The sequence below is a fragment of the Antrostomus carolinensis genome, unplaced genomic scaffold (assembly GCF_000700745.2).
Source record: "Antrostomus carolinensis isolate BGI_N321 unplaced genomic scaffold, ASM70074v2 scaffold11654, whole genome shotgun sequence".
Classification (NCBI taxonomy): domain Eukaryota; kingdom Metazoa; phylum Chordata; class Aves; order Caprimulgiformes; family Caprimulgidae; genus Antrostomus; species Antrostomus carolinensis.
The window spans coordinates 1-67439 of NW_010312848.1; the positions used below are offsets into that span (position 1 = coordinate 1).

The window sequence follows — 67439 nt, forward strand, 5'->3', positions numbered from 1 at the left end:
GGAGAGGCTGTGGCAGTAAGGAGAGGGTCCTTCAGGACCTCAGCAGCCCTAAGGTACTTGTTGTTTTCTGTGGCTTTAATTCTTAGACAAATAAGCTGCCGGATGTCATGCTCTGTGACATCTGACCAGTCTTCTTACTCTGGTAATACCAAGTCTTCATCTCTTCCTTGACTTGTTGCCGAGTGTCAGTGCTGTGCCTGCGGGAAGGAAACCCAAAAACGCTGCGTCTTTAGTCCAAACTCTTTCCAGCACCTGCAGCTCACAGTTGTTCGAAGCATCATATCCCTTCTTGTCATCTCTTCTTTTTCTTTTAAATAAAATGCAGTTCTCCTCTTTACCTAATTGTCTGTTAAGCACAGACACTGGTGTATGCTTGAAGGGAAGCCAAACATGCAAGACAAATTGGTGAACAAGTTTGAGAATGTAACAAGGGGAAATAAAATACTTAATAACTGCGTGTGGCAGTTAGAAGCTCTGGCAAAAGGAAGATTTTAATGAATGACTCAAGTGCGGAAATGTTACTGAGCTGTTTGCAGTCTGTTTCTGAATTGGCTGAGGAAGATGAGGTGATAAGCCACAGCCAGGGTTTAAAGGAAGAAGAGCATGACTAAATGCCTGCTATATTTGAGAACCTGTTCTAAAAGTGAAAAGCCCAAGCTTTCTGTTAGCATACCCAAGCATTCACTTCCAGCAAGAAACTGGCTGATAACTTGCCATCCTGTCTTCTTTAAGGACAATCTCTATTAGCAACAGGATCGTTCTTTTGTGTATCAGGTCATCAAAATCCTACCTAGTTTATTACAGTTCTATTGTGTTCAGTTTGTAACAAGACCTTCATTTATTGAGCCCTGAAAATATTTTACAGTGAGTTTTCTGTTTGACTACTAGAGCAAAGTAAAATACACTAAAGATGTTTAATTTAGTAGTTTAAGCTGGAGATTAAATGTAGCTGTTCTCTAATTGATTAGTGTATAGGAATAGATTTGCTGTCATCAAATAAAAATAGAATGACTGCCTGCCCATAGTATTTACCTGTGTTTCTTTGTTTTTTTCATTTATATTTGTGAGATCTCTACTCTCCTTTGCTAATTGTTCTTCAACAATAATATATCTGTGTAATATAACAGGTCAGTATAATCTGAAAAAAACCCCTCATCAAAACCAAAACTCAAAACTCCAGATGATTTTGCTGTAGGAAAATCGATGTAATCTTCTTGATTTTAAGGATTTTTTTAATTTTCTAGAAGAAAATGTGGAGGTTAATTAATTACCAGGCTCTTTACATGCAGGTTTGAAATTGGAATAGCTGTTTAAGGGTTCAGGTTTGACAAACTGCTGTATTTGCAATGTCCTAAATGCCTTTGAGGGTATTAGGGTTGATTTTTGTTTGTATTTTTTTTTAACTGAAACAGGAATAGTGGTAAATGTTGTACCAAAATGATAAGTTCTGCTTTCTTCTTCTAACAAAAACAACAACTTATTTGAATAAATACAAAGTTTTTGTGCAGTGAAAGGGTGTAGGTGAGCTAAGTAAGTGTTCCTACTCTATCCTGTTTATATCTTAATTTGCAATCGTCGCCCTTTTCTTCTGTTCGTAGGTAAATTGGATATCTTCACTTCTGTAAAATAAAGCAGAGCTGTGCTCAGGCCAGCTGATCTCAAAAAGTGGGCTGTGTTCACGATGGGACATAATCAATGGTTTTAAGGCCCAGGACCGGCCTTTTGTCAATACATGTGGAAGTTTGTAGTAGATATTTTTAATAGTTTCAAGGAGGAACATTTTAACTGCACTTCAATAACAAGCTTATGTCTGTGAGTGAAAGAGGATAGGAAATGATAAGAAAACATTCTCATTTAACCGTGGAGGGTGTTTGTAGATGGTCGGGGTGGGGGAAGTATGTCCAGATGTGTTTTCATATTGACCAAGTGCAGTAACATCTCACCGTATAGCGTTAGCTTGGTCTCTGCCAGCTGCTGTGACTGCAGATGTCTTTGTATGCACTGGGTTGTACTGGCCTCTTGCTCTAGTCCTGCTGACCATTTGTAGGGCCCAAAAAGGATTTTCTTTTCCTCCATCATTTGGTTCATAATATGTTCTGGAGCAGCAGCTAGAGGCAAGGTGAAGTACATAAGTGTCTTCATCATTTTAGTGATGTTCGTTTTTCAGGTGCCTAGTTGATGGATCCTGGGATTTAAGTAACTGACTAGTTCGGAGCGATTCCTTTCTCTATCTTTTTTTTGTTCTGGTCCAGGCTTAGTCCTGCAATAGCCAGGTGGAGGCTACTGCAATTCTGGTTCTGTCTTGGTGCTTTTTTCTTACCTTTTCTGTGTGATGTGATTCACTCCCTAGTTATAGTCTCTGTTTTACTCTGAAGAAGTGTCTTCCCGTTTCAGGAATTTGCAGCCTTGCTGCTGTTTGTTTCTGACCTCCTGGCTTCCTTGGCATTATAGTTGTGACTTGTGACCTTTTTACCTTGGACCTTATGTTGGGTAATATTTTGTGTTTTGGGTGGGATGTTTTGTAGAATTGAGGTCTAGTTTGGTAGTGTTCTTAGAAAACTTGTATGTTGTTGGAAGCTAGCGTCTTTGGTCAAGGTAGTCTTTAAGCTTTACCCCAGGTGGTATTGATAAAGCCAGTGATAAGATATTGTTTTCCAGAGAATAACAGAGTCTATCAGGTAAACTGAAATAGAAGCTAACCCGGGAATTCCTTTTCCTTGCAACTTGTCAATTAGGTGTCCCAAAGATACATCCAGAATATCACTATTTCAGTTTAATGTCATGGAATTGCAGGTATAATCCTAACCTGTTTAGTCAGCACAGGCTTTGCAAAGAGATGGCTAAAAGGGCACCTCTTTATTCTTGAATCATGGTCATATTCTATGGGTGTTTTTGTAAGAATTTCCTTTAAGAATTGTGCATAATATGCTACAGTAAACTTAAGGTAGCACTGTGAGGTGACAAAAAGCAAGTTACCTGCTTGTTTTTAAGCTCTGAAATAGTTTCTTCAAGTAGTTGCCTAAATTGCTTTAATCAGAAGGTGTTAATCTAGTGCTTGATTAGACTAACTGAAAGGTGGGAAGATCTCTTGTCACCCCTTCATACTGTCAGTGCACAAAGCTGCAAGCAGTGGAATCTCACAGAGGAAAGGGGGGAAACTTGAGAACAAGGAAAATCTCATAGTGCATAAGTGTAACCCTAGCATGTGTTTAGGGCACTTGTAGACAAATTGCAGATCTTATTACCAATTAGAGTTCAAGTGACAGGATTTGAACTCACTGGAGTTGGTCAGAGATGGGGAGAACAGGTATTAAGATTTTAATTTATAGAAAAATAGAGTAAGTATCAAAGGATTTTATTACAAGAGTGAGGGTTTTAGAAGATTTTTTTTCTGACACGCAGGATTATTGCTGAAGAGCAAGACGAAGATGGGACCTGAAACATGACTATTTAGTTCAAAATGAGTCACTCATTGAAAAAGCAGAGAGAAATTAATTTTTTCTTGTACCTAGTTCCAGTTCTAAAGGTGGCCACATGCAAGATTTAGGTATAGCCCAGCCAGTTCTGTTCCTGTGTCTCACTGAAGTGTTTGCTCAGTAGGTGGAGTTTGTGAAACAAAGTCCAGTATAGAGCTGGTGGCCAAGGGGACTAATGAAGAATACCACTGCGCTCAAGAGAAGTGAGGATTTTTAGAGTATGCAGTAGCAGTTGGTTAAACCAGTTTCTCAAAGTGTATGCTACTGGTACAAAGGTTCCTTCTGAAGGCATGATCTTCCACACCCCTCCCCTTCTCCCCCTTTCCTAACCAGCTAAACTTAAAAATTAAGTGCAGTTACACCACAGTTTGGGTGACCGGGGGTCATGGTGCAGGTACAGACACCAAAACTGCCTTCTTGAGTGTGGTGGTGAGGCTTAAATAATGAGATAACTCTTGGGGAGGGTTGAGGTTTGCATCTGGTGGGGATAGATAATATGGAAAGGTAGGATACAGAGGCATAAAACATTTGTTACTTGAGGGAGAAGTCAAGCAGGAGGAATTAGATAAAGGAAAACAATAGGAGTAGATAGGAAGGAAACATTTCACGCTGCAGGTCTAAGATTTTTCTTCTTTACAGTGTTACTGCCAAAATTTCTTCTGTTCTAGCTGCACTTCTACCTTTTTTTATAATCTAGTTGTCAGCTGGATCAACATAAAATTTAAATAGACCCACTTGGAATAATATTTTAACGCAATAGCAGAGGGCTTCAGATAAATTGTTCTACCATAAAGCAAACAGATTCTGTTAAATGTGTGTCCAAGGCCTTCAGTGTGCAAGCACTTGTTTACAGTGCTTGAGAACAGATATTCTCCTGCAATTCAGTTTATTATTAACCAGGTCTTGGTTTCTCTACAGTTGGAATAATGATATGTACTCAGCTTATAAAAACTCATGTATTATACTGTTCAAATATTTGCACAATTGATACTTTTCTAACAGTTTCTTAAACTAAGCTTTTGGCGGAATGTGATGCTTGGTCACCTTCAGAAGTAGGAGCTGCTCCATTATTTTTTGTACGAGTTAAAGATTTATTTAATTTTCTGTTTATTAACAATATAGTGCTGTAGTAGAGTATAAAGTCCTATAAAAACATGTGGGTTACTTTTACATGTAAACTGCAATGTTTTACATGACCTTTGTTATAGGTGATGTAATAAGCCACTGTCTTTGAAGATGTTTTTTAAGATCATGGTTTTAGTTTTTCCCTATTTAAAGGAAAATTTGAGCCCCCATCATTTCTTCTCTAAACTTCAGTTTACTACACTGGTAGCTTTGGACAAGTGAAGATGTTTGGCTTCAGTTCTACACAATAATTTAGTGTTCTTTATTGTTTAAAGTAATGATTCATATACATGTCTGTGTGTGTGTTACCTCCCCACTGCCCTTTCACCCCCACCCAAAACCAGTTAATCTGCCCATCAGGTTTATTTGCACAGTTCCTTATTCTCATTGAAATCAATGTCTATAAAGGTCTTTCTGGGTCAGTAGATCCAGCCCCCCTCAGTGTAAGCAGTCTATAAAGTGATCAACTCCTGCAGCCTTTAGAAGATTGGTGAGCCTGCTGCAAACCCAAACTGCCAACACATCCCAGTTTTTTCAGGTCAGAGTGAAAAAATCTCCAAGGAAAAAAAAAGCCCTTCAAAAATGCCTTGTCAGCATTTTGTGTCTGACGTGTTCTTTAGGTTTTTTTATTTAGTTTTTTTTTTTTACTTGTTTTTCTATTTTGAAACTTGAATTCTAGCCCAATGCTTATTCTAATTGTACTGCTGTGTAAGAAACAAGATTTACTAAAACTGATGAGCGTCAGGCACTGTAGAAATTAACAGCTAGCCTGCCATTACCATGCATCCCCAGACAGAGGCTACTCAAAGCCTAAGCTGCATGAGGCAGTTTGCTTGTCTGCAGACACTGGAGATTGTTTCTAGTGTCCTGTGTATGCTTGAAGCAACACTTGTTTTATTTCAAGACTTGTTAAATCTCTAGGATTTCTATATTTCATCCAGAGATATTGAAAACTTAGTTGTGTCTTAGTATTTCTTGTGTACTGATTTGTTGGGTTAATTATTTCAGGTTTTGATTGTTTTGGAAGGGACTGGAAAAAATAGGATCTATACTGTTCATATATATGATGATCTCATTCATTGTTGTAGTCGTAACACCTGCATGTGGGAGCAAAAAGCAAACTATCTTCCCCTGAAACTGAGCTCTGAAAGTATCTTATAGCATATAAATTAGTTTAGGACATTCAGCCAGAGATTTCAACTTTTCTGCTCTCTCTTGTTGATCTAGGTCGAACTGCCAGGTTGAGTTGCTGTTTTGCAGAATGTGTAGCCTTAACTTTAAAGTTGGGATTGTACTCTGTTAAATATAGAAAACAGCTAATAGATAAATTCCATACTGCTGTAGTTTTTGACTGTGAATGCTTCCAATTTGTAGATCTCTAGTAATTATCAGCACTTTGGATGGACGAATTGCTGCACTGGATCCAGAAAACAGTGGGAGAAAACAGTGGGATCTGGATGTGGGATCAGGTTCTCTCGTGTCATCCAGTCTCAGTAAACCAGAGGTAAGGCTCAAATTCCTTTCCTGACTAAATCTTTAAAAACAGTATTTTCTATAACAACATGAATGCAAATTCCTCTGAACTTGATAGATGTTAAAAATGCAGCAAACTGAGTATGGATAAAGTTTGATAGCTATTCTCAAACTTTTTTTTGGAGCACTTACATCATGTTGCCATTTCAAACTAGAGTATGTCAGCATTTTAGTCCGGTGATTGATGTGTGTGATAACTATCAAACCAGATGATGTAACTGAGTTTGGTAATTGTATGCAATTGCTGATTGAAAACAAGTTACTTGTAATTTGAAGCAAATACAAGGATAATCTGCTTTGTATTATAGAGTAAGTTTGGCAAGTACTGGCTTTTTTTTTCTCCCCCGTTAAGAAAAGCAAAAGTCCTTGTGACTTAATAAATGAACAAAGGGTTAGTCTGAGGGTTTTTTTAATACTAGATAAGCAGGCTGCCTATGAAATAGAATGTGTTAGTAATGAAATAGAGTGCTGAAGGTCAACCTGAAGTACCGAGTTGTAAAGAGTTGCATCACTTCTTGCTGATGAACTGCAAGAAGGAAGTCTAAAGAGTTATATTTCTTGTTTGGTGCTATTTCTACTATCAGCTTGAATAAACTTAGGCTAGAAATTAGAAGGAAGTTTTCTGCTATTTTTTTTTTTTCCTGCACTGAAGAAGTGAGTTCCATGAGTCATTCTCCTCTAAAATTAGGGGGAATAAATATACCAACTAAGAGGTAGGTTGTGGTAATGACAAAGTGCACGGTCCTTCACTGTCATGGATGGCTGGATTTCATGACCAGTCCTATATTATATTGTGCTTTTGTACGATGAGCATGAGAGAATGAAATTTGAATTCAGGGGTATTCAAACTGAATGAGCTTCTTGTTTGTGGTTCTTTCTTGCTGTTTTGTTTATATGACCTCTGTTTTGGTAGAAAGAAGTCTTAAGAAAGATGTGGTCTGTTGCTGTGGTAGTGTAAGTATGAGAGGTACTAATAAGTATCGCGGACTGCAAAAGTAATGTGAACGTGAACTCGTGTTCCTTTGTTTCTGAGAGAGAATTTTACTTATGGATATAACTTCTTGAGTCTTGTTCAGATATATTTTTGTGTTTAAGATGTATTTTAGTGTTTAAGAAAAAGCACTGTGGGAAAGAAGGACTTTCTTAAAGATATGTTCTAGAGCAGAATTTAAGAGAATGGAAAAACTGTACAGAGAACTGAAGAGTTCTGTAAAGAGGAAGGTGCCAGTTACAAACTGTGGTCCTTCACAAATGTTTTCAATATGAGATACTAAAAATATCTCTTGCTGTGAATAGTTTCTGATGACCACTGTGGAAATAGAACAAGCAGTTATAAAACACATTTGAAATATGTGCAAATATAAACTTCATTTTTCAGTACAAATTAAGACCTGAGCCCAGATTTTTAAAGATTTCAAGAATGCAAACATTTAATACTATAGAAGTGGTTTTGCAAATCTAGTTTTTGTCACTCAACTGATCTGTTCATTGGAAAAAAAACAGTTTTGGTCTTTTTCCAGTGTGATATGACAATAGAAACTAAAGGCTGGTAGCAAAAACTGTAGTTTGTCCATGTGATATTCAGTTCCCTTTTGTGGCTACAAGTTAGTAGGTTGTGGGAATCATGAAAATATACTTTTAAAGACAGTTTGTCATGCATATGGAAAGTTTTCACATGGGATTTCAAATAGTTTGGCCCCAGTTGTAGAAATGCAACAAATTTTGGAAGTAAGACCAATTCTGGCCTCTTAGAAGCCAGTAAGCGTTATGAATATAGGCCTTTTTAGACTTACTGTCATGTAAACAAATACTGTTTAAGACAGAATTTAACAAGAAAGAAAAGTGATGAATACTCTAAATAAGCTACACTTAAATATTTAAATGTTTAAAATAAATTTTTAAATGAATATTTAAATGTTTAATCTGCTGTCAGTATCGACTGAAAGACTTCATGCAGTGAATCTAGACACTACTTGAGTGAGTTATTGGCCTCGTTAAAGTTGTCAGGACAATTCTGGTTTGGGTCAGAATATTAAATTAATTGAAGTCTCAGAGTCTGTCATCTCCCCACTCTACAGTATTTCCTCTCTGATTTAGGCATGTGGCATCTTTTTAAGTTTTAATCTCTAAAACTAACTATTGAGGCTTTTTCTTCTTCCAACATTTTTGAGGTAAAAAAGGTCTCTGTGCTTGCAACCACAGTATTAGTTTCATCATAAACCAGTGTAATTATGTAAGCTGTTAATCACAGAATCACAGAATTGTAGTGGTTGGAAAAGACCTTTAAGATCATCGAGTCCAACCATAAACCAACACTATCAACTCCACCTCTAAACCATGTCCCTGAGCACCTTGTCTGAATTTACATCTTCTTGCAAGAAATGGCATATGGGAAACTCTTTTTACGTTACATTTGCAGTGTTAAAGATTTGTGTCCTTTCAGAGTGAGGAAAGCGTGTGCTGCTGTGTCTTAATTGTTTTTAGGGGGTCTTTTTTAACTCTCTTGGGTGAGAGTACAATGTACTGTAGATCCAGATCCTGGTATGAAAGCATCAATTTAATTTCCAAGTGCCTTTTAAGAAAAGACATTAGATCTTCAAACTTTCAGTGTTTAATAGAACTGTAGTTACTTCCTTTGCCTAACTAAAACGTCAACTTGGCTGTCTGGAGCTTGTGTGTTAATTAGGAAAGTGAGGTAGTAAAATTTGAAATGTTCCAGCAGCTCTGTCAAACACTTCAGATCTTGAAACTACTTCTTAAGACACTGACAAGTGAGATGTTCATCATTTGTCATGTGAACAGATCAATTAGAAAGGAAAGACTGCTGAACTACTAATGGTGTGTCTGGGTAACTGAAATGGTAAAATTAATTCCTTGACTCTAAGCTCCAACATAAACATGGTCAGGGTGCCAGTGCTGAAAAGTTATTGGACTCTCTGTTTCAGTCTTGTGCAGAAGAATTTAAAAACTTTGTTTCTCTCTCCATTGTCTTAAAATGAAAAGCCCTGCTCTATAAAAGCTGTATGTTTACATCTATAAGATTTCTTGTTCCTTGCACGGAAGATTGCTTGTTGAAGTTCAGGGTAAAGTCATTGACTCTCCACTTTTCTAAAAGGGAACTTACTTTTAATGAAAAAACTTTAATTTACTCTTTAAAATTTAGCTTTGTAATGAATACGTTGTTTGTACTTAGACAGAAGAGAATCCTTTTGAGAATCAGCCTGTTAAATTAATGACAGTTAATCATAGTGAAAATATAGAACTGCCTCTCAAGCCATGGGAATGGTTCATAGCACATCATTATGAGACTGTTGGAGTTTTCTAACGAGGGTGATGCATCCTCTTACCTGCATAGCTTTATACTAAATTACTTAATGGGCTTCTGATGTATTATATGAGAGAAATGAAAGTGTGAACTTGCCTGTGTATTAAAATGACTGGCCAGGAGTGGCTAGCATGACTACTGGGAAAGTGGGAGGCTGAGAAGAGATGGAGAAAGAATAAAAACACACCGTGGGATGGATAAATGGTGGAGGTACTCCTGTGGAAAAGCTGGTAGCTGATATTTCATGAGAAATGAGAAAATAAGTGGGATACTTGATGGTGATGATGTGAGAGTAACAGCTTGAAAATACATTCACAACTGGGACATGATTTTCCTTTGCGCTGCCGGGAGTTCAGCCTGACGGGGCAGCTCCAGTCGTAGGAAGGTCAGTGCTCTGGGCAGAGCCTGGACTGGGATGTGCCCGATAAAAGTGACTGCATTGGCTCATGATCTGGCTGTTACAGACTAATCCCTAAGTAAGCATCTTATTTCCTTATTGGAGAGATTGAGGATCATGGGACAAAAGGAGTTGCAGTCCACAAGGTTGGCATTTATAGCAGTCATAGTAAACATACCACTGTGTCCTGGAAAAAATGAAATAACTGGGTTATGTCCTGTCACAAAATCTGTCAACATCCTTATCCCTCTGAAGGCTCTCAGAATCTTTGAATTGCATTGTATATGTACCAAATTCTTTACATTTTTTCCTTATGATAGCCACGTAAAATAAACTTTTGTACAAAACTAGACGTCTGAGTGATCATTCTGGACATAAAAGTGGTGTATTTTAGTGGAATAGCCCAGCATTACGTTTTTTCCTCCAGAGGAAAGTGGAGGTGCAGATACATTTTATACTGAAGTCAGCTGAAAACTAATTGCATTGTAGGCAAAGTGATCCCATAGATATCTTTAGCAGATTGTTCCTTTTTTGCCCTTTGGGGAGGACAGACTGATACTTGGAGTGGTGAGTTGAGAAAGGATTTTGAAATCTCCAAAGCTCCACTAGTGACAAGATTTAATGTATAGTGTGAATGTATCTTTTTTTATCTTTTTTTTTTCTTCCCTTTATCAGCATCAGAAACATTTTCACATTTTCAGTGCTTTGATTCCCCAAAGAAAATACTAAGTTCTGCTGTGAAGTGTCCAGGCACCTGGGAATCACTTTAAGGTGCTGACTGCCTGCACTTCCCTGCACATTGGATAAGGCAAACTCTATCCAGTCAAACCAGAGAAGAGCCAAAAACTGTCCTGGGTTGCTGTGGGAACGTGGAAGAAATTCAGCAGCTCTCACTCATCCTTGGCCTCTTACATTTTGGTGCAGAAGAAATTGCAAAACCGACACTGAAGTGGGTCAGGGCAAGACAAGAGGTCAAAACGCCTCCCTGAGGGGCTTGAATTGTGTTTTCTGGACTCTTTTATGTGCCCTCTCAGAGATTAGGGGAGGGTAAGTAATTTAACTGTCTCTTGGAAAGAGAAATCTTGTGACATCAGTTTTAGGAAAGTCACACCCACCACTTAGGGCACCCCTGCAGCAGCTTTGTATGAGCCTGAATAAAAATGAGGTTTTTGTTTGGTCCATGGCTACTTTAGTTATTTTTCAGTGAAGTCTCTGCCTGTAAATATAATCCAAGGAAGAGCTGAGATAGATTTGCTTGGGGCATGGGTGGGGAGTACTAAAGACTGTCAGTCAGACTGGTTTGAGTACTTTCACTTAATAGGATATGCTGAATACAGTGCTGAATATTATTAATTTCTATTAGCAGTGTATAAATCTGTTCTGACTCTGCTGACAGTCACTGGACAAAACAAAAGGAGACTCGTTTCAAACTACACATTCTGAGAAAATGGCTTTCTCTCTGGCTTTCTGCTTGAAAATGAATGGGTCTCTCTAGCTCACTAGCATTAATCTTAACTTTTAATGTATTTGTGCATCTTAAAACACATGGCATGGGATGCATCGGCAGCAGAAGTGATCTTTCCTGCTTCACACATGGAAGAGTCTTCGTGCACCGAATGGGCTGCTCGCAGGAGCAAATGCTGTGCAGTGGGGTCAGGCTTCCATATACAGAGAATAACAAGGTCATTCTGTAAAGCCTTTGAGTGTGTGCAAAAGGTTCTAAAGCAAAGTTTTACTCGAGGAAGTAAAGAATAAAATTTTATAAATTTCTATCAATGCTGTAAAATTACTTCCCAGCTGTAATATCCTGTGATGAGATGTAAAGCCCCAAATTGCCACTCTGTTCAAGCAGGCAGAGTGTAAATCAATGGACTTGTTATTGAGGTGACAAATCTGGGGAAAATCCATTTCCTTGCGCGTAAGGTGATATAATTTTAGTTGTCTGGAAGAGTATTCTAGCAGAGTTCCTTGTGTCCTGTAGCTGATCCTTGTTTCTGTGTACTACTGAGACAGTTGTAGGACCACCAGATGCTTTGATAGCTGGACATGTCTTTCCTGTAGCAGAAGACTAGAGCATTATCCAGTTCTCCATCGTACAGGTTTTCTGTAATAGAAATTGAATTAAAGTGTACTAAACAAAATGCAAGATGTGGGGATTGATAACAATTCTGTTGAAGGTCGGAGGTGACCAGTTTAAAACTGAGAATACTGTGTACTCGGAGATCCCATGGCAGGTTATCAGCTGCCATCTCGATTCCTCTGCAGGGAAAGGAAATGTGATCCTGTGCTGCCTGCGGGTAGAGAGAGAGAGAGATATTAGTGTCTTAAATGGTCCTGGAAAAGCTCATAATGAATAAGAAGTGAGTGTCCAGAATTGTACTTCAAAGGAAGATAAATTCTAATTGCAATTGAGGCAGAGAAGGCTTATTAGGGCTATCAAGGGGAGTGGAGCCTGTGTTTTGCAAGAAGATAATAGATGTGACTGCTCTTTAACTACATAGATGTATTATGATTCCTGATGGCACAAGCAATTCTTTTCATTTCTGTTGCTGGAAACGTGCACGGTGTGCGTGGCTGTAAGGACGTGACAGCCTTGGGAAACTTGCTGGAGAGATCTGTGGATTTCTGAGTATGGATCTTTGCTGCTTTCCTGTTGAAACGGAAAAGAAATTTTATAATTCTCCTGGAAACAAACTTCCAGTGATGTTTAGTGGACAAAAAGTCATTGTCAAAAGACTGTTTTAAAATACCTGGATAGCTAGAAGTTGTGCTTTTCTAGGAAATGCAATCAGATTTTTTAATGTGAAGTGATGAACCTGCAGAGAAGGGGAATTGTTGTCAGATGCCCGAGCTGAGTTAGTGGTTAGAGTGATGCAGCGTCATGATTTTTGTCAGGGTGACAAGTAGGGCTAGAACTTAGACAGGTGGTCTTCTCTATTTATCGAAACTGCACATCTTCAAAGACAGTCATCCTAGTTCAATGTCTTGTTCAATTAAAAAAGCAAGACTTCCTCTAACTGCAGCTTGGTGGCTTTCTTGCTGACACTTGATGTAGTTAGCACTGATAAAGCTCTGATGAAGTGCTGACATGTGTCCTCTAACTTGTACTGTGAGGATGTTTGGGGGGATGACAGCTTGTGTTATGAGACATGTGGGAAGCTACAGAACGAGACCTGTGGCTTGTATCATATCGGAGCTCTCGACCCCAATCCTCACAGCTCATGCTCTGCTTTGAACAAAGCCAGGAAAGTTTCTCAGAGTCACTCTGAGCTAATGTTTATCACCACCTTTCATCTGTCATGCTCTCAGACATGGTCAAAATGCATTGCTGCAAATCTTGGGAAGGACGTTTACCATCAGCTCGTTGTCTCTAGGCTGCCTCTGTTGTTTAGTTATCTTTACAGTAGCTTGTAGTTCAGTTACATATGGTACACTGCATGGTTTGTATTGGCTGTTAAGCAGTTCTAGTGTTTACAGATATTTAAGTGGATCAACTCTAGTAATGCCTAGACAAATACCTAGACAAATCAGCACAGGGACTGCATAACTTTGATATTGGGAGCTCAACTGCCTAAAACACAACAAAGTGATTTACTCTGCCCTAAAGCCTTTTGGAACTTTCAGCCCATATCTTTAGGTGTAAAAGAAAGTGCCTGTTTTAAGCACTGAGCATTTTAGACAGTTTAGCAAATCATTTCTCTAGCAGCACAGCCACTGACATCTCATTTCCGAATTTCTTCTGGACTTTGTCCTCCATACAAAGGTAACTATTAATCTTCCTGTCAGACTCACTGCATGTTTTGTGCTCTCTACTTTCTTTGCATCCTTGAAAAAGGAGACTGTGCATATGCCATGTTCTATTCTTCTACTGTACTGGGCTCTGCTTTCCCGTAGGAGTTGCTCTGTGAATTAATTTTTCAAGACACACAGATTCTGTGTCCTTATCTGAAAAAACCACCCTGTCCAGGGGAAGAAACACACAAGGTCTGGCAGAGATCACCTTGAATCGTGGACCTCTGAAGTAACATGGACTTCTGCTATTTCCCGTTCTCCTTGGCTCTGAAGAGGAGCATTTTCCATAGTTCCCAGGTGGTGTTATAGGAGCCCCCAGGTAGTCTGCAAAAGAGCTTTAGGGGGGTGGAGGTGGAGTTAAAACATGATCTTAAAACAGCCCAATAATGGAACAGTACCAGTTTTGACATGGTAGCTAATAAGCTTCTGTATACGGCCTGTTTCTGTAGAGGCAAGGTTTTGATTAATTTTCATTTTCTTCACTCATCTTCTCCCTTACATGGTATTAGTTTTAAGGAGTTCAGTGATGGGCTCAGTAGCAGCAGCACCAGTTTGTCTCAGAAAGGACTGCTCTGAAGTTCCAGAAGACTATTACAGTCTTTTCTTATTAATAAAACTTGCCATGTTAAAGAGGGGTGTCAAAATAAAGTCTTTCTTAAAGCACTGTGCCTAGGTTTTTTTATTGTTATTAATGGAGAACAGTTTTTAAAAGTCTGTTACCATGGCAGCAGAGCAGGCTGGCATCTCTGTAGTCAAAACTCCAAGTCTTGTTTGACTGTGATTAAAGTAACAGTAGTATTTTAGTTTGCTAGCCTTCAGAAGAAGGGTCTGTTTGATTGCACAGCAAACAGTATTGGGGGCCTGATCTCTTTTGAAGCTGGGGTGGTCTAGTTAACACACTGGGGTTCCTCCATTTCCCTCCATGGCTCTTCAAGAGAGGACAGAGTAGGAATAATTCTTCTAATGGCAAACTCAAGCCAGACAAGATACTGTGTCCCTGATGCTGGAACAGAGAGTATAATTCTCAGGCTACTGTGTTGCTGTCATCTCTGTTGCTTTTTGCACTGTTTGTGTAAAAACCCTGTTTTGTTGAGACCCTGGTAGCTTACACCGAATCAGATTTTAAGGTCTGAAGTGTAGAATCACAACAGAGATACCAGCTCTAATCATTTATTAAAGTAGTTGGAAGGGTATTGCAAGTGTTGCTTTGAGGAGAGAGAAAAAAAGGAGTTTTCAAACAAGTTCTCTATTACTAACCCAGGCACAGGATTACAGCATCACTTCATGTGCTCATCATACACAACATACAGGGCCATGAAAGTTAGATTTATAACTTAGCCCAGTCTTCTCTAAGCAATGAAAAAAGAAATAGAAACTACCCACTGGTGGAGTCTGGGGGATGGTGGAAGGAGAAGAAAAAGACAGTAATAGATATAAATTCTGGCATAAGGATCTTAACATGGGCAGGAGCAGGGAACCAGGTTTGGTCGCTTGACTGGTCCCATGAACTGTTACTGGGTGAGCTGCACGGCCTGATGGTAAAAATCATCCGGAGGTTTGAGAAACATCTACAGTCACTGTTGCTGTGCAGAGCTCGTGTTGCTCTTTCAGTGTGTCACACCCCAGCTGAGATTAAACCTATTTCCATGGCTTCTCTGATGTGCCGCCCTGGCACAGGCTGGCTTCTACCTCTTCAGAGGAGGAAGGGCACATAATCCTGCCTCCATAAAACAGTGATTCATCAAATGTCCAAGTGCAGCCTTTCTCATGGTCCTGGTCTTGAAGACAGTCTGGGCACTTATGCTGGTTAACAGAAGCAGGAGATAGTCAGGAACAGGTATGCACTTTGTAAACAAGTGTAGTGCTGAGATCAGAAGTAATGGTATTTGCAAGAAGGAAAGTTTATCTAGACAAAGCAACCACCTGTGTGTTGGTATTTCCTGCTTCAGCTTCCTCATTGCCCTTGAACATGTCTCAGAAGGTCGTTTTACTGATGTAAATCATGGACTCCCCTTGCAGTCAATTTTCTTCTTCCTTGGCTGGTTAAACAGCACGGTATGCTCTGAAGAATACTTTGCTCTTTTACCAGTGCTTTAGGCAGTGGAATAACTTAGCTCAACAGCCTTTGTTTTTCAAAAGATTGTACTAGTGCCTGGGTCTTTGTTCTCTTCTTAAGGAAGGGGTGATGTTGTGGGCCTTGCAGAAAGTTTGTAGAAAAATATCTTCTTAGATTCTGGTTGGCCCCTTCATCCCAGTGTGCTGTTTGATTTGGGTTTGCCTGTTAGTAATACTATGCTGTCATCTTTGTAGTACCCTGTGCTTCAGGATATCTGCAGGTAGCTGAAGGAAAACAGGTGCATCAACATCCTGAAATCCAAGCTGGTGGTGAGAAATAACATCTTCTGTTGGAAAGAAGTCATAAACCAGTGCATCTGTGCAAATACCTCCCTGTGTGCATGTCAAAAAAGGGCAGATGAAAAATCTGTTCCACACCAACTTGAACTGGGGACATCTCAAGACCTTGCCCAGTGTGTGTGTGTGTGTGTGTGTGAATAGATATACTCCTCACCTGAAAAATCTGTGAAAATTTATAGTAGGGATACCTGTATCACTGTATGCCTATTTTTTTTTTAATGTGGAACATACAATAATTGTTTTCTCTTTCCCAGATATGTTTGTGCAGACTCTTGTTTCTACCCTTTAGAGTGAAGCTGCCATATGTGTTTTTTAGTATGTTGCCTAGACTAATTTTAAAGGGGCTTAAAAGACAGTTCTTACTGAGAAACAGCTTTCTTAAAAAAACATGCCTGATATTGGCTTTGATCTTGTTTGTTACAGTGATCCTATTGTAGAGATAATCATAGAGGGGAAAAAAAAATTGGTACCCTTATAATTTAAGATCGTATAGGGTTAGTCTTAGTTAATTAGTAACTGGAATGCAGTTTATTCTGAGAGTAAGGTTTGAAAGCTGCAAGCTGAAGTGTTAGAAAAACATAAAGACATAACAGTTCCTATTCTGAAGAAAATATTTTACCTGTGCTTAGTTGTTTCCTTGGAGTTATTGGAAATCCAGCCTGTCTGAAAGAAAACGATAATATTGACTGTTTTGGCACCAGACTTGTCTCTGGTGTGCCTGTACATAAGCAGGCTTGATTTTTGCTTTGTATGATAAACAGTGTTAGGCACGGGAAATGAATGTCACACTTACTGTTAAACAGCTCATGGAAGCTTTAGCAGTTCAGCTTGTTTTGATCTCTGTTTACATGATTTTTTTTTTCTCCTTACTTTCATTTTGATTTTTTTCCTCCGCTGCTATAAATCAGCAGGTTTCTCGCACCGATCAACCTGCCATGGAACCTCGTGTGCGGTGCCCTCCTTTCCAGTAAAGAGTCTAGACAGCAAATTCCCTGGTAGCTTATGCCATTTCGGATCGTTATGCCTTTTTGCTTTTTTTGTGAAGGCTTTTTAGAAACTGCATTACCTCACCCGTCGGCTTGGAGATTGAGCAGCCCGCGTCGCTGATAGGGCTGCGACACCCTGCGCTGAGCCAATGGAGAACTTCAGCTTCCAACTCTTTAACGAGCAAAAAGAGCAGCATCTCATTTAGGACTCGATAGTTAATGTAGGGTTTGTTTTTTGTTTTGTTTTGTTGGGTTGTTGTTGTTTTTTTTGGTTTTTTTTAAGTGTTACTTCTGAAAGACAAGCCACTTAACAATTATGTACCATATTGCTGACCAGTGAAGCTGAACAAATAGCTATTTACATTGACAGATCAGAAGAATGTGTAAGTGCATCGTGGTAACCTACATTTTCTGTGCCAAGAGATTTGCAGCTGACTGCCTGGGTGACTCACTCCTTGGATTAGGAGATGAGGTAATGCTTTTGAGATACAGGGTGATGTCATTCCTTTACCTGAGCTGCATGCCGATGCTGGTACTTTCAAGGAAAGTCCCTTTGCTGCTTCTCACGTACTAGAGACTGAGCTGCATAACTCGGATAGGAGGTGTTATTATCTCTGTCCTAAAGCCTCTGGCTAAACTGCTCTTGAAAAGATGTCAGCACAAGTGCCCACAAATGCCTTTTATTACATGTGTGTGTGTGCACATTTGCATACCTGCCCCATTCTTCAAATAAAGCTATTTTAGTACAAGTGGACCTTTGTGGTAACCAGGTGCAGTCCCTTGTCAGCACCATGTCATGTCATCCAATTTATAGATAAATTAATTTTAAAAGAAGGTGATTTTTTTTTCTTCTATTCTGTTTCTGTTGTGAAATACCACATTTGTGATGGTTAGTAACCAAAATGTCTAACTTGCACTTAATCACTGGCAGTTTAACCCTATCTGCTTGTGCTCTGGTATTGTCCTTCGGTGCAATAACTCTTTCTGCTGCCTGTGCTCCCTTTCCTGATGTGTTCACCGGCAGCAGTTGTGGCTTTTCTCAGCCTTTCCCAATGTCACACAGGACGTGCTGCTTCCGTAGGCACCCTCAAGGTTGGGAGCACGGGCAGGTGATCAGCAGTGCTGACCGAAACGGTCATCTGTCCTCTGCAGCTTATGGGGACTGAGTTTTTAACAGATGAGCAGGCACTGCCCCGCTGTCAGGGAATTTTTGAAGGTATACAAGCCATGACCTGATTTGACCCATATCTTGGGAATACACAAGTGCGTGTTGCTGAGTGAGTTTCATGCGTGTTAAGAATTTGGGTGTGTGATTCCCAGAAATGGCCAATGTTTTGCCTGTTATTTGCTAGTGGAAAATTTTCAAGTCAGGCCCTGGAGCAAGAGGAACAAGGACAAGGGAAACACTTCAGGTGAAGTGTGTCATGCTGTCCCCAGAGCTCGCAGAGTTACCCACTGAGAGTCTCCCTCACTCAGCAGCGATTCCTGGGCAGTTTGCACTGGTGCCTCCTCTCTTCACAAACTGTTGGGATGGTCTGCAGCCCTTGGAGCACACTGCTTTACAAAGCCATTGTGGCTGTGGCTTCCAGCAAGCGTATCTGAAAGTCTGATCACAGAATGACAGAACTGCCTCTAGTCCAATCATTAACCCAACACTGACAAGTCCCCAACTAACCCATGTCCCTCAGCACTATGTCTACACGCATCCTGTCTCCAGGGATGGGGACTCCACCACTGCCCTGGGCAACCCCTTCCAATGCCCGAGAAACCTTTCAGCAAAGAAATTCTTCCTCAGATCCAATCTCAACTGCCCTTGGTGCAACTTGAGGCCGTTTCCTCTGGTCCTGTCACTTGTTCCTTGGTTGAACAGACCCACCCCCACCTCTCTCCACCCTCCTTTCAGGTAGCTGTAGAGAGCAAGTGAACTTGCAAGTGGCTGTCTAGCTGCCACTGGCACACATCTCGTTTGACCACACTATATGAATGTAGCTGCCTGATGGCCACTAGAATTTCTTCAGAATCCAACTTGAAGTCAGTTGATGGCTGGGTTTGCCAGGCTTGGGCTCTGTGTGCTGAAACAGTGGTAGAGGAGCTGGTCTGGCTTTTGTGTATTTGGAAAGCTGCTTCTAAAAAGAGCCTTTACTGTTCACTCTTATTTGTGTATGCAATATCTCATATCCCTGGAGGTGAGCATGAGCCTCCGCACTACTTGCAGGTATCTGGACCATGTGCAGGGAGAAGCCTTACAGAGGATTTATTAATGCAAAGTAACAGCTGCACAGGCTAAAAGTTGTCATCAAAATTATTATTTATTTCTGAAGGAATATATTACAAAAGCATTGTATGATATCACTTTTCTGTGTTGACTGTTTTAATGAGATACTCCAACAGGGTTACAGCTGCAACTTTGGCACTGGCATCTTTTGTTTTTAAAAAGGTATTTTCCCAAATCTGCATGTGTCTGCTTCTCAAGATCACAAGGCTGCTCTTGAATATGAATGTTTATGTAAACCTTATTTGTTTGCTTTGTTTTTCAACTGATCAGGTGATTTCTACAAATGACCTCCCCCAACACAAATTGTTGCTTTTTTGTTGGTTTATTTCTGTAATCGTATGTATAGGGCCATGTGTTTGTGTATTTTTCCTCCCCTATGATAGGCCATAATGCAACATTTCTTGTGCATCACAGATCTCATGCAATGTCTCTTAGAGGATATTTGGCCTTTTTTCCCATAAGGTAATATCTGGGAGGGAAAAGAACATTCCTCACTTTTGCTTTGTAAAGAACTTTACAGCTACTCTCAGGGGTTTATTTTTATCATCTCTTCAATTACACATTGTGCTCCTGAGTGGAGTTTTTATTTTAATTATCAGTCACTATGAGGCTTTTCAAAGCCAGAAAGCATCAGTATTGGATCCTTTAGGGATCTTAAATACAGTCACCAGCATTGTCAGGTAACTCACCTAAATTTTCTGTTGGAATGAGGTGTGTCAGTGTAGGAAGGCATGCACACATTTACAAGGTCTGTCTTTTCCTCCCTGTTTAGGTGAATCCCAACTTTGCTTAATGCTGTTTGCTCATCTGTGACCCAGTTAGGGCAATAAAAAGTCTCATGTTAGAGAGAATTTTAATCATGTAAAAGGTGTGGTTTCAGATCCTCATAGTGGTTCCAGAAATAATAACCAGAAACCTTCTGGATCTTTTGTATGGCTTCATAATACACATCTGTGCCTTGGAGTCTGAGCAGGAATATTTTGTTTGAAGTGACTGATACACATGTACCAGAAGTAGTCTTTAAATCCTAATGTGTAAAGTATCTGAATTTAATATAATTATGTGTAGGATACTGCCCAAATGGACAGAGGTTCTGAAAAAGCATTAAAATCTTCCATGTTAATCCATATCTTCAGAAGATAAGATTATGTGGATTATAGTTTCTCACTGTTCTTGATGGACAACAGCCACTGTGGCTCCACAGTATTAGTTATGGTCTATCATGCTGATAATGAGTTTCTTAATAAGTCCCTTAGTACTCATTGACAATGACTCATACTTCCGAACTAGGATCTCCTTGAAAATCTCGGTGTAATGGATGAAATGCTGTATCCTAGTGAAGACTTTTTTTTTTTTTTTTTAATTGACTTGATGTGTGTTTAAGAAAAAGCCAAGCAACTGTTAAAGGAGCAGTATACTTAAACAAAAGAAATTCTGGGGAGAAGAAGTTAGATTTAACTGGCTGGAAACAAAGGTGAAATGTGAGCTCTGATCTCGATGAGAATTGCTCTCTGCTTTGCAGAAGATATTCTGGAGTAATTGTCATTAGTTGTGAGAGTTCACAGACAGCCTATCAGTTTTTCTTTTAAAACCAAATTCAGGCTTCTGATCTAGAGAGAATGATTGAGTCTGTGTTTAGCAGTAAACTAGCCCTGGGGAAAAACAACAAAACAAAAAAAAAAAAACCAACAATCAAGTAGAACTTTACCTACAACTTTACCACTGTCTTGAAACTATCGCACATAATCTTTAACCAGTGACTGTCTCTTCAAGAATGCTTCTCCCTGTATAATAATTTCTACACTTTGGATGAATACTCATCTATGAACTGTTTGAGCTTTAAAATGTTTTACTTAAAGTGGAAGAAGTGTCATACACTGAACTGTTTTCTAACTAAGAATAGTGAAATACGGATTTGATTTGAATGCCTGAAAATTTTCTGCCTCAAGTGTAACTTTGAAAAACAAGACTCTGGGATACAAAACCATAAAACAGGACACTGGAATATAATACACTGTACTTATAGAATCATAGAATCATAGAATGGTTTGCGTTGGAAGGGACCTTAAAGCTCATCCAGTTCCAACCCCCCTGCCATCAGCAGGGACACCTTCCACTAGACCAGGTTGCTCAAAGCCTCATCCAGCCTGGCCTGGAACACTTCCAGGGAGGAGCAGCCACAGCTTCTCTGGGCAACCTGTTCCAGTGTCTGACCACCCTCACAGTGAAGAACTTCTTCCTAATATCTAATCTAAACCTCCCCTCTTTCAGTTTAAACCCATTTCCCCTTGTTTTGTCATTAACTGCCCTTATGAAAAGTCCTTCCCCAGCTTTCTTGTAGCCCCTTCAGGAATTAAGACGCTGCTATAAGATCTTCCCGGAGCCTTCTCTTCTCCAGGCTGAACAGCCCCAACTCTCTCATAGGAGAGACTGTCCTCATAGGAGAGGTGCTCCAGCCCTCGGATCATCCTGGTGGCATTTCTGTTTCCATTTGTGATCTGTGTGTTTTGATAAAATTGTGGTTAAATGGTAGCTAACCTTCAATTCAATTGTTTTAGGTATTTGGAAATAAGATGATAATCCCTTCCTTGGATGGGGACCTTTTCCAGTGGGATCGGGATCGAGAGAGCATGGAAGCAGTTCCTTTCACAGTTGAATCTCTTCTTGAGTCATCCTACAAATTCGGCGAGGATGTCGTCTTAGTTGGGGGAAAGTCTTTGACGACCTATGGGCTGAGCTCATTCTCAGGGAAGGTAAGAGCCTGAAAACTTGCCTTGTGTATGTGTGTTTTGAGCACTGGCTTGCAAATAGGTTGCTCTTGAGATTTAACTGCAGTACAGCTCAAATATACAACTTTACAGCACAAAAGAACAGAATCTGAGTTTCTTGGGCAACAAATGCAGCGGGCTGGAGTAAGGCTAAGAGCTGATGCAGGTAGATATTATGGCTGAGCCCCTCACTGCAGTCTCCTGCTGTCTGTGAGCTCCTGCTGTATCCTCTGTGCTGGTTTTAACACTTGTTTCACCCTTTGCTAAGCTGATTTAACTTGTTTACCCAACAGAAAACTGTTCACTTACTCTTGGATTAGTTTTGTGCTAGGTTAACTGCAGCCTGTTCAGCAAGGGGTCAGGGAGTGCCAGAGCCAGCATGAGAGAAGGGACAGGGGTTTTGTGACCAGAGTTGATTGATAAAAAGAGAGATGACCCTTTTCTACCAAGCTGGGAGAGTTCAGCTTTATCACAGAGCTGTGCTTGAAGTAGACTTTGATATGTGTATCAAAGAAATCTTTAGGTGACACACTTCTTTTCAAAACTAATTTTAGATTTTTCTTGGCTGTTGAGGGGATAGGTGGTTGAGAACAAGAAAAAGATTCAACATATGCAAAATACTAAGACTTGTAGTTGTTGTCAGTGAGTTTACTGTCTCTTAGAAGTTCTCCTTACATTTTAAAGTCATACACAAAAGTTAAGTTGAAAACTACTTACTATCTGACTAATTCAGAATGTATTTTTTCTTCTGAAATCCATTGGTTAGAAGTTGTATATTTTGACAAAACACAGAAGAAAAAAAGGATAGAAAAAGCACAGGAGTTAATTTCATTATTCAGGGTCCTAGAATTGATGTCCCCTTCCTTAATGTCAGTTGTCATTAAAATGTTTGTAGATACTTTGTGTAGTTAAGAACAGACATTTCTTAAATCAGAAATGGTGGCGGATTTTAAAACAAGTTAAAGAAATAGATTCAGTTTAAAAATTCTAAACTTGCAATGTTTGTTTTTGACAAAAGCAGTTTTCTCATTTTGACTCTACATTTTAATGTGGAACATTTCTGTGACATGGAGTAGAGTGATCACTAGTGATAAAGAGCACAGACCCAAAACAAGAGTTCATGAAATCGTTTTGATTTCTTCATTGGTAGCAGAGGGCACTGTGCACCAACAGACTGTTCCTCCCTCAGTGTTCAGGAAGTGGAAATTCTGTTTACTGCTTTGATTCCTGGCTTATGCTCAGAGTAGCAAAGGTGCCTCATACAGGAAACAGTGCCTGACTCTTCCCTATTAAGAGCTTGAGTAGTCTGTTGTCTTTGGCACTATCATGTCGATTCAGAATTCCTGAAAGTGCATTCAGCTACCTTTTCAAAATACAATTCCCCATATAATCCAAACTCTGTTTAAGATTTGGACTGTTGCAAAGTCTCTGTGACTGTGAGAGTTAAATAAGGTCTTCCTTCCCCTTTAATAGCTGACAAAGGAAAGGAGGAAGGTTCTGCGCTGCTTTATAAATCAATAGTACTTAATTTGAAGCTAATAGAGTTATGCTGAGACAAATATGGCATGAAAGCAGAATTATACTGTGGGTCTTGGAGGAATGTTCTTTTGATGCCCACAGAAATAGTGGGAAAAGAGAGAACTAAGATTTCTTTCTGTTAGAAGTAGAAATATGTGTAAAATATAGTCAGAAGACAGTCAAAATAGCCTAAACACTAGAATCTTTTGAAATTCTGGTTCTGAAAAGCCTTTATCTCTTAAACCAGATTTTTCAACATCCCTCAAATCCAGCATCTAAAAATTACAAAGCTCTAAATCACCTGCAAGCTAAAAATATGTTGTAAGCATTGTTAGCTTTGAATGTTGCTGGTGGTTACATTTGTTTGTCTTGAAGCTCATCAGGTCTTCAAAGCATGTGTTGAGTCTTTTGCCTTGTCCCTTAGGTGAAGTACATCTGCTCAGCTATGGGCTGTCGCCGGTGGGATGATGATGAAACGGAACAGGAAGAGACACTCCTGTTACACCGAACCCAGAAAACAGTCCGTGCTGTTGGACCACGCAGTGGCAATGAAAAGTAAGTGTAAGAGTAGTTCAGAAACAATCTGATAGAGATAAGTTCTTAATATGTCATGTTTTAAGGATTTGACCTTCTTTTTACTCTCATGGAACTAGGAATTGCACAAGGGAGTTTAGATTGTTAACCAAAGGAATGCAGCAGGCTGTTGGCTAGGTTCTAACCCCTTTGCTCTCGAACCTCAATCTTCAAAGATGTCTCAAACTTCAGTTTTATAGATGATTAGACAGAAAAGATACGTGCACATATGTATTCCCTCTAAATCAAGTGAAAATTGCTTTCCTTGTCCTTGCATACCTCAAAGAGTTTGTCACTGCTCTACTGCACAAGGCAAATGTCACTAATGTTTGTTTCAAATGTTGATATTTGTTCTAAAGGAAACAGCTTGAAAGTCTTCTTATGACCTCTTGATTAACTTTTAAGTTCTTTACCTACCCGTGGTAACAGTCACTTTTTTTTAATACTTGATGTCTTTAGCCTTCATTTTAACTTGATATTTTAAAGTGTCTTCAATCTTATTTTTTAAAAGTCTCATTCTTAAATCTGCTTTGTTCATTTCCTAATGTAGGTGGTCTTTTCTTTACAAGCTGTAGAAACTGGTTCAGTCTGTAACTTTCTCAATGCTTTCACCTTGGAAGTTTTAATACATCAAGCTTTCTATAAAAATACAGACGTGCATTCTGCTGAAAAAAACCCCCAAAACCCGCTTCATAAAATACAGGTTTAAGAGGCTGGTTGTCATATACATGGATACAAAACTGCCCAACAGTTTAGTGGAGAACTAGTCATTCCCTGTTCCCCTGCTCCCTCTCCTGTTTGCAGCAGGAATTGACAGGTTGTGCATGTCTAGTGTGTCAGAACCTCGTGAGAGCTCCAGCAGATTAGCAGATCACATCTCTGAAAAGAGAAATCTTGGGTTCTTTGGTTCTTGGAGACTCATATTGGCACGGAGAGGTATGTCATAAAAACATGATTTTTCCCTTCATACACGTCTTTAAAAACATAATATGACACCTCATGCACCAGAATCCTCCTGTCTTTGCAGTCAGAAATGGTGTGCTTTCCTGGTGACACAATATGGCTGTTACAGAGTTTACAGGATAGATCTGGGATTTTAATCCAGAGAAAGAAAAAAATTTAATAAATCAAATGAATATATAAAATATGCCAAGATTTTACCATAAGGGTGTAAATTCTTCAAGGAGACAGTCTGGGCTCCTGGTGGCTACCAGACTGGTCCTATGAAACTTTGGGTACCCAACCATACTGTTGAATAAATATTTTCCCCCTTCATGCTGTTCAAGATACAAACTTGCCATCCTTTCCCATCTGTATCTTCTCTACAGCATTGGGCTGTAATGGAAAAAAGAAAAGAATTATTCTTTCTCTTTCAGAAAATAATTTTAAGTTTCTGATGTGATTTGTTGGTTTACAAAAATTAAAGAGTTTCTGGCTATGCAAGACAGCGTTCTTGTCTATGTTCAACAATGTTCCTTGTACAGCTGTCTTTTTTTCAGTGTTAACCTATGGGACATGAGTGGTCTTGGTTTCATGAAGTACCTGTCAGAAAGATCCTGTGTTAGGTTGTGTGTGGGATTAAAACAAACAAACAAAAAAACTTCCCTCCATCAGCTTGAAAAACCTTATGTTTCAAATTAAATCTGCTTTATTAATGAAGAGAAATATGTCTTGTGTAGAATGCTGCTTCCTAAATGCTTTATACTTGTTGCTTTCATCAGCTACATAAGATTTTCCTACTAAACAGACCCAGCTGTACTACTTGATGATTTTAATTGCCTTCTCCATGTACTAAACCTTTTATGCCATTTGCCCTACTTCACCAGCTGTTTTCTCAGCCCACTGATCATGTTGAACAAGATTTCTCAGCTTGTTTGGTTTGTATTCTGGATTAGCGCTCCCCCTCCTGGTGCAGTTGTGTTTGTCTGACAATTTGAGACTTGACTGTGAAAATATGGGCCAAATACAAGTAATTCAGTTTAAGGATCTTATGGACAGAGGATTTGGGACTTCCTTGGAGTATATAAGTTGTTTCTACAAAGTTTTCTCTTTTTCTTTAAGGTGGAATTTCAGCGTTGGTCACTTCGAGCTGCGCTATGTCCCAGATATTGAAACTAGAGCAGGATATATTGAAAGCAATTTTAAACCAAATATGAACAAAGAAGAAACAAAAATTATTTCGGATGTGGAAGAGCAGGAAGCTATGATGAAAGATACAGTGATAAAGGTCTCAGTAGCTGATTGGAAGGTGATGGCTTTTAACAAACGAGGAGGACATCTGGAATGGGAATACCAGGTAGGGGAAAAGACAGAATATTAAATGTTACAAAAGTAGAAGTTTTGCAGCATAATAGATGATGTCTTTCATCTTGGGTTTCAGGTGCTGTTTTTAGTAAAAAAGCACACGGTCTCTTTGATTTTTTTATATTTTTTTTTTAACTGAAGTTCTGAGTTTGACCTGCTACATCTGTTACAAAAACTTAAACAAGGAATTTAAGCATCTTGTTTAGTATTATTCTTATATCTAGTTAATACAACATTAATTTTCCAGTTACCTCTCTCTTTTTCAGTTTTGCACTCCAATTGCTTCTGCGTGGCTGGTTAAGGGTGGCAAAGTAATTCCAATCAGTCTGTTTGATGACACAAGTTACACTGCGAACAATGAAGCATTGGAAGATGAAGAAGATCTTGTGGAAGCTGCCAGAGGGGCCACGGAATCCAGCGTCTATTTGGGTGAGATACAGACTGCAGCATTTTCTGTAGTAAATGTTATTTTCTTTGTTGAGGTTGTAATAAAGCAGATCTTTCCATGATTACAGTTAAGAGCAGCTTTAACATGTCCAGTCTGATATTCTGCAGAATGAAGGCTGTTAAATGTAACCCACAGTGTTGTATAAAGCTCAAAAATTCAGGCTTTACTAACGTATATATCCCAGAAAGGCACTTTGACTTGATTTAAAGACTTTCGAGAGGTAGAGATGTGTTCTCATCTCTTCCTAGCCTGTTTTAGTCATCTTTACTGTTGTTATTCAGAGTCTGTGTTCCCATCTTAGACATTCTGACAATTACAGAAGGTACAATGTACCTTTGGCTATGTCAGAGTTAATATCTGTGGCTGTTTGGCCTGAAGAGTGATAGTTGAAAGATTGATTTTTAATTTTTTTTTTCCTTTTTAAAAACCAAAACGTTTCAAAACAATAAATATTTCCCATTTTGATTTTGAAATGTTCACAGCTTTGTAGTTTCACTACATTGAAGGTGACTGAAAGTCTTGAAACTTTTAAAGATAGGTTTGCAGCTAACGAGGCAGTCTTACTGCTCGGTAAGCAAGAAGAATTATCTCCCTCCAGCCCACTAATTTGTCACATTCATTTTTTCCTCTACACTGATGACAGTAACTTACCATGAAGAAATTTCAGTGAAGATTTTATGTGACTTAAGTTTTCATCCAGCTACCAGAATTCATTTTAGGTGGTTTGTGACAATTTGAAATAGAGTAGCCCCAAATCCTCCTTCCTCTCAGCTGTCTGTCTGTCTTTGGGAAGTAAACATGCTTTGTTTTTCTAAGACTTTGTTTGCTTTAGCCTTTTTCTATAATGCTTTGCACCTTGTAGCTTTCCTGTTAGTGTACACAGATAAAGAATAACACTAGGAAGAAGCCAGATAGTTCCAGCCTTCCTGGTGATGGCTGTTGAGGTATAAGCTGTAACAGCATTAGGAAGGGTAGGAAGTTTGAAAGAAGTCTTAACCTATGCAAAGCCCAAGCTGCTTTATAGCTCTTAAGAATTCCTGGCATTTCTCTATAGCACCAGCTCTCCAACAGTGGAAATGTCCTGATTTCTTGTTTATTCTAGAACAGAGGGAACATATTACTTGAATTCATCCAGCCTAGCAGTCAGAGTCTGTATCTCAGATTCTCAGAATATAAAGAAATATTTTTAAAAATGTTTTTAACCACTTAGGTTATCTGGGTGATTTTATTCTGGGGGTGAAGAGAACTAAATTTTAAGACTAATATGCTCTCTGGTACATTTCTTAGGTATGTACAGGGGTCAGTTGTATCTTCAGTCATCAGTCAGAATTTCTGAGAAATTCCCCACCAACCCAAAGGCTCTGGAATCCAGGAATGATAATGCAATTATTCCTCTTCCCAAAATCAAATGGAAACCTTTAATCCGTAAGTAACAATTCAGAATTTCATTTACTGTGTTAGCCCTGAAAAGACAACATCTGTCTGATTTTCAGTATGTTTCTAACTAGTCTAATGTTTCCAGCTGTAAACCAGTTCAGGAACTATCTCTGTGCTTTATTAATTGCTTAATTCTTTCTAATTAAATGTTTAATGTCTGCTTTCTTTTACTATGGATTTGACAGAGTCTTTTTTTAATAATGAAATATTGGGTCTTCTAAATCAGATTTTTCAACAAAAAGAGGAAGATGTTTTTTGCATTGATATGAATATGAGTGAATTGACTTGTCCAAAACTAGTATTTTGGCAAGGGGGAGAGGTGTTAAGTAACTGTTAACCTTAAAATACCCTTCTTAATACTTCCTTACAATAATTTTGATTATCATGGTCTGGTGGAAGAGACATTTTCTAAGATTATACAATTAGAGATCTCATTAAATTACTACAAGAACAGAATTTCTATAACGATTCAGCTCAGAAAATGATGTCTTTTCTATGCTTAGATTCTCCTTCCAGGACTCCAGTGTTGGTAGGGTCTGATGAGTTCGATAAGTGTCTCAGCAATGACAAGTATTCTCATGAAGAGTACAGTAACGGAGCACTTTCAGTTCTGCAGTATCCATACGGTACGTGGAAGTTTCCAAATTTTGAAATGTTTCAAATAGCTAGAGTTCCCCATTTATTGTCTGTGAAATGCAGTAAACAGCCACTTGTTTGATCTTAAATATATGTATTTTTTCAACATTTAATGAACTAGGAAATTATTGCTCAAAACACAGAGCACTTCAGAGTGCCAGGAACTGATAGTGCAGAGGCATTGTGTGTACTGAGACACTGAGACACAACATTGCCACTGAGAGTTGATTCTGAGTGGAAGAAGCTTGTGAATTGTTTTTTTCAGAACTTGCTAACAGTGCTAGAGACTCAGCCTGGTGGTATAAAGTTTTCCATATGGAAGATATTCTGGTTTAAAGCTGTCAGTGGTTAGGCCTTCTGAAGTGGTAAGCTTTGATGGGAGACCTAGTTGCTGTGGAGTCCACAACCTTGATTAACTGAATTTATTTATGTGCCATTTAAAACCTTGGGGCATGCAAACAAAAATACCCTCTGTCTGGAGGAAACTTACTAATGAGAAGACAAACTTCTTTGTAGTTACCTCCAAGTAAATCTATTCCCTCTTTGTGTCTTTTATACACAGATAATGGTTATTACTTACCCTACTACAAAAGAGAGAGAAATAAGCGTAGCACTCAGATCACTGTTCGATTTTTTGATGATGCAAATTACAAGAACATTCGCAAAAAAGATCCTGTTCTTCTGCTTCACTGGTGGAAAGAAATTGTTGGCACCATTGTATTTTGCATCGTGGCCACAACTTTTATTGTACGCAAACTTTTCCATCCCCATCCTTACAGCAGAGTAAGTATTGCTTTCTGGATCCTAAGTACAGAAGGTATTATTCTAGCCTTTTCTTTCTGTTTGAGTCTGCAGTGAGTAGTATTTATAAGTTAATAACTAATGAGATAACAGAATCAAAAGGCTAAATTTATTGTTTAATCTGTCTGTGAAAGCTGTCAGCTGCCATGTATAGTTTGCTTAACTGCTTCAGCAAGCAGATTAGACTGCTTCAACCATATCTGACATCTTTGGAGAGATGTACACTGAAATTATTTATTGCCATATCTAGGGGTACAAACTGATCTCAAGTACTCAAGGAGCTGAATTTTGTTTGTTTGGTTTTTGTTCTTGTTTCGGTAACCCTTGTTAGCTGCGGAAGGAATCTGAAACACAGTGTCAGACTGATAGTAAATATGAGCCCACTGGTGGAGATGTTAAAGAGAGCAGCTGGAGTGACGTCAAGAACTCTGGATATGTGTCAAGGTGAGCTCAGTTCAACACAAAGTGTACAGGTTTTTTAGTCAGTGTGACAACTAATAGGCTGAATGTTGTGGTTGATGTGCCTGAGAGACAGAATGCCATCCAGAGTGACCTGGACAGGCTTGAGAAGTGGGCCCATGTGAACCTCATGAGGTTCAACAAGGCCAAGTGCAAGGTCCTGCAGCTGGGTCAGGGCAGCCCCTGGTACCAATACAGGCTGGGGGATGGAGGGATTGAGAGCAACCCTGAGGAGAAGGACTTGAGGGTACTGATGGATCAAAAGTTGGGCCTGAGCTGGCAGTTTGCGCTTGCAGCCCAGGAAGTCTCCCGTATCCTGGGCTGCATCAAGAGAAGAGTGGCCAGCAGGTTGAGGGAGGTGATTCTCCCCCTCTACTCCACTCTGGTGAGATCCCTCCTGGAGTGCTGTGTCCAGTTCTGGGGTCCTCAGCACAGGAAAGACACGGACCTGTTGGAGCGGGTCCCGAGGAGGGACACAAACATGATCAGAGGGCTGGAGCAGCTCTGCCATGAAGAAACACTGAGAGAGTTGGGGTTGTTCAGCCTGGAAAAGGCTCTAGGGAGACCTTATTGTGGCCTTTCAATACTTAAGGGGGGCATATAAGAAAGATGGGAACAGACTTTCTAGCAGGGCCTGTTATGATAGGACAGAGGATAATGTTTTTAAATTAAAATAGAAGAGATTTGGACTAGATGTAAGGAAGAAATTATTTACAGTGAAGGTGGTGAAACACTGGCATGGGTTGACCAGACTGGTGGTAGATGCCCCATCCCTGGAAACATTCAAGGTCAGGTTGGATACAGTTCTGAGCAACCTGATCTAGTTGAAGATGTCCCTGGTCACTGCGGGGATGTTGGACTAGGTGGCCTTTAAAGGTCCCTTCCAACCCAAATCATTTTTTAATACTGTCTGGAGGAAAGAGTAGGTGGTCACTTGTTCTTACCTACCCTACTCCTCTGACTTCACAGGATAGTCAGCAACTGACACAAATCATAGAATCATAGAATGGTTCGGGTTGGAAGAGACCTTCAAGATCGTCTAACTCCAACCCTCCTGCCATGGGAGGGACACCTTCCACTAGACCAGGCCACTCAAAGCCTCATCCAACCGTAGCTGGATGAACCTCACCCAGGGAAAGGAACCCTGTAACCCAATTACCAATGGCAGGTTGCAGTTATGATTAGTCTAAGCAATCCCAGGATACCTGTGATCTGGAATGTTGCTCTTGTATTTCTTGCTGATATGTGGAATGGAAGATTGATTCTTGAAGGTCATAATCAGTGTTTACTCCCTCTGTTCTTATGTTTATGGATTAAAGCAGAGAAAGGCAATTGCAGATGGAAACAGATTATGTTTTATATACTCTGCAGAATAAGCACTCTATTTGGAACAAACCTGTGTTGCTGTTTTGAGGGAGCTGGTTAAGACAGAAGGATGTATAGGAGCATGTTATGATACTCTGGAGAAAATGTGACCATTTCCTATACATTTGTAGCTCACTGAAAGAAAGAACTGGTGTATTTAAAATGAGGAAGAATAAGAAAGGCAGTGAGATTTAAGAACAGTGATGTTTTGGAAGGGATGCTTAGAAGGACTAGTTGCAGAAATAGTTATTTGGCGTGGGGTTAAAAGCAAATCATGATTTTGAAAATACTGAGGTGTCATCACCTAGTTTGGGTATAGAAACTTAGGCTACGTACTCATGGGCCACGATCCAGTAAGCATGCAACCCAATATTCTGAAAAACTTCAGAATGGCTTTAAACTGAAAAGAGGGTAGGTTTAGATTAGATATGAGGAAGAAGTTCTTTAGTGTGAGGGTGGTGAGACACTGGAACAGGTTGCCCAAAGAGGTTGTAGATGCCCCCTCCCTGGAAGTGTTTAAGACCAGGGTGGATGAGGCTTTGAGTAACCTGATCTAGTGTAAGGTGTCCCTGCTCATGGCAGGGGGGTTGGAACTAGATGATCTTTAAGGTCCCTTCCACAACCCAATATTCTGAAAAACTTCAGTTTGTCATGTACGTGCATAATGGATCTTGCTGGGTTGTGATAGACACTGAATATTTGCATAATCAGCAGCTGTCCATTTCATAAACAGGTAACCATCTGATTGCCTCAGTGGGTGAGCAGGGAAAAAAAGATAAGAAATGCTTCAAGTCATTCAGCATGTTTTGCCTGTACAGAAATATTTCACTCTTAGTCATAAATGACTTCATTTTTCTCTCTAGACTAACATATTTTTCTCCTCTATCCTATCTCCATTCTCCTGACTCTTCCTCACACCCTTCTCCTCCCAGATATCTGACAGATTTTGAACCAATTCAATGTCTGGGTCGTGGTGGTTTTGGAGTAGTTTTTGAAGCCAGAAATAAAGTGGATGACTGCAACTATGCTATCAAAAGGATCCGTTTACCTAACAGGTAATGAATGAGTTTGTTGAGATACAGAAGTAGTAATGGATGAATGGTGGGATCCCACCTTACACTGAACCATCTGTTCCTGAAATGACTTCCCAGATACTACGTTAGGATGAATGACATACTTTCTAACGGGGGGGCTGACTTAGTTTTGGCATTGAGAATTTGGCATATGTAATCACAGCAGAAGGGTGACCTGCTTGGCTAAAATACCTGCATAGCAGGACCCTTGTGAGGACACTGCAGCTACACGGGAACTCCTTTGATTTCCTTGATGAATAGAGCCTTTGATAACAGGACCAGTTATTTGTAGCACTGTTAATTTGCTTCTCTCCTTCCTCTCCTTACCTTTCCTACTCCACCTTCTCTTTCTTTTCTTTCTCCTTCACCAGTTTTTCTGACTCCATTTGTCCATTTATCTCATTATCTGATCCCACAACCCCTACCTTTTCTTTCAGTCATAGGTGGTCAAGCCATGCTGCTGAATTACCCTACACAGAGCTTGCAGCAGTTCCTTTTAGTGGGAGATGGGAGACACTGCTTCTGGAAATCTCAAGTTAGAACAGCAACAGGCAGGCCAGTAGAGGGAGGGGGTAAAGCTATGAAATCTAGAATTACTATTTTTTTTAACGTGTTAAATAAGCGTGACTTCTTAAGATTAAAGGTTTTCTTCAGAAATTTAAGGTAGCCTAAATTCTTCTTTTCCAAGCATATTCAAACCCATCAAATAAAACTATCTGACTTCATTTGATCCAGTTATGGTCTTATGAAGAGAGATTATTTACTTCAGTAAGATAGCAGGATACCTGCTTTCCTGTCTATAGAATGGAGATAGTCTTTATACAGTCTCCTTAATGTTATGCCAATTAAAAAAAGAAATAATAAGGTATTATTGTCTGTCTTCTTTTGTTTCAGTGTCTTCTACATCCCTGTAGAATATTGCTGTTTAGTGGTCTTTTTTTCTGTCCTTGTAAACAGTTGAGAGCCAGATGAATCTTTTCTTCTCAGTTTTGCTGCCTTTAATTATTTGAAAAGGGTTGACAACTTACTTAACCATTGTGAGCACATACTGCTCCTCCACACTTCTAACCTAAAGGAGTTACTCTGGGGAATTTAAGACATATCTGTCTTTTGGTGTGAAGAGCAATACTACTACTGGTCTGGTTTATACTGGGCTAGCTTTGATTAAATTCTTTTGCAGAAACTTCTGTACTATGCAGTTGCTTTATGTGACCATGTCTCTGTTGTTCTCCTCACCCCAAATCGTAGGGAGCTGGCTCGTGAGAAGGTGATGCGGGAAGTCAAGGCGTTGGCTAAACTTGAGCATCCAGGTATTGTTCGATATTTCAACGCGTGGCTGGAAGCTCCACCTGAGAGATGGCAGGAAAAGATGGATGAACAATGGTTAAAAGATGAAAGGTAACTTGTTTTTTTCTTTATTATTATTTTTTTTTAACAATCGAATTTGAGATTGTGCATCAGCAAAACTGGAGAACTGGTAGATGATCCAGAAGATGGAGAGACTGTGTAGGAAAGATAGTTATTAACTTAGCCTGTCAACTTCTCAACTGAACAAGGTACAAATATATCACACTTGTGCATAGTGTTTCTAGATTTTCAGGTCCTCTGTTGTGTTAAGGCCCTTCTTCCAGCTTAGGAAACATCTTGTAGTTCTTAATTTAACTTCTGTAGCTGAATCTTTGGGTGGCTGGAAGGTTGAAGCATTGCTACTGTGATTCATTTTTAAACTTTGGCTTCTCTGTCCTCTGTTCTTTTCCACTGCTTTCCTCCTCTGTTGTCTTGGTTTAGATGGATCTGATTCAGTACTCCAATGCTTCAATGAATTTATTTCAGCAGAAATATGTGAGGGATAATCAGAATGATGATTTATAAAACTTGGTAAAAGAAGGATAAAAATGGAAAATTAGATAGAGGATGTTAAAGGGAAAAGTGGGTGTATGTTAGCATTTAAAGAATGAGGCCTAATACAAGACTATTTAGTGGTCTCATAATAACATTGTAACGTGCCGAACAATTTTTAGAACATGGTAACCTTTATATTTCAGGCATCAAATTAACATTTCACAGCTGTAATTCTTCCAAGGCACTTTAAATAGTCATTGCAATGCATGTTCTAAAGGACTGAATTTTTTCAAGCTGAAGCTGAGCCTGATTGCACGTTTGGCATCCAGGCAGCAGAGCTTGAGAAATTTTCCATTATCAGCACTCTTCTCTCGATGAGAAAACGTTATCCTCACTAAGAAAAACGGATGCTAAATCCTGGTTATTAGTGATTCCTACACATGGGTAGTCATTTACCATTATGTTATGACACGATTCTCAGAGGTAGCAGATGTTAAAACCTGGGCTTCTGAAAATGCATTTCTAGTGGAATGAAGTTCTGTAGTATTGATCTCTTGATTTTGTTCTAGCACCGACTGGCCACTGAGTTCTCCCAGTCCGATGGATGTCCCATCATTTAAGATCAGAACAGAGCCATTTTCTACAAAGGAGCACATTGAAGTTATTGCCACTTCATCGGAGAGGGTAGGGTTGGTGGGAATACCCTGTGGTCAGTCTGATTCATCCGGAAGCCAGTTTTCTCCTCTGGAATTCTCTGCCACGGACAACAGGGACTTACATGAGTCGGAAGATCCACTATTAAACCTTCAGGACAGTGTCCTTACAGACTGTGAGGTAGAAAACAGTACTATCAGCAAGAACGAGCTGGGTCACTCCTTGAAAATTTGTTCTTCAGCTGTTCCTGTTGTACACCTGAAGGAAGGGACCTCCTCTTCTATTGTGTTTGAGGATTCTGGTTGTGGAAATGCTTCTAGTAAGGAAGATAAAGTTGATATTTCACGTGATGAGAATCTTACTGAGGATAAGACAAAAAGTGCAAAGGCATCTGGTAACAAGCAATCTGCTTCAGGAAGTCCCCTCTCTGTTTCTCCACCAAGGCCAACAAGTTTAAGCCTGGACCTTTCTAAAAATACTGCAGAAAAAGTCAAGCCCACCTCTCCAAAGGTGTATCTTTACATCCAGATGCAGCTCTGCCGGAAAGAGAACCTAAAAGACTGGATGAGCAGAAGATGCATGATAGAGGAGAGGGAGAGGACAGAGTGTCTGCAGATATTTTTGCAGATAGCTGAAGCAGTTGACTTTCTGCATAGCAAAGGGTTAATGCACAGGGATCTCAAGGTTTGTATTCATAGGTTATTGTAGGAAATGTGCTGGGGGTTTATCTATTTATTTGTTGTCATGATCATCACTGAACACCTGAACTTTCCAAATTCTAGTTGTACCTGACCATCTCACTGGCTGTGTCCTATAGTCAAACATTTTCTGATTTAGTGCTGTGAGATTATCTTTGGAGCTATCATAACTTGAAGTATCTGTGCCCAAAGTATCATACAAAAGTCTATGGTGCTGTAACGTTCCTGAAACACATAGACTAACTCAAATAGCATCACAGGGTAGCTGTCACTCCACTGCATTACAAACGTGAGCATCAGCAATTCCAAATTTGACTGCTCCTAATACAGCAGTGCCAGACTGTTTAGCTTAGTGTCAAGTTCTGCTTTAAACTGACAGATCATGAATGTATGGATACAGGTAACATTTTGTGTGTGTGGGAGTAATATGGCACTGGAGAGAAATCCTGCTAAAATACTTGAATCTCATCAGTCACCTCAGCATGTTACAAAAGCTGAGTTAACGTCTGTACAGTCATTTGAAGGTGCAGTGCTCCAGGAAATAAACATTAATCATTCATTATTGCAATTAAAGTCTTTCTTACAGCAAGACTTCTTGTACCTGGCACAGATCAGTTGTATTTGTTTTATGGCATTTTTAATTCAGGTTCTTTATATAGGGTTGTTCATTGCTGAGCTGTGTGGTAATGAAAGCTATTTTGGATCCTGTTCTGCTGTTTCAAGTGAGGCAGATAATTGACAGTGTTAAAATTTATGGTTGGACTCGATGATCTTAAAGGTCTTTTCCAACCTCAATGATTCTGTGATTCTAATTCTCGTTGTATTTTCCTTCTTTCTAGAGTAATACTGCCTAAGAGCAGCAGTGTTACTCCTGGTTAGAGGAAGTAAAAATTAAGTATTAATGCTCTAGAGCTAAAGTTGAAGTTTAAACTGTCCTGGAGTTGAATTCTGAGTCAATGCAGACTATCACAATGCAGCTTTCTGAAGGATTCATAATCATTTTAACATCTGATAACATCCAGACAGTTAAGACTGGGAAAGGTGGTTTTTACCTCTAGCGTTTAACGTAACTTAAGTCAGGAGAAACTTTTTGTACCTTTTCTTTCATTCTGCTTCTGATCCTATGGTAGTGCTTAATAATGCTGGAACTTTTAGCACTAGAAGTGTCAGTATGTGTTGCCAAATACCAGAATTTAATTAAAGAGTCCAGGTGAAGTTAGTCTTATTATCGTAATCTCTGAGAAATGGATTGCTTTTGCCAAACGATGGAGAGACAGTTCCTGTTTCTCTTTGCTTATTTGAGGAGGCTTTAGTACCTACCTCAATGGAGTAAATACTGGAATTATTGTAACTGGTGGTGTAGCTTCTCAGGTGGTAATCATTTGGTGTCAGTAGAAACAAAAGATAAAAATGCCATCTCAGCTGTGGCAGTAAAAGGGAATTCAAATTCAGTAGCTCTGAAAGGGTATGTCAAAGTTACAAAACTCATGAACCTATCCAAGTGTTTTCTTTCCTCATCAGCATTAAGCAATTACCTTGAACCAGTTATCTGAAAAATCTTTAGTGCTTGAGAAATTCACCAGAAAAGTAATTAAATCTCTATACTAATATGTTGCTAGACATGTTAATTAATAACCTTTCTTAACAATTCTGTCAGTTGTTAACTCTCTGCAGTCTTTACTGAGATCACTGTTCAGTTCCTAAAAATTCAGTGTTGGCAGCAATTTGAACAAAGGATTTTATTTTGTTTATTTGATATAAACAGCTTGGAAAAGCTCTCCCTGAACAAACAACTTCCTGCTTCAGAAAACCTCCCACATGTGTATAGAAGTTTTTCTTGGATCCTGGAAGTTTATTTGTCTATTATGTGTTAATTTGGTCAAAACAACAGCCAGTATATTTATTTTTTTTTTATATAGTTTTCAGGAGCTCCTAGGAACATACCTCACCTAATTTTGTCATTTGTCCAAGAGGTTGGTCATGCAACCCTAAGTTTGTGCCAGCACTAAACAAGCAAATAACCTGCGATGCTGTTTTCTCTCTGCTAGAGGCAGAGCTACCTGATGGCAGAGGCCAGTTCTTGCTCCCATTGGCACCAACAAAAACTCATTGACCTATATGAAAATAGATTTGTATGCATGCATATTAAAAGCTTTTGGAAGATCTTTTAAATATTTAAATTAACAGTGCACATTGAGATGCATTAATTAGGCTCCTAGTAATCAGAGATACTGTAATTACAAGATGTCAGGAATTTAGGGAGGCGAGTAAGTCACAGTTGAAATTCTTTTGAAGAAAATGAAGTACAGAAACAGGAGTCTGGCTGCCAAGGGAATTTACTGTTATTCCCAGGATAAGCCATCGGTCATCCTTGACAGCTCAAAAGAAATTATGAGTTTCATAGAACTGCAAGAACAGTCTTAGGTTTTGCATCATTAATTGAATTAAACAGTAATCTTCCAGGTGTGTGAGTAGCTTATTCATATCTGTGGAAAAATAATTCTGATTCTGATTGAAGAATCTGGAGAGAAATTTCTTTGTGCAGGCGGCAAGATAACTGAACTAGAGGGTGGTTATATTCTTCTTATTTAAATAAAACTTGTTGTATGAGTCTTAGACTTTCTGAATGAGGTCTTGATGGCTTATTTTTGCTGTCAGTTTGCGACAGCAGCAAGTCCATTCTCCTTAATTTGTAGAAACTATATGCCAGCCAATTCAGAGACAGTCTGCTTTCAGCCAGAGAAGTACAAGAAATCACAGAATGTTGGGGATTGGAAGGGACCTCAAAAGATCGTCTAGTCCAATCCCCCTGCCAGAGCAGGAACCTAAATGAGATCACACAGGAAAGGTGTCCAGGTGGGTTTTGAATGTCTCCAGAGGAGGAGACTCCACACCCTCCCTGGGCAGCCTGTTCCAGGGCTCTGTCACCCTCACTGTAAAGAAGTTTCTTCTCAAGTTTAAGCGGAACCTCCTGTGTTCCAGCTCACACCCATTGCCCCTTGTCCTACCATTGGGCATCACTGAGAAGAGCCTGGCTCCAAAGAGAGTTTTGCTCTGTGAAACAGGATGGATCCTGTTGGCTTGTGTGTTTATTGGAGGAGGAGGGGCACAGAGATCAACACAATGGGTTACAAATCCCTAATGGAGATGTTTGTGCTTTGAGCATTAAAATTCTGATACAAAGATTTTTGATAATGTGGGTGTGCAGTCAGAGGGTGGGTGCCATATAAATGTTCCTCTGCTCACTGCAGGGGGGTTGGACTAGATAACCTTTAAAGGTCCCTTCCAACCCAAACCATTCTGTGATTCTATGATAAATGCTTCAGAGGGATCCTGGAGACACTATGGGTTTACAGTAGCAGCTTTTGTGCAGTAAATGAGCTGTGACTCCCAAGGGCATGACGTTAATTACAGGAAAATATAGCGGGAGATAAGACTTGTCTCAGAAGACAGTTTTAGAGGCAGGATGTGGGCACTGTGGAGCTAACAAGTTATATCTATTTCTGTAGTGCTTATCTCAGAGCTGTCCGTTGCTTAAAAAAAAATAAGAAGCCACCTCTCTGTGTTGTTTCACACTTGCACAGAGTGGGCTTGTCTTTCACTGAGGAAATTGGATGGACTTTGAAATAGGTTCAGCTTTGTAGTCCTTTAATCTTGTGCAAAAATACTGCTCTGTACCTGTCTGCCTCCTTCTGTTCCAGGGTTTATGTCAACAAAGCATGGGTCATGTTCTCCCAGCCTTGGAGGCCCAGGAGCTCTGAGAGGAGCTTCCACAGCACCACCTGCCTCTTTACCACACCTCAGCCCTTTCCCTGTACACAATCCTGCTGCTTCTTCCCCCTTGCAGGATCCATCTATTCTTCCCCCAAAACTGTGTCTGTATTTGTAACTGAGGTGGAGCAGTCCTGTTTCAAAGAAATAATCAGCCAGATCATCACTGTTTGCTGCTCTTGTGAATTGCAAAGTTCTTAAGCTTCTATCAAAAATAAACTTTTAATTCTGTTAGGCAAGCAGTTGTTCCCACAATTAACTGCACAGTACCAGTTGGAAAGCAGACCTTGTTCCTAATCTCCCAGTGTATCTATAATTTGCTGTTAGGATGATGTGCTACGTGCTGTTTGATAATATGGCAAATTAGCACTCAGAGATTAGAATTAAAAAGACTGGGAGCCAGAACTCCAGCATCTGGTGTGGATTTGCCATGTGATGGAGAGCTGGATAAGTTATCTGTGCTGTTCCCCACAGCTGGTGACTTATGTAGCTGTTACTCGGCAGACCTGTGTAGTGTTAGTAAGCCTCTGCTGGAAGACAAGAACTGAGCAGTCTGTGTTTCAGGAAGGGAGATAAGTTAATGTAGGAGTAATTCCTTTTTTCCAAATAGCTACAATTCTTAGGGGGTTCTGCTAACATGATGTTTGATGAGCATTTTTAGCCTTGGCAGCATGCCTTATCTGAATTAGAACACAGTCTTCTATCTACTGAAACACAGAGACTTGTTTATTAATTACACATTTTTTTTTCTTTTCACCTGTTTGTTTTCTTAGCCTTCCAATATATTTTTCACAATGGATGACGTAGTGAAGGTCGGGGATTTTGGACTGGTAACTGCTATGGACCAAGATGAGGAGGAAGAATCAGTACTTACCCCCATGCCAGCTTATGCCAGGCACACAGGACAAGTAGGGACCAAACTCTACATGAGCCCAGAACAGGTTTGTGCTCTCTGCTCTAAAGCTATTCCTGGCAGTGCCTGAAAGATGCCTGAATTCCCAGGAGGTCAAAGATCAGCCACTCTTTCTAGTAAATTGTTGCAATCGAGTTACTTAAATTCTTTCTCATCAAAGTAGAGCTTTGAGCTAAATTGAATTCCAAAGTTAATATTTAATATATGTATTTATTATAGCAAAGAAGTAGCTGATGATTTGTACTTAGATGCATTCATTTCTCTTGCTTTTAATGTCATAGAAGGATAACTGTATAATATACAAGTTAATTGAGCAAGGACACGCTATTGTGCATGAGGTTTAAGTTGAAACATTTTGCTTTGCAGTTAGCTCTGCAAAGAGGAGCTGATGATCCAGACCTTGCTCACCCACGCTCATTTGATGAAGTTTGCCAATGTGCCTGTCCTGTAGCTTTCAGCTCTGCACTGTGCTAATGTCTTCCAGATGTTGACTTGAAAGAGCATTGTTGACACTGTACATAGTTACATACAGTGAGAAACTTGATCGACCTAACCCTAATTTTGAATTTTCAGATCTGTGGGAACACCTATTCGCACAAAGTGGATATCTTTTCTTTGGGACTGATTCTCTTTGAGCTGCTTTACCCTTTCAGCACACAGATGGAGAGGGTCAGGGTATGTATGGTGTTGGAGTGTTTGTTTAAAATAGGTATTTGTTTGGTGAAACACTTGCAAGAGGTTCTTTTCTGTTTTGAAAAAACCTTGCAGTTAGGAGCACAACTTCTTTATCAGCCTTTTATGGACCCCCTGAATCACTGAAAATAAATTGCAGTCTTCCTAACATTAAATTGAGGCCTTAATTTCTTTACAAAGCTCCTCTGTTGTCAAGCCAAGTAAGAGAAACTATCAAACTAGGATATCTAAGAACTCAAGCAACAAATACAGCTTGTGACTTAAGCCTACCAGCTTGTTTTTCATTCAAGAATAGGAACCATGCTGTGCATTTTTATAATTTCTTCCTTCATTTGCATCTACAGTGTTTTTTCACCCAAAGCACTTAGTGAAAAAGTGATGTTCCTTTTGCTATAGTAAGTCTTAACTGTGAGTAGGACTCAGTTGCAAGCACAATCTTCCCAGTAATTGTTTTTCATTGCATCAGCTGTGAATTTGGGAGGTCTGATGGTGTATAATAACTCTTCCTTGGTGTTAAAATGCATGTGAGATCCATCTTGCTCAGGAATAAGCTCATAGAGAACAGGGGCTACAGCCAGAAAGGTTTTCCTGTAGCACATGGTGACCAGTGACCTATGCAGAAAAGAGAGAGTCACTATAAGCTATATTTATCATTAATGTGTGTTAGGGGCATTTAAATCCTCATGTGAAGATGGATTGTTTTTAGCAGAGGTGTAAGAAGCAGCTCGAACCATACCATGAATGCAGCCTGACTGAATGCTTCACCTCTGCTGGTGTTGCATTCTCTTGCTTAAAATGCTCTGGCTTTTTATGGTACAAAAGAGCATAGTCTAGAGGGAGAATGACAGTGCTTAATTTGAACCCCATGCGCTGAAACCAGTTTCAGTTTCCCTAAATAAAGTCATATTTACTGAGACATATAGCCAGTAAAGAGCTATCCTGGATTCTCAAGATCTGCAGCAGTGACTGCAAGCTTTCCCCTTCCAGTTTAACTCCCGAGTATAAAAGCGAAACAAGTAATCAGAGTGAATCCTAAATTGCATCTAACTCTGATGTTTTACTTCGTAAGAGGGTAAAAAGGGTGCCCTGTCTTTCTGTGATTTTCACTGTCATTCTACTCTTTTTGCTAGAATCAAAAAGAAGCCCCAACATCTTTATTGTCAGGTTCTGGAGTTTATTTACTTTAGTAGTTGTTTCCGAGTTCTTAAGCTGAAGTTTTCATTGACATCAGCCCAGCATTAGAACTACTTGCTGAAGCAAAACATGCTCTGACTGACCAGGTAGCCCAGCAGATTTGAGGAATCTGTGACAAAGGGTTGGAAAAATCCCCAGAGGAGGAGCATGAGACCTGCCTCAAGCTGTTAACAGTTAGTCTATGGCACTGCAATTTATTTCCAGATTAGGTGTTTGAAAACAGGTCGTTAAATGCACACTGAATTGGTAGAGAAGAACAATTTTTTTGAAGCATTTTATTGTCATAAAACTCAGTTGTCTTGAACAGGATTTTGACTATTGCCCATCATGATTGACTGGTCAGTTTATACTTTCAGTGCAGTAATAATGAATTGAATTGTAACTTTAGAATTCTTATATTTCGTGCTCAAAATTTTGTAAAAGGAGATCCTTCCAAAAAGAAATTAAGTGCTAAATATTGCCCTTCTGTGCTAAAAACATGCTAAAGTGGGTTATGGGTTGCTGGCAGTTATGGAACTTAAATTCCTAAGGTAGCCTGCTGCAAATTAAAGATGTGCCTAGAACATGGGAAAATTACTGTCACTAGATGGAGCCAATGTCCTTGTTATGGCAGAAACACTGAAGGAGATCAGCAGCCTTGTAAGGACACAGAAATACCCAACATGAACTGCTTTTGAAACTGCTCATAAATCTGCTTGTTAGTCCATAAACATTAAATAAAGACTAGTGCTTACATTGACAAGACAGAGCTGGTCATTTAATGTGTCTTGATACTGGTGTAGGTGGTCTTGGGGATTATAGGCAGTGCACAGATTTTTTGAGCCAAAGTGAGAAAGTCCAAGTTTGTGTATCTGGCTGATTTAAAACTGCAAGAGATCAGAATTCTTGCAACATGGTTCCTATTGCAGGCTGTGTACCTAGGGAACCACCAACCTGCTCATTTAAGTATATTGTGGTGTTTAACCACTAAAGTGAGACTTTAAACCAAGGGGTTTTTTTCCATTAGGCTGATTTGTTTGCATATTTTTTTGAAGAATAATAGATTGATGCTACTGAAGAATGGTATTTTGGAAAAGTTACATGTTTTTCTTAATATTTTTGCAGACTTTAAGCGATGTTAGAAATTTGAAGTTTCCCCAGTTGTTCACTCAAAAATATGCACAAGAGGTAAGTATATCTGATTCTATTAATTGTAGCTTTCTCTTTAATAATTGTAGCGTTTTTCTTTGCTTCCCAATTGCTTTAAAAATTGTGGGGGAGTGGAGGGAGAATAGCTTCTGTGCTATTAAGATGCATTTCTCTGTCCCTGCACTTTTCTATGTTTCAAAGCTGTAACATTACAATAATGTGGATGACGATACTTTCGTCACACAGTTTACCTTCAGTAATTATACAATAATACCTGGCTTCCCTTTGTCACTTGATGTCATTCATTTCACATACATCCTAACATGATGTAAGTTGCCCAAGGAAGTTGTGGATGCCCCCTCCCTGGAAGTGTTCAAGGCCAGGCTGGATGAGGCTTTGAGCAACCTGGTCTAGTGGAAGGTGTCCCTGCTGCTGGCAGGGGGGTTGGAACTGGATGATCTTTAAGGTCCCTTCCAACCCAAATCATTCTATGATTCTGTGATTTCTTGCAACAAATCCATATTCACAAAGAGAAGGTGCAGAGTTCTAGACAGGTAAAAGGGAGATTGTAGGTAGAACCATGGCTGTTTGGGATCTCATTCCAGGAACCAGATCTCTCAAGTAGGGAACCATATGAGCAAATTGTGCTGTGTTCTTTAAAGTGATACACTTGCAGATAAAGAGGAGGTGATGTACAAAACTTCTCCAATAAAATGCTGAGATACTTTAAGATTTTCATGGTAGCTTCAGACCAGCAGCTAAATGAGACTAGGCTTTCTTACTTTACAGCTGCAGGCTGCTGTGGGGAATGTGATTTGCTGTGCTCAGCTAGAGCAGAACACTGTAATTCTGCTTAAATTTGAGACAAATATTCATACTACCTATATATTTAAAGGAAAACCTCTTAATTAACTGTGAAACATCATTATGTGGCTTAAACATTAAGCTAAAAGTGACTCATAAATTATATTTAATATGTTTTTAAATTCTTCTGATTAAAAATTAACTTAAAGGTTTTATAACCCTATTGAATCTTGGATTAGATTTGATTTGCCAAATTGATTGTAGTTCTTGACAATAAAGACAGTTTAGGAGATGCACAGTGATACATTTTCAAATGTTTAATGCACTTCTAACTACTGTGCCAAAGCACTAATACCCAAATTACTCAGAAAGCAATTAGGGACGTTTTCTACTTTTTCATACAGCCACAATTGAAGTCAGAACAATAAATAAAAAAGAATTTATGACTTGGTTCATAATAGCATATGTCATGTTTTCTTTCAGTACACCATGGTGAAGGACATGCTCTCTCCAAGTCCCACTGAAAGACCAGAGGCTGCAGCAATCATAGAAAACGCTGTATTTGAAGACTTGGAACTCCCACCAAAACCAGTGCTTAGGCAGAGGTCACGGACAATGAGTTTATCAGGAAATAAGCATTCAAGACAACCAAGCAAATAATTATCCTCAGGATCACTTCTTCCACTCGGCAGGTTTTACAGGGATTGTTCAGCAGAAGGATCCTATGATGCAGAATGTCTATCTTGAAAATAGTTTACTTAAACTTTTTTTTTTTTGGCCATGTTTAAACTATAAGACGTGTTGGACAGATTTTCATTTGCTTTGACAGCCAACGAAAGCCAGTAACCACACTTTTCACATTCCATTTTTCTTACCTTAACTCTCCTAGATGGATGGGTCCAGCTACTGTACTTTTACCAATGTTGTGCTCCATTATTGGGTTTTTTTGGGTTTGTTGGGTTTTTTTGAAGCTTGTAGATGTCAGCTTGCTGGGTAAGTGAGAGATCTGTAACATGTAAATAGAATTAAAATACTGTATTTTTATAGAACAAATTACAGTCTCTAAGCCTAGTGAGTATCTATCTGGATCACTTGCTCTTTGGTGAAATGAAGATGATTTTGAAATGAACTATGACTCCATTTTTGTCCCTGGTGGGTAAACTGGGAATATGCACTATTTTTAAAGCAAAAAAGTACCACAGTTGTACATACTGTCACTCTTCATAACCGGTCATTAGAGGAAATGGTTTCATACTTCTGCACTATAGTAGATCTTAGGGAATGCATTTTATACAGATAAACCTGTAGAGCAGTAAAAGGAGCTTTTTGCCATTAAAAAGGGGGTTTTATAGGCAGTGCTTGGAAGAGCCATAGGACAAATTATGTATGAAAATGTTGTGATTCTGAAAATTTAAATCTAATGAAGTCATACGTGTCGTATGTAATCTTGTAGATTTGTACTTTTTAAAAAAATCAACTGGTAGGCATTTGTGTAATCTGCTAATTTAACTGCCTAATGCCATGCTTTTATTTCTCAATGTAAATAATGTTAATTTTTATTTATAAAATACAGAATCAATCCATTTGGGTTGGTGGTGTACAGAATGCACTTGCTATAATTGTTAAGTGCATTAATTATTGTGACTTCTTTCAAGTCTAAATGATTTAATAAACTTTTTTTATTTATTAAAAAAAAAAAATGAGTAGTTGTTTGTGTTCAAAGCCTGCATCGGTGTGTGCTGCAGATGGCAGCCTCGTGCAGCTGGAACAGGACGATGGGCACTGCACTTCCTTCAGTTGCTTTGCTTTCCTGTCTCTCATTTGCCACAGTGCACGTGATGACACAAAGATGAATGCGCTGCTTGGAAGTGAGATAATGTCTGAAGAAAGAAGGGAGACAAGCTGAGTGGATTATAGAGGCAATCTCTCAACTGTTAACAGAGGGGGGAGAAGAAGGGATAATTCTTACACTATTAGAACTGGTTTTGCATAAATGAATTTTCATATTTTACAGGCTTAAATTTTTGAAGTTGTCATCTCTGAAATTAGTTTCTTAGAAAGATGCTGGATTCAAATCCTTCTGGGGATCACTGTACTGTGGTGTGAGACTGTCACAGAACTGCCTCAATTGGAAAAGACCTTTAAGCCCATCAAGTCCAATCATTAACCTCACACTGACATGTCCTCAACCCATGTCCCTCAGCACTATGTCTACACCACTCTTCAATCCCTCCAGGGATGGGGACTCCACCACTGCCCTGGCCAACCCCTTCCAGTGCCTGACAACCCTTGCAGCAAAGAAATTCTTCCTCACATCCAACCTCAACTGCCCTTGGTGCAACTTGAGGCCATTTCCTCTTGTCCTGTCACTTGTTCCGTAGTTGAACACACCCACCCCCACCTCTCTACACCCTCCTTTCAATTAATCCAGCTGGCACACTGCAGCTTTATGATAAGGCAAAAGTGGATTACAAAGATTGTCATCCTTGTGCTCTTGGATAACTTTCCTAGATACTGTCTTGGAATGCTGCAGTGAGTATTTGATCAAAACCAGAACTTTATGGAGTTGAGCTGGGTTAAAAGTGAAAGAGGGGAGGTTTAGATGAGATATTAGGAAGAAGTTCTTCACTGTGAGGGTGGTGAGACACTGGAACAGGTTGTCCAAGGAAGTTGTGGATGCCCCCTCCCTGGAAGTGTTTAAGGCCAGGTTGGATGAGGCTTTGAGCAACCTGATCTAGTGGAAGGTGTCCCTGCTGATGGCAGGGGGGTTGAAACTGGATGATCTTTAAGGTCCCTTCCAACCCAAACCATTCTATGGTTCTGTGAAAACAGAAGCCAGTTATGTTCTCTTCCCTTGGATTTCCCTGTTAGCATCAGCTCTACATGTGCAGTTAAATGACCACGTTTGAAGCCTCTGTAGCTTCCCTGCCAGTACAGTGATTGCAGATGGAGCACAGGAAATGAAGAATAAGCTATTTTTAACTTGCTGTGTATCTCTGCTGGATGTAAGTAGCTGCCTATTCAAGGGCTCTGCAGTGTGAAGTGGTGTACGTGTTCACACTGGGTGTACCTACATATTCTGGGATGTTTCACTCATCCTCAAAGGCATGTACAAATCCTGCCTGTGTGGTGCATGCTCAGCTACAAGAGCACCTGGCCATGCTCAGCTCTTAACTTCCTGTCTCACTGAGTCTTTACTTCTCTTAGCACTGGATGCTGGCGTGTGTTGTCCCTCTCCTTGTTCCTTTTTGCTCCAGGCTTTAAGGAAGTCTTTTGCCTAACCAGAAGGTTTTGCCTCTGAACTCAGGTCTTGCCTGCAAGCACTCATTTCCCTGCCTCTCACAGCTCTGCTTGCTCTGCCCCACCAGTGCAGGAAGAGGACACTTCTCTGTGCTACGAAACATCCACCTGGGCTGCAACATCCCTATCACCTCCAGGATTGTTCTACCAGCTCTTCAGAACCAGGCTACCCAGAGGGATGCAGCTCCCATGTGTTTTTCCTCCTTTAAATCAGGTTTTAATTACACTACACTTCTCTGTTCCATCCCTATCCTTCCATCCCATTATGTTCTCCAGTCATAGAATCATGGAATGGTTTTAATTAAAAGGGACCTTTAAAAGCCACCTAGTCCAACCCCCCTGCAATGAGTAGGGACATCTTCAACTAGATCAGGTTGCTCAGAGCCCCATCCAACCTGACCTTGAATGTTTCCAGGGATGGGGCTTCTACCACCTCTCTCTGGGCAACCTGTGCCAGGGTTTCAGCCACAACTGAAAGACCAAAGGCCTTTGATCTAATGTGCATTTGCTCTATGCTCACATCCTGGAAAGGAAAGCAGTGCAGGCAGACTTTTCTTAGCTCTGTGTAGACAACAGCAACAGCTTTCCACCTTGTCTGTGAGATTTATCTTTACATGATGGCCCTGGTGGCAGGAACATCTGATGGCTCATAGACAAGTTTATTTGCCTTCTTTCAGTTTATGAACATCTAGAAACCAACTACTGGCCTGTCTCAGGTCTTCCTGTGGCCATGGAAATTGGTGCATACCTTCCTGTGACCTCTTTTTGCAGTAGGAAGCTACCATGGCCCTGCAAAAGCGACTTCTGCTCTTGGGCTCTGCCACACTGTGCAGCACTGCAGTCCTGGGCTGTTCTTGCAGAGGATGTTGCCCATCCCTCAGCTCCCTCTGCCCTAGAGTTCTTGGGGCTGAAACACAACTCCTTGTCCTGTTTATCAAAATGAACTGCATGTCAGGAGCAAGAATCCTGCCCTGTCCACCTTTGTGCCCACTGGACCTAGCTCCTTCCCCCAGAGTAAGGGCAGGGTTGTGTAGTTACCTCCTTGCTGCATCTATGTTGTTATTGGAGTTGTAGGACCTGGGAGACCTAACCCACTCCATGAAGAGTCATTTGACAGGAGAACCAGTGTTGAAACCCCAGGTCACAGCTATTTCTTCTACCAGGTTCTTGAGAAGAGAGGACTTCTGACCTTTGTACCAGTGTCTTCAGTAGCTGAGCTGCTCCAGGTGGTAGCTACTTGCCTTTTGCTACACGTCCGAGGACAGTCCTCTGCTACCTCTGAGCTGGAAGAGCAGAAAGACTCAAGGCTTTTACTAACCCCCCCTCTTTTTTTATTTATTAACAAAGTGACATCCTTCACTCCCCTGGGTGCCTCCCTCCAGTAGTTCTAGCATCATACGTTAGCCTAGATATCTTTCTGCTGTGTTTGCTCTGCTTCCCAGGCTGCAGAAGCCTTGCCTGGCCCAAATAGGTGATTGAGTGTCAGAAAAAGCTATTTTAGAATCCATCCTTGAAATGTTTCATGTTCCCAGAAGAGCAGTCTAAGAGCAGGCTCTGAGTGCAGTGACTCTCCCATGTAAACCAGCGTGAGACCCCACCAGAACCGTGCTGGGGAAGCGATGGCTGTGGTCTGAGCAGTCACCAGCCCTCATGTGATGCTTCTACAGAAAAGTGGTAGTCCTGGGGGCTCAGCTCCTCCTTTTATTCACTGTTATGATGCTGCAGAGACGTTTGGGAGCAGTCCTGCCTTTCCAGGGCCATCCTTCAGTGAGGTACTCTATGGCCCTTCGTTGCTGTTTGGTGCTGTTTGAAGTCCAGACAAGCACTTGGGAGTGGTAAAAATAATCATTCCCATTTATCATCATTTTTTTTATGGCTGTGTGGTCCAGCAATACTCTATAGCTACACTCATAGGATCAAGGCATAGGTGTGACCCTGCAAGACACACAGGTAAGTAATAATTCCTCTTCACATCCCCTCTTTGGCCGGTGTCGGTCACCTGTAGCCCCCTTCGAACTCCTTGGGCACTTGGTGCTCTTGGTGTTACAGCAAATCTTGGTCATCTCCTGGGATCTGCCACATAGGATACTCCCTTCCAGAATGAATAAGGAAACTCACAGATAATTCACAGAAAGCCAATGAAAGCTTGGAACCTCTTGATATTTAAGAAGTGAGTTGAACTCTGAACAACAGACCAGACTGCAGAGTGGTGCCTTTGTAAAGAAATGACCTCTGCTCTTGGACCACATCACTCCAAACTCCCATACACAGACTGACACACGTGGAATTATGAAAACTGGTCAAATTTGTAATGGAAGCTGCAAGATGAGAGCTGCACTGGCTTGATGAGAAATAAATAAATACTGTCCCACCCTATGTTGTATCTCACCAGGAGGTACACAAAGTCAGGTTCACATATTTATACTGATTTTTTTTTTTTCTCCCCAGCATGAAGATTGAATTTATCTTGGGAAATGTTCATTAAAAAAATAATTACCCAGGAAGGAATTAGCTCCATTAGCTGTAACAAATTGCCCCTAAAAATATCAAAGTTCCTCATTCATAGGATTGTGGAAGATGAAGAAATGCTTTTTTGTGGTATGCCCTGAGCTGTAATATTCCAACCCCTCCTTCCTCTATTTTCCTACCCATTATTTTTCTATTAGGATGTGCTCTGGCACTTCCTGTACCCCCACCTCCAGCAACTGATTCTGCACCACTATTACTTGGGTTTGCCCTTCAGGGCACCATTAGGAACTGGCACCATAATGCTGTATTCTAGGTCTGGAGCAGTCTTGGAAAACGTGGCTATGGAAACCATGTCTTCTCCAATGTCCACCTGAGACCTGTGTCTGCAAATGAGCAGCTTCTTTAGGGCCCGTTGGAAGTCCCGGTTCAGGAAAGCATAGAGCATTGGGTTGATGGTAGAGTTGCAGTACCCTAACCAAGTGATGATCTTGAAGGTGTCAACCAAGACCATGCTAGTGGAGTCGGTGCCTCTGGCAGCTAGCCAAACATTCAGGACAAAGTATGGCAGCCAGCACAGCACAAAGACTGAAATGATAATGCTAATGGTCCGCGTGGCCTTGTTCTCCAGCTGCAGATGGTTCTGCCGCTTGCTGTTGGGGTGGTAGTGAATCTCCAGGGTCTGAGACATGATACGAGTGGCCTTGAGCCGTGAAGCTCGGTAGATGAAGAAATACATGCTGCACATGACCATGAAGGGGACGAAAAATGCCAGAGCAGAAGCCACGATGGCAAAAATCCAGTTGGTGATGAAGATGCATTCTCTGCCTGCATCAAAGTCCACCCCAGGGATTTCGTTCCAGCCTTGCATGATGGGAAGGAAGGAAATGAGAGAGGAGTATATCCAGACCATGCAGGTCATCACAATGCATCTGTGAAAGGAAAGAGACAGGAGAGGCAAGAGAAGGTCAGAGTTATTTTGAGTTGAGAAAATCCAGTACAAATCAACCCTCATGGTAACCTGTGTGAGATATCACTGCGCAGCAGTCACACGGGGCTTGGAGAAGTGGCCAAGCAGGGAAAAAGTAGGGGCACAACAAGTCCATACATGAATAACTCTAACAACTGGTGTCCTGGTTTTTGCTAGGATAGGGTTAATTTTCTTCTTAGTGGCTAGAAAGCGCTGTGTTTTGGTTTCAGTGAGGACTGTTGTGAGAACAATGTTGATAACTACGAGGACACTGTGCTGGGGCAGTTTCCAAGGAGAGAGGACTGGAAGGGGGGAGTGGAGGAGAAAAGTGTAGTAGTTAGTGAAACCCAGAATGACAGTTGGATGCCAATCAGATATCCCAGATCATATTATGTCATGTTCAGTTTTTTAACCGGGGTGACCAGAAAGGGGGGGATTCTCTCAGGAATCGCTCGGGCTCACTTTTCTGGGATTGCAATTTCAGTTTCAGGTTCCTTTTCACTCCTCTGGGATCGTTATTATCAGGTGGTGAGCAATTGTACTCTGCATCACTCATATATAGAGAGTTGTTGTCATTATTACTCTTATTATTCTCATTATTTTAATTTTATTTTTACTCTAATTATTAAATTGTTCTTATTTCAACCTACAAGTCTCCTCACCTTTACCCCTCCAATTCTCTCCCAATTCCCTGGGTGGGGAGGGGAAGGGGGCAGGACGGGAGGGAGCTGCGAGTGGCTGTGTCTTGTTTGGCTGCCAGCTCAGTTAAACTGTCACAACTGGGTAACTGGGTCTATGGTCTACAGAACTGGGGTCAGTGTGAGGGATGCTCAGACCTGGCTCAAAAAAGAGGAGGAAAGATTTTACAGAGGATTTCTGTTAATCCTTAAAACAACAACATGTAGATCGTTCTGTTTGCTTTCAGCTTTAGTATCTGGCTGTTATCCTCTGAGGAGCGATAGAGGTGGAGCTGATGGACACTAGATCCTCAGTACAGCGCAGTGCTTGCTCTGCGACAGGGCATGCTGTGCAGCCCCCTCCTCATTTTGGCGACTGCCTGTGCCCCACAAATCATACACAGACAGAGCTGTAGTGGGAGAAACATCCCCAAAAGAGCCTGAACCCAACTGGTAAAGCACCCCATAGCTACAGTGGCCTCTCTGCCCATCCTCAGACAACTTTCTCCACCCTGCAGTCCTCTTTTCAATGTTTCACATGAAACCTTGACAGGAGCTTAAAAACTTCTCTTGTTTTCTCTCTATTTCCTCCATGAATAGCATGAGTTTAAGAGGGGGAAGAGTGCTACTACATGCATTCCCTAATCCTTGGGGAAATTCCCATGAAGTACCTGCAATCTGTGCCCCTTTGTTGTGATTCCCTTCCCATCTCAACTGGGGTGGGTGGAGGGAGTGCAGGACCACATGGTCTACCTGTGGGTTAAACCACCACAACCATCAAACCAGTTCAGCTGCATTCTCCTTTTCTCCTGCACCACATTAAACAATTTCTGAGAAGTTTTTAACAGTGCAAAGATCCTTTTGCCACATCGCTCTGCTTTTGGGCAACAACTTCAATAGCTCATTTAGTCCCTAAGTAAAGTAAAATTTGGAGGGACCCAAAGTGAGGAACAACTCCGCTCACCTGCCACGGGACATCCTTCTTGAATAGTGGTAGGGGGTCACCACGGAGCAGTATCTGTCCAGGCTAATGAAGCACAATGTGACAATGGACGCAGTGCAGAACATGACATCAAAGGAGATCCAGACTTTGCAGAACAGCTTCCCAAACAACCACATCCCCGTCACCTCGTAAATGATACTGCCAGAGAAAATGGGTAGAAAACAAAGTGAGAAGGACTGATTTCATGCATTTCTTCAAGACTCCATTGAGGTAACATCATATTTTAATGTGGAGGTACTAAAGATGGGCATGTAGTGTAGGGAGGCTCAGTTAGACAGTAGGGTTTTGTCCCCAAAGTGCAACCCAAGGCAATAACCAAGGTGGGACATGGCTGGAGACCAAACCTATGCTCCTTGCCTGCACTCTGTTATAAGTGGATGCCTTGAGAGAGGTGCTTTGCCCCCCAAAAGCTCCCCAAATCTACATCATCACAGCTTTGTTTATCACAGCTTTTCCAGTGCCCTACACAGCACAGAGTTTTATGAATTCTCCCCAGCTCCTGGGGCATGGAAGATGCCCACTCCTCCAAGAAACTCACTTTTCATCTGGTCTCATGCTTCAAAACTAAAAGATTTCAACTCTTGGTTTGAAAAAAAAAAAAAAAAATCCTAGTAGGAAGCCTTTGCAGCTTGTATGTCATACAGCTCACAAACCTCAGTGAGGTAAACACACCAGCAAAAAGCAGACATTCTGCCAAAATTATTTCTAACAAAGTCAAGAGGGGCCTGTAAGAAGTGAGCAGTGAAGGAAGGAACATATGGCAGCTGTAGGAGGGCTGCTGCATATTTCTATAGCATTCAATTAGATGCCATTCACTTCCTCTTTCTTTCACCAGCTTTCTGGAACTCCTGGGGTGCTGCTGAAATTACCATTGTGTGTGAATTTGATGTGAAAGGCTGAGTAACCACCTAGTCCTGCAAAGCTTTAATTATCCTGGAACTTCACAGCTTGCTGGTCAACTACAGTGAAAGTAGGAATGCTGCGCTGCAGTGCACTCAGGCACTCAGGTGGGCTCTGCCATCCAGCAAGGGCAGAAAGAGTCAACCTCATGTCAGAGGAGTTAGAAACCAACCCCTGCTCTGCATCTAATTAGCAGCAATTCATTAAAATGACTTGTGAAGGTTGTTTTAAAGCATGACAAGTACTGTAAGTACCAAAACTGGTCCCAGCCCTTGGCAGTTTTTTTATGTGGGATTCACTGAAAGGGTTGTCAAGGATTGGAACAGGCTGCCCAGGGAAGTGGTTGAGTCTCCATCCCTGAAGATATTTAAAAGACGTGTAGATGTGGTGCTTAGGGTCATGGTTTAGAGGTGGACTTGGTAGTGTCAGGTTTTCAGTTGGACTCAATGATCTTAAAGGTCTTTTCAAACCAAAACAATTCTATGATTCTATGCTACGCAAAAATCCAAGTAAACGCTAATCTACAGCAGAACCTGACCCTACAGTGTGGTGGCCTCCACAGGGGCAGCATGGAGGGTCCCACTGCACACACATAGAAAGGTTTTATGGCTCTTTTCTAGATGGGGAAATGAGACATAAAGAAGTTGAAGCATGGGTTCAGTAATGGACTTTGGTGTTTTGGTGCTATTCCTCAGAAGTCCTCCTTATCTCCAGAGATGCTGCAAAGCCTGTGGTGTGAGCACCATGGCCTTCCAGAAGTAGGCTGTGCTGCTGTCATGAACATCCCTGCACACAGATCCCAGCTGAGCAGGTACCTATTTCTCACCAGCTCACATCTGGCGGGATCTACTTGACCTAGCAGATGTTCTCACAGCACAGGGTAGTGAATACCTGTTCCCTTTCCTCTGACAGAAAAAGTCTCTGCAGCCTGGAAATGCTGCTGGTTAAAAAGGAACGGTAAAAGCCCAAAGAAACGCACGATATGAGCAGAATTGAAGTCACCTCTGTGTTTCTCTTAACGTTTGCAAAATAAAAGAATAGCTGGAAATATTCAGCCTGGAAGTGGCTGGGCTGGCTGGAGTACCCAGACGACAAGCTGAGCGCAGTTGAACCTCTCCTGCAAACAAGCCAAACCAGGAACAAAACAGAAGTCCTGCTCATATGAAATTAATGCACCAGGCAGCAACCTTGGTTTTCCTTTCTGTCACAAAACCTCTTATTCCTGAGCCAAACTGACTAAGGTCTTTTCTTTTCCTTCTCTTTGTGCTGACATGCCGACTGCGGAGCAAACTGCAATTCAGAAGAGATCCAAAGCTGAGATGATGGGAAAGGTGGAGCAAGAGCCACTCCATCAGCAGGGCTGAATGATGCCTGATGGAGGTGGCAGAGTCCATTCCTCACCATGTGGCCCACCAAGACCTGGAAAGGCTTCACACCAGGTGATGCTGGAGCATTCAGGAGGGGCACAAAGCATCAACCATGCTCTGTTCTTTGGTCCCTTTCATAATCTTTCTTTTATTTTTGTTAAATAGGATGTCACTCTCCTAGGTGGGCTATTTTCTCTCTGGCTGCATAGTGAAGCCATTGGTTTTCATGGAAATCCTTAGTCCTTTGTAATGCTCTCTACCATCCTTTGGTAGGACAAGGGGTAATGGCTTTAAACTAAAAGAGAGTAGATTCAAGCTAAATACAAGGAAGACATTTTTATGATGAGGGTGGTGAAGAGCAGGTGATGCTGTGCATTCCCAGAGAGGAGCCCTTGAAACACCTGGGCTGGACTGGGCTGAAAAATCTTCATTTCTGAGCTTAACGTGGAAAGGAAAAGAAAAATAGCTCAGGGAAATGCCAGGTAGCAGAAAGCTTGTTGCTGTAGCTAATCTTTGATGTTTGACACACTGTTTTTCCCTTTCTATGAGGCTGAAATTTTCTGCCACTTTTTATTGTGGTGACTTCATCCAGTGGGAAACATCAGAGCTTCTCTTGGGAAAAAAATAAATGTGCGCTACTGTTGACAAGATTACACAGATCATTTCTGCATCCCCTCTGGAAAGGAGAAGGGAAATGACATTGTTTTGCAGGCAAGCCCAGCTCAGGCCCTGCAGACTCCACCATTCCCAGTTGCAGCCCAGCTCCAGCCCAGTTTAGCCTGGTAGCTGGAAATGAGGAAGGAAGAGGACAGTCAGGCTGCTGCAGCCACATCAGCCAAGTCCTCATCCACACACCCGCTCGGAGCTCCTGGTGATCCTCAGGGAACAAGATCAGCCAACCTGGAGACCCTTCCCACCCCTGCCTGGCAAAGAGCCACTTCCACAGTCCCATCTTTCTCCAACATAGAGCAAAACTCCCAACTTCAGCAGCACAAACCTCCTGGTTTTGAGGACCTTATTAATGTTTATAAATATCTAAAGGGCGGGCGTCGAGAAGCTGGGGCTAGACTCTTTGCAGTGGTGGCCAGAGATAGGACAAGGGGCAATGGGCACAAGCTGGAACACAGGAGGTTCCACTTAAACATGAGGAAAAACTTCTTTACTGTGAGGGTGACAGGGCCCTGGGACAGGCTGCCCAGAGAGGTTGTGGAGTCTCCATCTCTGGAGATGTTCAAAACCCGCCTGGACGCATTTCCATGTGACCTACTGTAGGGAACCTGCTTTGTCAGGGGGGTTGGACTGGATGATCTCCAGAGTTCCCTTCCAATCCCACCATTCTGTGATTCTGTGGTTACATCACCATCCTCATTCCCACCAACTTCAATATGGTAGGAGAGATTAGATCATCACACAACGAAGCTGCAATCCAATTCCCTCAGGCAGATATTTGTAGCACCAGGTGGAAGGGAGAGACAGGTGAATACAGATGCATGATTTCAGAACCTGAACTTAAAAATTCACCAAGCTTAGAATTTGAAATTGGCAGTAATATTTTTTAAAGGGCATCATTAACTGGTTTTGTTTTTTGTTTTTTTTTTCTCAGCAGCCACCACAAACTTATAACTCAGTTTGTAATTGCTTGTTGGGAGAAGATGTTTTGGTGCCAAAATAAAAAGCGTAGGCAGCCCTGTGAGAACTGAAGCATAAAATGTGAAGTGTTCAGCTTCTTCATATTGCTCCAAGAACACCAAATAGGGTGTGCAGCCCCCCATTTTACACAAACCCATGGCCATTTTGGAGCACAAGACAGCCAGAGCCTGCAAATAAACTGGTTTCTGGATTTGTTTTACTATGTTTTAGCCAGGTAATGAAGCTTCTATAAATATAAACCCCAAGCAGGGAGAACTGCCCTCTGAAGTGCCTTAATTAAATCTAAATGACCCTACTTAGAATCATAGAATGGTTTGGATTGAAAGGGACCTAAAAGATCATCCAGTTCCAACCCCCCTGCCATCAGCAGGGACACCTTCCACTAGACCAGGTTGCTCAAAGCCTCATCCAGCCTGGCCTTAAACACTTCCAGGGAGGGGGCTTCCACAACTTCCTTGGGCAACCTGTTCCAGTGTCTGACCACCCTCACAGTGAAAAACTTCTTCCTAATATCTCATCTAAACCTCCCCTCTTTCAGCTTAAACCCATTTCCCCTTGTTTTGTCATTAGTTGTCCTTATGAAAAGTCCTTCCCCAGCTTTCTTGTAGCCCCTTCAGATATTGGAAGGCCACTGTAAGATCTCCCTGGAGCCTTCTCTTCTCTGGGCTGAACAGCCCCAACTCTCTCAGCCTGTCCTCATAGGAGAGGTGCTCCAGCCCTCGGATCATCCTGGTGGCCTCCTCTAGACTTGTTCTAGCTGCTCCAGGTCTCTCTTGTGATGGGGGCTCCAGAACTGGACGCAGTATTCCAGGTGGGGCCTTACGAGAGCAGAGCAGAGGGGCAGAATCACCTCCCTCGACCTGCTGGACACGCTAAACTTATACTAAAATAAATTCCATACTTTCACACAGAGAGAGGGGAGACGATCTTTGTCCCCATGTCAACACTGCCAGTTATCGATGTGCAATGCCGTCACATAATAGGGGCAAAATTATTCCCCCGAGTGCAGCAAACCCCATTTGTTACCCCCCTGCAGGCTGCAAATCTTCTAGTCTGTTTATGCCAGCAAAAGATTTATTTTGTAAGATTGCCAGCCTTCCACACAAATTCCACCACTATGTTGTCTGAACCAGAAGGAACAATCAAAATTCTGCTTCACCAGAAATATGAATAACATCTCTGCAATAGACTTTCAAGTTCAGTAATATGAAATAATTATTTTTCCTATGCTAGTAAAGAACTTCTTTACTTCTCCCTCCCACTACCAGAAAATAAAATATAGAATTAAAGAAGTATAAAATTGGAAGGACAGAATTGAACTCCACTGATTTCAATAGTCATTCTTGACTAAAAAAAATGAGGGAAAAATAGCGTAGAATCACAGAATCACAGAATGGTTTGGGTGGGAAGGGACCTTAAAGATCATCTAGTTCCAACCCCTCTTGCCATCAGCAGGGACACCTTCCACTAGACCAGGTTGCTCAAAGCCTCATCCAAACTGGCTGCGAACACTTCCAGGGAGGAGCAGCCACAGCTTCTCTGGGCAACCTGTTCCAGTGTCTGACCACCCTCACAGCAAAGAATTTCTTCCTCAGATCTCATCTCCATCTCCCCTCTTCCAGTTTAAAGCCATCACCCCTTGTTCTGTGACTCTCTGCCCTTGTCAAAAGTCCCTCCCCAGCCTTCCTGTTGACTCCTTCAGGTACTGCAAGGCCACTAGAAGGTCTCCCTGGAATATACTCCATAACTTGCTCTACCTTTGAAATGCAAGCAGGATCAGCACAGTCACTGCACTTAATGCTGACACACCAGTGACAGTCCTCATCTCACATTCCCCAAACTCTCAGCGCATGAAAAATCATCTAGCAACCATGTTGGCCCTGCATGCAACACAGAGCTAGTCCTGTAAGGAGGGACCCATCGCACTGGAGCCACCTGAAAAGCTGGATATCTAGTTCAGACCAGCAGCCAGGGTCCCTTTGTAGCCAACAGGAAAAAAACCCTTGGGAAGTCTCCTCCATTCATTGTAAGGTGACCAATTATAAAGGATAGGGAAACTGAGGCACAAAAGCACATACAGTCACTGACCCACCATTAAGCTCTTTGGAGAGCCCAACCCTAAGCACAACAAGTGAATTTCTGCTCAGTGGTGCTGAGCTAGGAGAGATGACATTGCAGGCACACTGCCATCTGATCTTACCTTAGAAGCACTTCTTACCTGAAGGGCATGACCAGACAAGCTACAAGGAAATCTGCCATGGCTAAGGACATGATAAACATATAGGTGACGGTGCGCAGCCTCTTTTCTACCACTGGGCAGAGGAAGACTGTTGTATTTCCCAGGAGTGTGATCAAGTCAATGAGGGTTAGTATCAGCCCGATGACCACCTCCTGGAGGCCGATCCCTGTCCAGTTGCCACCTCCTTTCACAAAGGAAGAGGCAGCAGTGGAGAAATTAGAAAGCCAAGATTCATTTTTGTCTATCAGCATCTTTCCACTGTTAAAATCTGAAAGAGAGGAGAGGGGGAAAAAAATAAATAAGGACTTTAATGCACATGACTTGCAGATCTACAAAAGTACAGAAATAACATTTATAGAATCATAGAACCATAGAATGGTTTGGGTTGGAAGGGACCTTAAAGATCATCCAGTTCCAACCCCCCTGCCAGCAGCAGGGACACCTTCCACTAGACCAGGTTGCTCAAAGCCTCATCCAACCTGGCCACGAACACTTCCAGGGAGGAGCAGCCACAGCTTCTCTGGGCAACCTGGGACAGTGTCTCACCACCCTCACAGCAAAGAATTGCTTCTTCAGATCTCATCTCCATCTCTCCTCTTCCAGTTTCAAGCCATCACCCCTTGTTCCGTCGCTCCCTGCACTTGTCAAAAGTCCCTCCCCAGCCTTCCTGGAACCCCTTCAGGTACTGGAAGGCTGCTAGAAGGTCTCCCTGGAGCCTTCTCTTCTCCAGGCTGAACAGCCCCAACTCTCTCAGCCTGTCCTCATAGGAGAGGTGCTCCAGCCTTCTGATCATCCTTGTATCCTTTCTCTGGACTCACTCCAGTAAGTCTGTGTCCTTTTGTTAGGGGCCTCAGAACTGGAGGCAGCACTGCAGGTGGGGTCTCACGAGAAAGACTTATGTTTCATTTACTTCCAGAAAAATCCACACACCCTGCTGTGCCTGTGCCATCACTGTCCCATGGTTACTGGTCTGTTAGAAGTGCCTGAAATCCTGAGGGTGAAGATAAATGTGCATCACTGGCTGGAGTCCTTCATGGTGATTAAATGCCCTCCTGTGAACAAAAAATGCATCATCAGGTGAAGTATCAAAGCAACCAAAATCCAAAATGAAAGCAGCTTTACTAAATACCACTGAACTGCATGTGCCATGTCTACAAAATATGGGGATTGGAACTAGGTGGTCTTTAAAGTCCCTTCTGTGGTGGTTTCACTGGGCTAGCACTGGGCTAGCAGCCAAACACAGCTGTTTGGTCATTACCCCCCACCCAGGGGATAGGGGAGAGAACTGGGGACAAGGGTAAGGAGACATGTAGGTTGAGGTAAGAACAATTTAATAATTGAAATAAAATAGAACTTAAAATAATTGTGATATTAAAATAATAATGATTCTAATAATAGTAATAAAATATGCAAATGAGTGATACCCAGTGCAATTGCTCACCACCCACTGACCAAGCCCGGCCCGTTCCCAGATAACGATCCCAGAGCAGTGACAATCCCGAACCGAAACCGCAATCCCGGGAGAGCCAGAGCCCGAGTGAAAGCCAGAGAGAGCAAGAGAGGGAGAGACCCTCGTGAATATACTGACCATGACAGGATGGGAGATGGAATGTCCCCTTGGCAGAGCCAAATGCCAGTTTAGCTCATTAACTTAAATATTCCTCACCCTCCTAGATCTTGCACTTGTAGACTAACAAAACACGAAGTCCCTCAACTTCCAGTGACAAAATGAAAACATTGGTATGTTACCGATGTTTCTGTCATAACAAATCCCAGCTGAAACCAAAACACAGCTCTGTTCTAGCTACTAAAAAGAAATCCAGCTCTGTCCCAGCTCAAAATCAGGACACCTTCCAACCCAAACCATTCTGTGATTCTATGATTTAATGTCTGTTTTTTCTCATTATCATCTTTGCCACCCACAGACTGGGTAAGGCTGCTTCCCCAGGCTGGCTGCCTTTGTAACCTTGTCGTTCAGTAGATGCTCTGCCCTCGGTTGTCCTGGCACTTTTTTAGGCTCTGAAGCCAAGAGCTTTTTACTGCCATGCTGGGCAGCTCCATCCTACAGTCTGAATGGCCATGCAGAGCTGCCAGCAACCACACAGGGACCTTAATGCAAGTGGGCAAGAAATTGAGGCATCTCAGGCACATCAATGACTTCAAACTAATGTCCCCCTCTGTGCCCAACTGGGGGAGTATGCTCCTGACTACATACTGGGGGACTTTTAAGTCAAGGAAATTCACGTGCTTGTGTTCACAACTCAGTTCCTAGACTTTGACCAAGTGGTGTCACAGGTACCTGGGAAGGTGGGAATGGTGCACTGCAAAAATTCCAGCAGTTCAGAATCCACTGGTGTGGTTAATCATAGAATCATAGAATCATAGAACAGTTTGGTTGGAAAAGGCCATTGGGATCATCTAGTCCAACTGTAAACCTGGCATTGCCAAGTTCACCACTAAACCGTGTCCCTAAGCACCACATCTACACATCCTTTAAATACCTCCAGGGATGGTGACTCCACCACTTCCCTGGGCAACTTCTTTCAATACTTGACAACCCTTTCACTGAAGAAATTTTTCCTAATATTCAACCTAACCCCCCCCGGCACAACTTAAGGCCATTCCCTCTTATTCTGTCACTTGTTATTTGGGAGAAGAGACCAACACCCACCTCTCTCCACCCTCCTTTCAGGGAGCTGGAGAGAGCCAGAAGGTCTCCCCTCAGCCTCCTCTTCTCCAGGCTAAACACCCCCAGTTCCCTCAGCTGCTCCTTGTCAGACTTGTGCTCCAGACCCTTCCCCAGCTCCGTTGCCCTTCTCTGGACACGCTCCAGCACCTCCATGTCCTTCTTGGAGTGAAGGGCCCAAAACTGAACCCAGCACTCGAATTGCAGCCCCACCAGTGCCCAGTACAGGGGCACAATCACTTCCCTACTCCTGCTGACCACACTATTTCTGACACAGGCCAGGATGCTGTTGGATGGGCATCAAATGGCAAATGGGCACACAAAGGCAAAACCTGTGGCGAAAAGAAAATTATACAGGTATTTCCAGACATCAAATTGTTGTATGTGAATATCACCACTTCTTCTGTGACTGGGTTCTGCTTCCACAGTGCCCTCAGGTCAATCCCACATCCCCAGGGCATCAATACTAAGTGCAACGTGAGAATGGGTCAGGATAAATGTCCATGTAGTCCAACATGCCTTATGTCACATGGCCAGACTGTGCCTTAGGAGGATTTTAAGAACAAGTCAGCATGTAGCAAAATTCCCCCAATGTCTGCTTTTCCTTCCAACAGCCTATGATCCAGAATTACCTACTTCTAAAGATGGTTTCAAGGACTTCTAAGTCATGAAGTTGTCTTGCTTCCCATTTGGCTTATGCAAAATTTTAGCATCCATGACCTCCTACAGCAACAACTTCCACAGCTCAGTTGTGTGTTGTGCAAACACCTCTTTTTGCTTGTTTCGAGCCTGTCAAGAGCTAGTTTCATTTGATGCCCTCTGGCCATTGTATTGGAAGAGATATCATGCAAGCAATCCCCATCCACTCTCTCATTGCCACTGGTGGGCTCTTTAATCTCTCTCACATCCCCCAGCCCCCTCATCATCTCTTGGTTAGGCTGAGGAGCCTTCTCCAACTTCCTCATTCCTTGTACAGAAGCGATTGAGGACTCTTGGCTATCCCTCCTGCTCTTCTGAGCCTCTGAGATGAACTGACACTACAAACAATTTCCAAGAGGTGAACGCACGGTGGATTTATATAAGGGCATAATGATGTTCTCTTGTTTTGTCCTGCTTCCCTTTCATAACCATCCCTAACGTGGTTTGCTGCTTGTGATTGGCACTTAGCACCGAGCTGACCTTTCCACAGAACCGCCTATCGCCATCCAAAGCTCTCGTTCCTGAGCAGCAATCATCAGCTCAGAGCCCACTGCTTTAGACAGGAAAATAGGATGAAATGAGGAAATTAGGTTCTCTCCATCTTCCCCAAAGTCCACCACTTCACAGTTGAATTTCTTCTTCCATTTTAATACTCACTGAGCTTCATAAAAGCTTTTCTGCATTTCTTTAAGTCAGGCCTTATCCTTCATGCTCTGATTAAACTTTGTGTCACCTGCAAATGTCACCACTTCACTATTCACATTTTTTCCAGTTTTTTAGGGATATTTGGAGTTCCACAGACCCCAGTTCCTATCCTTGTCAAGAGCAATACTGATGTCTCTTCCACACAATAATTCATCATCCACTTCCCCCCAGCATTTCTTCCTTTAGACAATTATTTATTCATGCAAGGAACTTCCGTCTTAACTCAGGACTGTTAAGTTTCCGTAAAATCCCCCCATGAGGGACTATACAGAAAATCTTTCAGAAATCCAAGGAGACTACACCAACTAGGTGCTTCCCACCCACTTACTTGTTGTCTTCTTCCAAGCATTCCCATATGAAGAATGGGAATGAGAACGTGAGACTGAAAGAACGTGAGACTGGGCTGCCTCTTGTAAGAGCACTACTGACTTTTTCCTTGGATGTAATTGTGTATTACATGCACCCACTCATCCTTCAAAATCCTCAGCTCCCTCCCCTGACTTTTATTGAGAAGTAACTAAAACTGTCTAAAAAAAAGTTAAGAAGGAAATCTCCTCCTCTGCCCATCCTCACCACAGCTGGAACTTGTTGACTGAGACCCAAAGCTCTCCTGCTCCAGTGCTGAGAACAAGCAGGTTTGCTGGACATCAAGCTCTGCAGCACATCTCTGAGCAGGCACTACTCAAAGTCTACAGGGTGTCTTAAGTACATCAGTCTTAATGAAAATATTCCTTGGACAACATTTTACATCCTGATAACAACCCATGAAAACAAAATAAAAAATCCTGTTTCCAGCCCTCATGTTATTGACAGGAAAGAGGATAATCTGTGCTGTTCTTTCTAACGACCCCACTGAGGTTGTCATCAAACTTGATGAGCTCCTGTGGAACAGTTTGATTTGAATGCAACCACAATTTCTGGCAGAAAAAATTGTTCAGGCTGTTCTCCTCCCTATGTGGTCCACACAGATGGTACAGTGACTGCTGGCTGGCAAAACCCCGTAGTGACAACGAATGGCTGCACAGCCAGCCGGGTCACAGAACCTGCCACTGCAAGGTCCATTACATGGTCCACCTCCACCTTCCAGCTCCTCTGGTCATCTGCCATCTCCCATACCTGCTGGGAGATGCTGGTGACCTCACATCTGTGGGGCCTCTGTGGGTCTAGAAACAGCCCTGTGATTTCCACCTTAAGATGACCCCTAATGAGTTTAAGCAGATGAACACCACTCAGATAGCCCTACGTTCTCCCAGAAGAGTGTGCAGCATTAAGATAGGCTCCCAACCTAGCAAAAACTATGTTGAATGAAAAATCAATGGTTTAAAAAAATCAATGTCCAGTTTTAAGGTTTACAGGTTTAAAAAACCCCAGTCTTAAGGTTTAAAAACTCTATGTCAAATTTTAAGGTTTAAAGGTTTAAAAAAATCACGTCTTAAGGTTTAAAAAAATCAATGTCAAATTTTTGGTCTATGGCCTTGAATCATCATAGATGAGAATGCTGGATTCATTGTCCAAGGTTTTTAGATGTAATACTGAAAAAAGAAGGTTTGGAAGTGACATCTTCCTTCTCCTGCAAACAACGACTGTGCTGACATGATTGTTTAGCATGTAACATTGTTAGTACAACTCTAATTAAAGTGGATCATTACTTACACAACGTTGCACAGGTACTGATCCGTGCAGACACACTGCACTCAAACTTTAAGCAGGACACAGCTATTAAAATTCCTCTTTGCAAGCTCCCTGTGCTACTGGCGTATCACCTGAGCCACCAGCCTGGGTTAAAAGGTCTTCTCAAGTGAAAAACTAACAGCAGGTTGATTAATGTGGGATACATCTAGGAGCGTGACAAAACAATGCACAAACACTGGAGACAGATGTGCTCACACTCACAAAACATTAGAGAAACACTCTCTTGGTCATACTATTTTTTTGGTCAACATAAAGACAGGCTGAGGGGCTGCAAATAAGACTCCTCATTTGAGCTACATGATTTCTGTGACGACAACAAAAAGAAGGGATGATGGATACTTGAAACTTCAAGTTTGAACCCTGAATTCCAGTTCTGGTGCCTCCAACACAAGAAGGACATGGACCTACTGGAGCCAGTCCAGAGGAGGCCACAAGGATGATGCGAGGGCTGGAGCATCTCTGCTATGAGGACAGGCTGAGAGAGTGGGGGCTGTTCAGCCTGGAGAAGAGAAGGCTCCGGGGAGACCTACTAGAGGCCTTCCAGAACCTGAAGGGGCTCCAGGAAGGCTGGGGAGGGACTTCGGCCAAGGGCAGGGAGTGACAGAACAAGGGGTGATGGCTTTAAACTGGAAGAGGGGAGATGGAGCTGAGATGTGAGGAAGGAATTCTTTGTTGTGAGGGTGGTGAGACACTGTCCCAGGTTGGCCAGAGAAGCTGTGGCTGCTCCTCCCTGGAAGTATTTGCGGCCAGGCTGGATGAGGCTTTGAGCAACCTGGTCTAGTGGAAGATGTCCCTGCTGATGGCAGGGGGGTTGGAACTAGATGAGCTTTAAGGTCACTTCCAACCCAGGTCATTCTATTTTAGGGTGCAGACAACAGTGTCCTGCTGCTCCTGGCTCCTTTCCAAGGCAGAGAACCGCTGGAAACTCATCTGCAGTCAGTGTCACAGCCAAGCACCCAAGCTTGATGTCTCTCATTCTTTTTACCTCTGACTGGGCAGCCAGCAACTTATGTCTTGCTAAGAAGTGCTAGTCCTAAATCATCTAGAGAATTGTGAATAGAGGAAAGCGGAGGATGATACAGACTTAACGTCTCCGTGGAAGTCTTTGGGATAAAGCAAGATGTGCCACCCTTCCCAGGGATGTACTTCTACAGCATAAATATTGGAGCTTCTAAATTATCCTACGAGCTGCGGCAGCTCATGTGGTTACACTACAGCACAGTGTCCTTTAACGTCAGTATTTCAGCCTTTCCTCTAAGGACCCCTCTTAAATCAATGGGATCAATGCCCAGTTGTGCCATCATGTGGGATCATCCCAGATTTCTTGGGGATATCAGATGCCTGATGGTTTGTGTTGTTCTTATTTGGACGTTACAGTTTTGCTTCCCTTAAAAAATGGATGGGGTAAATTCTGCTCTCAGCCTGTCTGAGCAAAGCAACTCCATCCTTCCAGCAGTTTTCCTTTAATGTACAGAAAGTTTGACCTAATTTATTCAGCAGACAAATCCCAAGTAAAAGGTTCATTTCATCACTAAATGGTACCTTTTGATGTCAGGAAGAAAAACTGAAAAAAGCTCTACAGTCTCAAGGCTGAATGTACTTTAAAATCTTAGAGGAATGATGAAAATTGGAACTGTATTTGCTGCCAGGCTCTGCTCCTCTGTTAAACCAAGTAGGACTCAGCGTAAGGCAGCCTGCAACTGTACCTGCCCCAGGACCTCAAAACACATTTCCCTCCTCCCCTCTGCCCTGAACCGAGACTGCTGCAGCTCTGTAGTTTTTTGAATGCTGCATTGCTCTGTGAGGATAAAGGAGGAGGAACATCCCTGGAGATGCTTCCACCTGTACAACACGCATTCAAGGAAGCCACGCAGCAAGTGAGCCTTTGCACTGACTTTCCTTCTCTCTCTCTTTCTTCCTCCATCCAACTTCCCCGTTTGAAGGGCAGCACTTCGCAAGGCACAAATGTTTTCATTCTGCCCTTAATCAGTGCAGAACAACTCCTACAACCTCTCTGACAGCTGACTAACCCCAGGTCTGGAAGGAAACCTATCAAAAGAGGTGATTCTTACCTTCAAACCCCACCGCTGAACGCAGCCAGCTGGCTCGAGGCAGCTCAGCAGTATTACTGAGCCCGGTGTGCGGTGCTTTTCCCAGCAGCAGGGTACAAGGGACTCACACCAGCTCCCAGGGCTCCCAGATCCCATCCCACGGAGCTGATCCCAGCCTCTGGCCAATGGTTTCTGCCCCAACACAGGACACTGAACCCGCACCTATGAGACAGCACAGCAGTTTGCCCTTTGGTATCTCCCCCCAGCAAGGTGCACAGGCTCTTCCACAGCAATAGCAAGCCTGTCACCCAGGAGTGAGCAGAGCCTGGATCGCAGTGGCAGCAGTAAAACTCAAGGCAAAGTTAAATCTGTGTCACTAACACAGGGGGGGTCTGCTGGCACTGGGGGAGAGACTGGGCTGGGGTGCCAAACCCCAGTTCCTGGGGGGCAAAACCCACAACCCCTGGGTTGCAAAAACCACCAACCCCTTAGAGTGCAACCCCCTCCAGCCCTGGGGTGCCCAATCCCACTCACTGGGGGTCAAAAGTCTCAACTCCCGGGGGGTAAAACCTCAGAGATGCTGGTGGGCACATCTCCCCCTGCATCAGCCCGGAGCAGGGGGACACTGACC

At 41.6% G+C, this 67439-nt stretch overlaps 2 protein-coding genes across 2 annotated transcripts; one reads left to right on the forward strand and one right to left on the reverse strand.

Moving 5' to 3' along the window:
• The first annotated feature begins 5979 nt into the window (after positions 1-5979).
• Positions 5980-45284, forward strand: EIF2AK3 (eukaryotic translation initiation factor 2 alpha kinase 3). The gene is made up of 16 exons (XM_010167144.2): positions 5980-6105; positions 21883-22077; positions 24035-24165; positions 26245-26479; positions 26754-26916; positions 28223-28360; positions 28876-28998; positions 29571-29791; positions 30141-30253; positions 32566-32688; positions 33955-34104; positions 35118-35886; positions 40445-40612; positions 41158-41259; positions 43576-43638; positions 44887-45284. The coding sequence occupies exons 2-16, from the start codon at positions 21898-21900 to the stop codon at positions 45061-45063; spliced, it is 2856 nt and encodes a 951-aa protein (XP_010165446.2). The 5' UTR covers positions 5980-6105; positions 21883-21897; the 3' UTR covers positions 45064-45284.
• Positions 45285-50425: 5141 nt separating this feature from the next.
• LOC104519515 (octopamine receptor) lies at positions 50426-59924 on the reverse strand. The gene is made up of 4 exons (XM_010167145.2): positions 59906-59924; positions 58955-59243; positions 52781-52957; positions 50426-51101 (listed from the first exon to the last, which is right to left on the reverse strand). The coding sequence occupies exons 1-4, from the start codon at positions 59922-59924 to the stop codon at positions 50426-50428; spliced, it is 1161 nt and encodes a 386-aa protein (XP_010165447.2).
• Positions 59925-67439: the final 7515 nt, after the last annotated feature.

Bases quoted from the DNA above. Each gene is read 5' to 3' on its own strand.
- EIF2AK3 (XM_010167144.2), top strand. From the start codon at position 21,898: ATGATAATCCCTTCCTTGGATGGGGACCTTTTCCAGTGGGATCGGGAT. The intron at 26,917-28,222 runs GTGAGATACAGA...TACATTTCTTAG, and splicing joins GGAATCCAGCGTCTATTTGG to GTATGTACAGGGGTCAGTTG. The intron at 29,792-30,140 runs GTAAGTATTGCT...AACCCTTGTTAG, and splicing joins ATCCCCATCCTTACAGCAGA to CTGCGGAAGGAATCTGAAAC.
- LOC104519515 (XM_010167145.2), bottom strand. The intron at 52,958-58,954 runs GTAAGAAGTGCT...TTTCTCTGGCAG, and splicing joins TGTCTGGTCATGCCCTTCAG to TATCATTTACGAGGTGACGG. The intron at 51,102-52,780 runs GTGAGCGGAGTT...TTCCTTTCACAG, and splicing joins AGAAGGATGTCCCGTGGCAG to ATGCATTGTGATGACCTGCA.